We start from the raw sequence: 71,470 nt of genomic DNA on the forward strand, positions 1-71,470 counted from the left end.
CTTGGATAACATCCCCGTGCCTGTGTATGGCAATTCAGAAATTGCCCCAAAATCAGTCCTACAGCTTATTGCGTGTAGGTGCAAGTCAGAGCCTAAATGTTCCAGGAATTCTTGTAGTTGTTTATCAGGGGGGCTTCCCTGCACTACATACTGCAATTGCAAAGGTAGTGAGGAGTGTGCAAATAATAAATCAAAATATGAAAGCACACCCTCAGTGGAAACAGATGAAGATGAACATTCTGATGAGGATACTGATGAACAATGAATTATATGTCACATATTGTATAATTGTTACATGTTAAAATGTTAGGGCCATGTGTACATATTGTTGTCTCTAATCAGAGTTGTCTTCCTTGTTATTTTTAACTTCTGTTCAGATGATTGAGTTCTTTGTTCCTTGTTCCTTGTTCTAATATGTTAGAGACTGTTCTCTATGGAGACCTACAGCAGTGACCCGAGTACACCAAAATGGCCTTTTTTTCATTGGTGACAAAAGAGGACTATAGGGAATCCTTTAGATGTTACCACATCTGATTTCTGCTCATCAAGAGGTTTAATTTGATACCAAACATGACATATTTTAATGATTTATGTATTTTTTGGCTTATTTCCCATAGTGAAGGTGTGGGCGTGGCTTATTATGTAATTAAAAAAAAAATGCTCAAGGGTGCCTGAGCGGCACCCGTCAGATTCTGCATCTGCAGCCCCTAAACTATCAATATATGCAAAAAAATTGCATCCAGACCTTACTTTACACCTTTCTCAAGGTTCTACTAGACTATTAATTTTAAAGTAGTGTTTAAGTACTGGACTGTTCCTTTAAGACAAGTACACAGGTCTGCTGATTACTGAGATAAGTTTCCTGTGTTGGAAGGAAACTGTGTTTATTTATTTTTTTTGCTTTTACTTTTGACACCTCTGATCCCAAAATCATGTTTTCAAATGATTCAGCAAGGTAGATTTGATACCCTAATGAAAGAAAGTCGCTTACACTAACCAGGATGACCCAAATGCCTTATAAACCCTTCATATCTTTGGATGGGATGGATTTGCAACAGAACTCACCCTCTGTACTGACAAGTGCAACAATTGTAGAACACGTTTTGAGAAAGTACTGATACTGATCCATACCATTTTTGTTGTCCATTAAGACTTTTGAAGAATTGTGATAAATACTAGTGTATCGGTAGACTTGCACATTGTAACTTAGCTATATACGTGTATCTATTAAAAATCACATTCATCCAGGTCATGTTGTCAAAACAATTTAGTTGTATACAACTGGACCCCTTGGAGGTTGAAAGCGCTCAACCAGTTGAGGAATAGAAATTTTTAGCAAGGTCCCAGAATTCTAGTTGTTTACAACCAAACTATTTGAATTGCAATGTCTGACAGAGGTATGAATAGAGTGTGCCGGTGTGCCGGGTGCCAACCATCAGCCCTGGTCCATGTAACGGTTTCATACTTTTTTTTCTAGAGCGATTGCGGCCTGCCCTGTTACATTTAGCCAGATTTGCTGATAACTGTATTCACAGTCCATTTTATTTCCCACTTCATGTTTGGCTGGAGACACATAGGGTTTTCACACCTGGTCCCCTTTAAGTGAACCAAACTCAGTCCTCTTTAAGTGGACCAAAAATCAAACTGACAGCAAAAGGACTCAATTCTGTTTTTGTTCTTATTGTGAGTGTATATTCTTCTTTTTTATCACACTCGGACCTCTAGAATTCTTCTTAAGTGATTACATCTAGTCACAAATGTAATTTGTCAGAACTCATAAGTGAACCGAACTGAGACCATGTCAACCAAGGTCTCAGTATGGCTGACTTCCGAGGGGTCTGGGTACACTGCGTTCACATATGTAGCAAAAATGCTGAGTCACTACTCTGAGTTCGCTTAGGCGGCTGAAAGGGACCAGGTGTGAAAACGCTGACAAGCATGAAGAGCTACATGCTGAATTTGTCAAGCAGATTTTTATCAGTTTTAACCCAATGAGTAATTACATTTTCCTGTAAGCTTGTTTGTATTATATGCACAAGGGAGGAATATTTGGGGGAAATATTTGATATCACCCCAGTAATAATTGTCTTAAATTAATGGCTATAATAATGGCTGTGAAGTGGCTATACTGTACCAGTGAGCAGCATTTTGAAAAGGCAAGAATTTTAGTAATGAAGTTAAGTTGTCTCACTTTTAAACATCGGTTGATTGAAATTAGAAAGAGCCAGAGGGTCTATTTAAATGAATAGGGTCGATTCACATTTGCAGGACAGCGAAATCAGAGTTCGCCACATACAAAATATTCATCTCAAACTTCCTGGCAGAAGTGAGGAAGTTCCTTGTTGAGAAACGTTATTAAAGTGTGTTGATGACCTCATCTTAAAATTAATTAATTTGTGGAAGTGTGTTGTAACTGTTGTTTGAATAAAATAATTTGTTGCACCTAATATAATAAGAATTGTCCCAGTTGTTAAGCATCTCATGGAGTCACACATTATTTACCAAAACTCTGCAACTTGTGTGAAATTCCTACTTCCCTGAAATAATCTGAGTTTTGACTAACATGTCTCAATAACCAAACAATGAGGGATGATTTTCAATGGTTTATCTTTCAAATTGTCTGATGTACATTACAAATAGTTGTCTTCATTGTGTAGAAATGAAGGTACAGTAGAAAATAAATATGCACAAAAGCTAATCAGAGGATCTTCATGAAGGGTGCCGAGATTTAGTACCAGGAGTCCATGATGCGTCTCATGCTCATGAATCTCATGTTGGGGTATCCCATGGTTCTAAAAGATCTATACTCTCCGGGAGGGAAGTACCACATCTTTCCTCTGTAGTGGGGCTGCTCGTACATGAGCCAGTGGCCCTCCATCACGTGGCAGGAATTGCAGTGGTTCATACGGTAGCGATCCATGATGCTGTCACAGTCATCCATAACCTCATGCATCTGGCCATCAAAGCTCTCCCTCTCGTAGATCCTCATTCTGTAATTTCCTCTGTGCTGTTGTAGAGAGGAAAGGTCATGAGTAATTGAGGAGTTTGTTTCCAAAACACTGCGTATCAATTTTCAAAAATCTCATGTATTTATGGTGTTTCTCAGATAATGTTTTTGAATTTCTTAAGGACAAATCAGATCAATCAAGTTCCAATTACCCCAGTGTTACAAAATTAAATCAAATGTTAAGAACTTCATGAAATTTGCATCTAAATAGATTTTATAGCTTTTTGGATAGTACAAAATTAACTGTAGGCCTATAAAACCCTATAAAACGCTTTCATAGCATTGTGTGAGGAATCGTATCTAAGGCATCTGGCAGAGCATAACTATTTAGAAAATTGTTAAGAGATTACCATAGGGATGTAGCGGCAGGATCTGATGGAGTTGTTCCAGCCCCACATGCTCATGTAGTCAGGGTACTCGCCCCTCCTCATGAAGTATTGGTTTCCCATGTAGTTGGGCTGGTCGTACATCATCCAGCAACCGCTCTCCACCCTGAAGGAGTGGCAGCGGCTGAGATGGGAGGAGAAGTCGGCATAGTCTCCGTTGCACTCCCAGGAGCGACCCTGGAAGTTCCTCTCCTCGTAAAAGATCACCTGAAACAAAATGATTTAAATATATGACACTGTGTTTGAAGGGGTCTCTGCATATATGTATTGGGTGTATGACTGTTGTCATGTGTTAGGCTATTCAGTTTTTGGAACGACATGACATCCAAACATTCATGTCTACATTATGCCGGTTATATGACACCACTATGCAGACCCCTTCGAAGAAAACGTTTCCCATGTTTCTACAGTGCATATAGGTGTGCAGGTAAATGCACTGTCAGAGGAAGGAAACTGGAAGTTTCTGTCCTGATAACCTGGAACATAATGGTGTGTACGGTAGGACCTATATTTTCTGCTATTCTGTTATTTAAGTTTTTCAGTGTACAAAATAAACAGTCAAGTTGTTAACTTCTTTCACTTGAATTATTTGACAGAAATATATAACATCATTAATTCATCAAAGTAGTAATTAAATACGAATTCATCGTGGGGTGAATTCAGGTAAACTGGGCATATGCGAGAGAGTGGCCCAGTTGACCTGAATTCACCCCTGCATAATAGAGGGGCTACTTTTCAGGAACTTTCTGTTGACTTTTCAGCTTACCTTGCCATTGCCGTGCATGTTTGCGGTTGTGGTTGTGATGAGCCTCTAGCCTGACTACAGCTGCAGGCGTTGGTCTGTGGTTTTATAGGCCAAGCCAACACACAGTAATGGGAGTCCCATTGTGTCATCGCGGCGCATTCGTGCCGATACCTACAATACCTACATTGTTCTTCCTCAATAGCACAATAGAACATTCTTGTCTGTTGGGGTTTCTTTTCCACTACTGTACAAAACCGAAATGATGACATGGACTGCTGACCTTGAAGAGAAAATGCAACTTGGTCAGATTTATGTTCTATCTATCTAATACCTGAACACACATGAATTACAGACAGTAGGTAGACAAGTGATGAAGATTGAATGACCAAAAATGATTATTAACGGCGCACACACAAGAGACAAGAGATACCTGTATATGCACTCAAGGTGAAGCCATCTAAAAATACTATCTTAGTCTATTTGTCCTAAATCAATGTGGGTTATCTTATGTGAGCCAAACTGAAGTCTTGACAACATTGGCATAAAAGTATATGCTACACCACATTAAATATTCACCAGAGAAGACCCTAATGGCAAGATGACAAAATGATTATTTTCTATAATATCAATAGTATGTGAAATATCACTGTCCGAGTCTGAGTAGTACCACCCCTATGTCTGAAAATACCATCACATTCTTTTGAGACCTTCAAACTTTGACATTGTCCATGCCCCCTCACCCTCTGTAGGCACATAGGGCAGAGCTTTCAAGGTGTCGCATTTGGCGTGTCATTCAAAGAAGTTAACCAACATATTACAATTCTTGAATGGAAACATTACATCAAATATATTTGATATTGGTTTTTATGCTTCAGCAAATGAAGCATTTGAAATTTGGTCCACATTTTGAACCACCCTATATAATAGGTAATAAGAACTATAGCATAAACCTGTGGCTTGAATTTCCCAAAGCTGTAAGACTTTTAAAAAAAGAAAAGAAACGCACACACTGGGGTTGATAAAATGTCATAATATTTATATAACTTTGCAGGGAAAGCATTGTATTAATGACAGAGGGAGGAAAAAATACATTCATATGTCTGATATTTAATAAATACCTCAAAGAAACAACATTAAACCAATAAATGAAAATTGATAATTTAGTATATAGTAATATAGTCAACAGATATAAGAATCATAAACCACAGAGTACCAGGTCTACATACAAATATTAAGAGATTAAGACACGTAAATTATCCTTAGAGTATACAGTAAATTAGTAACATTTAGAGCATATCATCAGTAATGCATAGCTCAGTGTGGTGTTCAGGCCAGCATCAGGACCACTGTCAGCAGCAGAGCAACACTGAGGATGGAGGAGGTCTGGAGGCGGACTCCTCCAGCAGTGGGAAGGGACGTGGTAGCTGAAAACGCAACAGAGCAATGATGACATCAGGGCTGATGAAGTGATAAACCTGGCTATGTTAACTAACAGAAAGAGGTAAACTTTCTAGTGGGTACTCTACAAGTGTCATTTACAGTAATCAAGAAAGTTAGGACACCATGCTCTTTTGTTTAGCTGAGTTACAACTACCTCCAGATTTACTAAACCTGGTCAATTACTGAGCCACTTGCTTAGAGTACCCCGCAGGAAACTTAATTTTTATTTTTTTTTGTTATTTTGCTCCATTCAGTTACTGTTGGTCGTTATTGTGTTAATGTTGTATCTGAAATGTATGACAGCCAAGGCACTCTTCACCTTCCATTTTAAAAGGCTTTAATTAATACTGAACTTTTTTTGAAGGCCTTTCTTCAGAGCTTAAAATACTCCTCCCAGGTCCCAGATATATCGTCTCAAAGATACTGCATATCATAGCCAATATAAGGAGTTACTGCATATGCATTGCCAAAGCAATAAAGTGCAATCAATTCTGGATTCCCAAATTGGAGTGATCGGCCATGACATCAACCCTCCCCCCACCCAGTGGTTCCCAACCTATGGGTCGGGACCCCCCTTATGGGTCACCAAAGATCCACAGGGGGTCGCGGAGCCCTCTTGATTTTAAGGGGTTTCGTTTTAAATATATATAGCCCATGTTGAATAAAAGAACAAGCATTTAACTAATAAATGCATATACGCAACAAATTGTAAGTGCTACATTAAACATTTATTCTATATTTGACCAAAGACGAATTGAGGAATAAAATAACTAAAATAAGTTATCGCAGGAAACGGAGGGCATCTTGTGACTCCGTCTCGTGCGGGCGCTCGCGTGGTTGGGTCACCAAAGCTTAAAATAGTAAAAACATGGGTCCCCTAAGAAAAAGGTTGGGAACCACTGCCCCAACCCATACTGCACAGTTATCTTAACCCCTCCTCCAACTATCAGTAACAACTATTACACTGAGAGACATGTTATATTTGAATGTTTAATGTGAAATAATCTGTTTTGTATGTATGCTACTAGACACCTACATTTCCTTTGGGATTAATAAATGCTACTCTACTCTACTCTACTCTACTCTACTCTACTCTACTCTGCTCTACTCTACTCTACTCTACTCTACTCTACTCTACTCTACTCTACTCACAATCACATTCATTCTGAACCTCCACGTGACACCTAAAGGGCCATGGCCACATAGGCCCTTAAACAAAGCCTTAAATCATAGGGATTCCAGAGGAAACTCCCTATGAACCATCTCTACCTTATTAACGATTTCTTTCCCCCTCCGCCCATGGTATTACAAATGTGCATGGATGGTGCAGAGATGGACCCAAAAGGTGGACCTACCTTGGCCTGGTACAACAGGAATGGCGGTTGCGGTGGAGTTGGTGTCTGTGCTATTGGCATTGCTGGTGGCATTGGTCAACGGGGCAGTTGTCACGGTGGCCACTGAAGCTCTCCCTCCTTCCAGGCCCAGACCAAGCGAGTCGAGCTCCGACTGCAGCTGCTCCCCAATCCAAGACCTGATGAGGGAGTTGTTCTCAAACGTCTTCAGGTCATTTATGTTCACCTCCCCAAGAAGTCCTTGGACCTCACTCACAGTAAGGTTCTGAAATGAGAGCCAAATAAGACATTAAGCAAAACGTCCTTAGATGTAAAATTGTGAGCCATGAATCCAATTCACCAGAATCTAGCATTCATGGGCAAAATGTTAAAAATGTATGTATTTTATAGAGTTGAACAATGAACATAATACTAAACTATAATTTCTAACTATTCACGTACTTCAGTCATGCATTAGTAGATCAGTCAAATAAAAGCATGATGCCAATTTAACCAGTCTCAATCAGTCATGGTACTACCGTAAAAGTGGTTAATATTTACCTTAACGACATCTGGATCGAGGCTGAGGAAGGTTGTGATATCCATGCTGACATTCTGTGTTGCTAAACTACGGATATCTGTGAGAGAAGCGCCACCTGTAGGGCAAAGGTAGAGACATTTCAATTATTAAATAATTAAAAAATAAATTTAAAATACAGGTACTGAAATGCATACACCACAACCACTGGAGAAAACAACAGAGAAAGAAACAATACAGACTGAATAGTAAATGAGGAAAACTCAGATGCATATAAATATGGATATGAATAATATTATTTGCTCAAAAGAAGGCAAGGTGCATGTACACATATGAAAATAGACAGTACTTAGAGTTGCACTCACTGTGTAAGATTTTTAGTTGTCTATTTCCAGAATTTATGCTGCCCATTCACTAATGTTACTTTTTTCATGAATACTTACCACTACCATCAAATTCTAAGTATTCATTATGACTGAGAAAATTGCACTTTTCATACATGAAAAGGGGGATCTTCTCCATGGTCTGCCATTTTGAATGTCAAGAAATAGCCATTTTTAGCTGCGAAAATTGCTGTACTTTGGTCATACTAGTAAATATTGGTTTGTTACTTTAGTAAATTCATTAAAAGATCATATTTGGCAATAAGTAGCACAGTTTCAATGAGCAGGGTAGTTGCAATACCTTCTCTGGCCACATCCTACACAGTGCACCTTTAAGTGGAGTACTTTCCCAAACTCTACAATCAGTGGCGTGGAACAGGGGGGGAAAACCGTTGACTCATTCTTAGAGCCCAGCCCACCTGGGGGGGCCCATCGGGGGCCCTCCTATGGAACATGGTCCATGGAAAATGTTCTTGAGGGGCCCATGAAAGAGATTGTTCCTGGGGCCCCAAATTTGGTGCTACGCCCTTGTCTACAATAACATCACCAATACAGCCAATGCAAAACCCCTGTTGCGTGAGGAAAATTGCAAGGTCGAGAAGATCTTTGCTAATGTCTAGTGTAGCCTAGGCGTTTGAATGGAGAGATAACCTTGACCTTTGAGAGATTACTTTTTGCCATCCTTGATCTTCATAAACATAACATTTTCAAAGTCTTTTCTAGAGCTTGCCCAGGCCCTGCCGTCCTACCCAGGTATGAGGAGATGAGATGGTAGTAGGAGGTGGTAGCCGCGGTGCTCCTCTGAGTTCTCACGAAGCTGAAGGCAGCCTTGGCGATGCTGTAGAGAGCTGCCTTCTGTTGGGTGGAGCAGGACGCCAGGTCTGTAGCCTCTGTGTTCCTGTGGAGAGAGGAGAGGAGACGAGACGAGACGAGAGGCAGAACAAGGATTGGAGAGGAGAGGAGAGGAGAGGAGAGGATAGGAGAGGAGAGGAGAGGAGAGGAGAGGAGAGGATAGGAGAGGAGAGGAGAGGAGAGGAGAGGAGAGGCAGAACAAAGAGATGAGAGGGCCTCATAATCAGTGTACTGGTGGAGCATTCTCAGACAACCAGCCATGGCTCATCTGATGATTCCACAAACATGTCATATGTCACCACGAGTGACATCATGGAACTCTGTAGCACCTTTCATGTAAATGGGATCACCAGCGATCCCATTCACTATTTGCTGAAAAAGTCGAACAACATTGCTACTACAATAACACATTAAGACATGGTCATACAGTTTTTAAATGCGTCCTAGCATCTCTATAAGATTGTATGTCCGTCCGTCGGTCTGTTGGTCCGTCCGTCCGTCTGTTGGTCCGTCCGTCCGTCTGAAACGCTTTCTTTCAATTGTTATTCCCTCCTGTGTCCACAAGGCGGCAGTGCATAGACGGACGCATCTTTGTCCGCCTGTCGGACTTGTTTGACAATAAGGTTAAAACATAGGTTCTTGTATGGAAGAGGTCAGTGCACAGAGGTGTTGGGGTATACACTGCACTCACTTCAAGCTGTCTGTTGTGATGTTGCTCAGTATGCTGGTGTCCAGAGAGCAGACGCTGGAGCCGACCGCATTGATCTCCTCACTGCCCAGAGTGTTGTTGGCTACACTCAGGTACTTCATGATGACCGCTTTACTCTGTAACGAATAGTAATAAAACAGGAGAGCAGTGAGCGAGTGTGTGTGTGTGTGTGTGTGTGTACGTGTGTGAGAGAGAGACAGATAGCTGTGTGTCTTACACAGTTCATATTCACTTGCAAGCTTTACATTGTTGGTGAACGTTAAAACACAACATATCACAGGGCATACTGTGTGTGTGTGTGTGTGTGTGTGTGTGTGTGTGTGTGTGTGTGTGTGTGTGTGTGTGTGTGTGTGTGTGTGTGTGTGTGTGTGTGTGTGTGTATCCTTTCCACTCTCTTACCTCGGTAGTGTTCCATTCACCGTCGTCTGTGTTGAAGAGGGCCGCCAGAGTGTCAATGGTAGTGATGTTCCACTTACTGATGTCATCCGGGGTGGCCACGCGAGCCGTAGAGCCAAGAACCTGGAGCTCAGAGTCCTTTATACCACCTGGGTATGCCTGGTAAAACACAGTACGACACAAGATAGATTTAGCAAACACATACTGTAACAGGCAGCATGAAACGACAAAAGATTGTAATGTTGCTGTAACAAAAAGAAAAACCTGTAGGCAGTGTTGGGAAAGTTACTCAAAAACTGTAATGCATTACTGATTACATGTTAGTATCTTTTCAGAATAATCCCTTACACTACAATATTTGAAAATGTAAGGCATTACACTACTATTGCATTACTTTGGTAGCCAAAAGAACTGTGGGCCTAAATATGGATCTGGCAATATACCGTATTAAGTGTAAATCAAGCTCATGAGTCATGACTTTTTCACCTCCAACTTAGGAGGTGTTTTTGGCAGCATGCAGACTAAAAACTACCAGGCTCAGGAATAGCTTCTTTCTGACCCACCACACTGAATAACACTAAAAATACAGGTCATTGTAATGCATTTGTAACTCAAGTTATTTTGCATTGCAAATAGGTAAATATTACATATTTTTGGCCTGTAATGCCCTACATTACTAGCCTGGTCCTGACCATCCCATAATACTACCATTTCATTTCGTATTTATGGTCTGGCATTTGTTTGCTCTGAAGCGATTGTAGGAAGCAGGAAGTTTGCACTCAGTTATGGTTTGAAATTATTGGACACCTCTCACCCAATCGCTGGCAGTTACTCAACAACAACATAGCACAGACCAATGGCTCTGGCGCAGATGTGTACGTCATTGTCACGAGCGTCCTCCCCCTTTCGTCTCCATTGGGGGGGGGGGGGGGGGGCGTATTCGGTTATTGGCTGTTTTCTGAGGGGGGCGTTGCGATCAAAATTCTACTGCTCCAGGCACTCCACAGAGAAGCACGGCCAGACTACAGTAGTGGAGCCAATCCTTTGGCGGAAGTACGTAGGATGGCTTGCGAGGCTACTACATTACTGCATTACAGCAAAAACTAATGCATTATAGTAATTAATTACTTTTGTAATGCATTACCTCCCAACACTGCCTGTAGGGAGCACAGGACAAGTTGGTGAAGACTCATGTATTCATGTAGCCTGGGTGAAAAGCCGACTGTTGACTCCGTCAATCAGTCTGGCAAAAGCCATGAGGAATATCTCCGTGGACGGTGGGAGATGGTCTGATCTTACTCTACCATTACCATTACTCTACTCTTACCATTTAAATTGATTGGAGTTCCAAACTCAAATTAAAACCCATATTGTGCTTTATTAGCATATACCTGTTACATTATAGCGTCGCAAAAGCATACAAATAACAAAACGAAAGTGTGAATATAGTTACCTTAACCAATCAGTAACGGAGCTCGCGGGTGAGTTCTACGTCACCACTCTCAACTGTTTGCTGATTGGCTAAACACTGAGAGAACCGAGCTCGAGGCTTTTGCCAGACAATGTGCGGAGCCAAGATCTTTGGGTGGAGTACATGGATGGCGTCGCCAGGCTAGTATTCATGCACTCTGCATTTCAAAACCTACACTTCTCATCTCTGATAATGAGTAGCTATGATTGTGTCCTCGTTTTAAGTCGCTTTGGTTATAAAGTGTCTGCCAAATGCAAGGTAATGTAATAATGTAATGTCATGTAATGTAATGTAAAATGTAATGAGTCATATCTGGGGATTTACCTGATTCAACTTGGCCAAGATGATGGTCTGGAAGGATTGATCATCCACCTTCTCTGTTATTGTGGCCAGGTTATGCTTCAGGATGTCCAAGTTAAGGCAGAGGTCGAACTGCACCGCGTCATAGCCGAAGGGGAAGGATGGATCATTGACAGTCGATTCAGTGATGTTCCCAAGTGTGCACCCTGAAATGAAATAAATAAAGTCAACCGCTGAATTAACCCTAACTTCAAGTATTTCCTTGTGAAATGCGTTGATGTCTTTCTTCAGCTGTAGTATTTGTTTCAAAGCATGTGTCGCATCACGTTTTACCCTATGCCATATTTTTTAAAGAATGGCCAACACACAGGAAAGGATGGATAGCCTGGTCACGAGAAATGAATATGTGACCGTACAAGTTAATGCGTGGGAGTAAAGTGATAAAAGAAATGTGTGATTCCTTTACCAGCGCTTCGTCTGACTCGGCGAGAGTTACACCGCCTGAAGAGTCTTCTCAGCTTTCTCTTCGCGACCCTCTGTTTCCTCATGGTGGGCATGAAGGACCGCAGGAACGCCCGCTTCTCAGACTGCAAAACGGGAAAGGACGTACACAATTTTATTATCTATGGTGGAACCCTCTACTTCCAAAGAGCCATTTTAGCCTAGTAATCTAAAGTGCTATCAAAGTGTTTTTGATTTTTTTCTGGTTGAATCTGTTTACCAAGTCGTGGAGGCTTAGCAGTGGCTGTGGTGGGCTATGATGTGAAGTTTAACAAGTTGAACCTGTTTGAACTCCAAGCGTTTGTTTCATGACTTTGTTAAAGTTACGGTGCCAGACTGTACTTTTTGTGTTATATTCTGGCTTGACAGGGTACCTCTACTTACTAATCAGCAATAGAAATGTGGGACAAAGGTAGCAGTAGGTACTGCAAGGTACTGCCAGAGTTCAACATTCTACTTTGTGGAAAGCCTACCACACTGCTTGTTATGGATGATGAAATGTAGGGGTCTACTATTTCTTTCATGTTGCATTTTCTGAGTTGGCATCAGATATTTCGATAAAAGAAAGAATGCAGGGAAGATGGCATTGCCAGAGTTCAAGTTATTCTACTGACTTCAAACCTACTAGATGAAATATTTTTGAAGGACATTTTACATGTTGAGTCACATCATTTTACATCTTAAAATGCTCTCAAATATTTCAATAACATAGCAGATTGATTGCTGAAAAGACAAGCCGACAAGACCAATCAAAGTGAAGAGGTATGAGGCTATAAGGTGGAGAAGGCTCTGTATAATGACGTGGAGAAGCCTCACCCAGATGAAGTTGTCCCAGAAGTTGCGTGTGAGGTAAAGTGGGAGGATGGCCAGGTCTTGCAGGGTTTGCTGGTCCCATGTGGTCTTGTTTCTGTTTAGGGAAAATTAGGGATATGAGAAATATAATGCATTCTAGATGTTGCTCCACAGTCAACAGTACGTCTAACATCATGCGACAGGGATCCTCCTGGTGTTAACATTGTGTTGTACTTGCAACAGTACCTTAACATCTGTAAGTCATAGTACATTTCCAAAAACCCATGTTCCATCCATTACATTGGTATGAATGGTCTGAAGCACTTAAAGCTTTTTGCATTGTGTTGGCTCAAACCAGACATATTTTGATAGTGAAGACCAAAAACTACTACACAGTGCACCTTGAAGAATCTCTTAAGCATGCTTGGTGAGAGGGAGAGAAAAAACATTTCAAGGTAGGTATTTCTACAAGTTACAAAGTACAGTGGCAGCGCATTGCCCATACACACCCATATTTAGTGTTTCCTGAGAGCAGGAGGGCTTCAATGGCTGTGACCTGAGCATCAGTAAAGTCTGGACAGTTCTTGAGCTTCTCCAGGATGGCTGAATCAGAGTTCTGGATGTATGTGCCATCCAGGTTGCACACCATGTTGCCAAGGATGTCCAAGTCTGCCACACCAATTTTGAAACCGGTGATGCCCTATTGTGCAAGACACACAGTCAAGCATAGGAAACGTCATCATATATGAAATGAGTGGCAATGAAAATAGACAGACCTATTGAATCAATCAATGTATTTTTGTACAAATGTCCATGAACTTCAATGTATCATGTACAAATGGTGCATGTCAGGGTGGGCAGGGCTACTTTCCAAAGACTTTGAATATATACATACTGCCCATATACTGTAATAGTCCACTTGGCTTTTAGCTTTTTAGAGGTTCCACTCTCAGTGGCAAAGTGAAGAACCTCCAAATGTTCTTTGGGATATTCATAATTGTACAGTGTTTTCTTAGGAACATTCGTATTGAATACTAGATCAATGTTAACTACACACTGTCCCTTTTAAAAAATAAATGTAAACTTGAACTTGAGGTTCTTCCCAGCCAGAACTGATGTTTCACCTCAGAGACTTTTTAGGTTTCTCCAGAGTGTTAGTATATACCATATGCCCTATGGCTCTGACTTAAATAATTGCTTTGAAAAGGTGGACCAATATGTGTTATTGAACTATAACGTCTGAATCCATGCTACTACCCCTCAACACTTACCAAACAGCTCTGAGCATTGTTCCACAGATTGGTCTTAATACTGAGGCCACTGGAAATGATGGAGAAGTCAGCCGTACTGAGAGCTTGGAAGTAGGACTTGCAATTGGCCTTGTCTACTGTTGAATAGCTGAAACACAAGGAAAGTTGCAGACATGAGAAAAACAACGCATTGACAAAATAAAGAATGGATATTAATTCAGGGGGCATTATGATCGTTTCCCCAAAACCAATCAGTGTTTATTGTCAGCACTCACTCATAGTAGAGCAGCATATCTGTTGGGTAGTCTGTGAAGTTCTGTGAGGCTTCACTCTTCACAAGGTTGTACATGCAAGTCAGCTATGCAGGTGAAAATATAAGATTGCAATTAGTACAATTTCACACAGACATACACTTGTTGCATGCATATGCACACACACAGTGTCAAAGAAAGGAATTCGAGTAGCAGGCCTAGAGAGCTGTGTTATTTAGAGTCACAGTTAAGTTAGGCTATAACTTAGGTGCTGGTACCGTACGTATGTGGTACGTACAGTATGTGAATATTTTTTAAAATGCGGATATTTTTTATCCGTTTACTTATCAACATGTTTTAGCTGCCTAAATGTGATATTTTTTTAAAACTGTTGTTTTGGTATGTGCATTCTAAAACTATGTTAACCCATTGACGCCTAATGCAACTTCAAAAAAGGGTGCTGAATGCCTGAGCCCTTTTTGAGAAAAGTTGCCCTCAGCCTATAAAACCATAAATATCTCAGCTCCTGAAGCACATAAAAATATGCACTAACTTGCATTTAAGTGCTAAGACCTTCATCTTTCATTAGAATGTGTTTATTCATCTCAAACAAACAGAGATTTTTAATAAAGTTGTCTCAAATCTCATGAGCCTGAATGTTTGCGTAATGCAGCTCCAGGCGCCAGGGCCAATGCTGCGCAACGCAACATCAGGCATCAATGGGTTAATGTGTAAACAAGGGGCCAAAACCAATGTGTTTTCGAAACTATCCATACACGTGTAAGCAGCTTCTAAGGTTGAAAGTGTCCGATAAATGTAATGTAAACTACTGTATGACATCATCCAGCATTACATGAGTAGATGGAAGAGAGTATGGGGGTATCACAGGGACCTATACACCTGACGAAGACCGCCTGAGGTCGAAACGTTGTGTTCAATAAATCGGTGAGCAGTAACAGTGTGCGGATTTCCTTTCTTATCTTGGTATCACAGGGACCCTCAGTGTGAAAGTAGGAAGGTGTATGCTACGTTATAGTCTATAAACCATTCTGCCATACAAGAAACAAAAAGGACATTCACACAACAAATAAATTAGGCTGAACTCTTCACCTGCGACTCTCTCAGCACCACCTTTCGACGTCGCCGTCTTGGTCTGCAAGCTCGCACCAGGCGCCGCACTTTCACCTTTGTTACAGTCTGAACGGAGGTGCAGGTGAAGCCTTGCAACACCGATGCAGAAAGCCTGCATGCACAACAAAGGCACAGTGTAAGTGTAATGCAATAAGTGACGGGCAACCTGGATTCATTAGTTTTACAATCCAGTGCCGTAGGCTCCACATGACCTGGTTTTACCTGTCCAATTTCAGCAGGTGATCGTTCAACCAGGCAATCACCAGTCCAATTCAACCAGGTAATCACCTGGTACAGATGATACCAGGTCATTTGGAATGTGGCACTGGGTACTAACTAATTATTCCAAGATGCCCATAACTGAATGTAACATTGCAATGTAATGGTGATGAAAAAGGAGGCAGAAAGCTACAAGACAAAAGCTTACTCTTCTGTTCCATCGTCACCCACAGCAGATGCAACTCCATTGAAGAGCATTGCAGCCTGTCGAAAAGAACACCCATGTTATTCATGCAAAATGAATGACTGTTTATTACCTATATATTTATTATATGGGTGTTTTGCTACTGATGGGTTGATTAATGTGCCTAGGCCTGCAGCGTTACATCCATCATTTACCATAAGTCTGGCAGTCAGAATAAGTCCTGGATAAGAGCTACAATAAGGACCATGCCCTCATCATGTGTAGATACATGTACATTTAGCTTAGCCATCACGGCTTAAACTCTCTGTGAGTGGGGGAACTCTCTCAGTGGGGACGTTTGTGCAGCATAACAGGAAGTATGGGCAGGCCCAGCTCAGACCAGGGGCCTCCAGTACCAAGTGGGGTTACGGGTTGATTTTGAGGGTAACTTGATGATGTGCTGTGTAACTTCCTATTCCATGAAAGGTGGATATGTTAGAAGGGTATGCTGCCATTGTAATTTACTCTACATCTAAAACCTGGTCTTGGTGGTTTATGTTCTTGGTAACGTTCAAGTTTATCTACTTTCTATCCGAAAGGTTGAAACCGACCATGAAGTATCATTCCACCATGTGAAGGTGCAGAACACATTTCAAAACACTTCCACCCCTTCTCAGTGAAATTGAAATCTGTGCTGCAGAAATGATTGGTCACAACCTTTCTCTGATAGGCCGCATTTGCCCTGCTACTGGAACGCACAGGAACTCCAGTTTAGGCAACTCGGAGTAGACAAATCAATATCGAAATTAGCATCATAATACTGGTTACCACCATGTTTTTGTTAACCCTATGTTACGTCTGTGTAGGTTGAACTCTGTTCGTAGTACAGGCCCCAGGTTGTTAAATATTGTTATGGGGCACTATCCCCTCACTATCTACACACTATGAATAATACTAAATTACCTGCTGGGCCTTCCATGTTTTCTTGTTGATTTCTGTGACGCTGACGGAGCTGGAGGATGTCAACAGGACTGAAGGAATGGAACCAGCCAGGGCATCAGGGACATTTGTCATCAGCTGAGTTATACTCTGATCTATGGAGATAATCTGTCGCAAAAAAGAAAAAAATACAGACACACACACACACACACACACACACACAAACACACACACACACACACACACACACACACACACACACACACACACACACACACACACACACAAACACACACACACACACACACACAATATAAATATATAGCCCAAAAATTGTGTATATACAATACATATACTATTTCAGGTAAATGGTCCCTTTCAGACACTGCCAACTCACCTTGGTAACATAGACCTGCTGTACAATGGAGGGTGCGGTGAGCATGTTTTGAATGAAGACGGTGTTGGTGGTGGTGGTGAGCAGCTGAGAGGACACCATGCTGGAAATGATGGTCGTTGGAACGCCTTGGATGAGGGTTCCCAAGGAGACCAAGGAGGCAGCTGTATTGATCTAAAAAAAAGGTTGGATGGACACATATAGAAGCTGATGTCAGGGAACATAAATGTAGAAAAAAGAGGTATCGCACACCAATAAAGTCTTTCTTGAGGTGCTGGCTTCCTGAGCATATAAATGTTAAAGAAAAAGAAAAGAATGCCGCACACTCTGCTCTGCTTTTTCACCATTAAAACATGGAGCAGAGTGTGCGGCATTCTTTTCTTTTTCTTTATCAGGGAACATAAATGAACACAATATCAATATGTTGTTTTGAATTAGTCGACACCATTTACATCTAATCCATTTGGCTTGCACGTCATTGAAAACCAAGTAAATTGTAACGTGTAAATTACTTGACGTGACATATCAGCTCATCACCATCAGAAACAATCATCCCTCTCCAGGGAGGTGTGAAAGTAACAACTACTGACACCTATGTGATGCTTTTATAAAGTGGAGAAGGGAGGGGTCTGGATAACTACTTGTGTTCCTTCTTCATTAACCAGAAACTGAGTTAGTTCCTTGGATGAGGAACCAAGTCTTTCATGCTCCTAGAGACTGCATTAAATGGGGACAAAAGTGGATAAGAGACACCCATCGAATACCTGCATGGTCTGTGTGATGGACTGGACGAGAGCATTGGCTTGACCCTGGTTCCAGCCACTGACCAGACTGAGCGTGTCGAGTGAGGACACAATCACACTGGACGGAGCCGAACTGATCTGGCCCACTGTGAGGCTGGTGCTTTCGTTGCCAAGCGACTGGATGGTGTCCGAGGACAGTGTAGGCAGGTTTGCAACAAGAGCGGCAGAAATCTGAACAAAGCAGAAAGATTTCAAGAGATTTAGAAGATGCTCTGCCGTGTCAGAGGACTGTTCCAGTGATTAATCACAACTACATTTGGACAGGCAATTAAAATAAAATCAGAACAAACGAGCACTGAATTTTACCTCAGGTTCAGTTCCATTGCAATACAGTTTTAGGCGGTCCAGCATGGTTATACTGTCCGTCTCACCCAAATCCTCAAAGGCAGAGAGAGGTACAAGGCACACAAAACTGCCTGGGAGACTGGAAAACACAAATGGGGGATTGGGAGAAAGGAAGGTTAGGAGAAATCAATCATAAACATTGAACAGCAACCTTTTCTAGCTAACGCATGAGCAAAGTGAACCAGCAGCATCTCTAGACCTGCCCCCTGTCCATTAGGCTACGGCTAAAAGCTACTTTTATATTGCCAACTATATACTTCAAGTTCTTATTAGTAAAATATACAATCACCGGCCACTATATTAGGAACACCTGTTACAACTGTTCATTGAGGCACATTTCTGATCAGGCAATCACATGGTGGCAAGTTCAAACCGAGCATCACAATGGGAAAGAAAGGATATTTAAATGACTTTGAACATGGCATGGCTGTTGGTGCCGAAAGGTCTTGATTTGAGTATTTCAGAAAAGACTGATCAACTGGGATATTCACACATAACCATCTCTCGGGTTTCCAAAAAATGGTACGAAAAAGAGTACAGTGAGCAGCGATTCTGTGGCCAAAATGCCTTGTCGATTGCAGAGGTCAGAGGAGAATGGCCGGACTGGTTGGAGCTGATACAAAGCCAACGTTAAGTCAAATAACCACTCATTACAACCGAGGTATGCATAAGAGAATCCCTGATTACACACCACATCAAATCTTGAGGCAAATAGGCTACAGCAGCAGAAAACCATATGTGGTCCCACTCCTGTCAGCTTAGAGCAGGAAAATGAGGCAACAATTTGGACAGGCTCACCATAAAAAACACTAGAAGATTTGAAAAATGTTGCTTGGTCTGATGAGTCTTGGTATCAACTGCAACACTCAGGTGGAATGGTCAGAATTTGGCGTCAGCAACATGTAAACAAGGGTAAACCCTGCCTTACATCAACATTTCAGGCTGGGGATATAATGGCATAAGGATATTTTCTTGGCACAATTTGGGCCATTTAGTACCAATTTATGTTTGTTGGAATGCCACAGCCTACTTGAGTATTGTTGTAGGCAGTTCAGACAGTTCTGAAGGCAAAAGGGGGTCCAACACAGCCCTAGAGAGGTGTTCCTAATGAAGTGGCCGGTGAGTGTAGGCCTACTTGAAGTACAGTATGCCTGTGTACCTGAAGTATACCCGAAGTATACTTTACTCATAGGGACTTGAAGTATAAAAGTGTAAGTTTACTTACTATACTTACAATATACTATGAACTACATTATATACTTTATACTGTATACTTAAAAATGTCCAATTTGGTCTGGAGAAGTATTCAATTAGTATACTTTCTATCTAGTACACTGGAAGTACATGGCCTGAAGTATATTATACTTAAAATAATGGAAGTCAAGTATACAAAGTGCTGACCAACAGCTGACCAACATTGTGCACAATGCGGTGCTAAGAAATAGGAAGGACAAAGAATTATTTGTAAAGCACAATTTAAAGAATGTGAGGGTAACTGATGGCTAGCCACTCACCTGATGGGGCTGAATGTGGGGTTTTGGGTGTAGAGCAGAGTTGTGTAGTAGGTGACAACTGCAGAGGTGATATCTGCGCTGTTGAAGAGCTCAATGTTTGCAGTGTTCTCCAGGAGCACACCAAGCTTTGTGGGAAGAAAACAAAAACAAATCAGCACGACACAAACTACAATCTGTGTGTGTGTGTGTCTGTGTGTGTGTGTGTGTGTGTGTGTGTGTGTGTGTGTGTGTGTGTGTGTGTGTGTGTGTGTGTGTGTGTGTGTCTGTGTCTGTGTCTGTGTCTGTGTCTGTGTGTGTGTGTGTGTGTGTGTGTGTGTGTGTGTGTGTCTGTGTGTGTGTGTGTGTGTGTGTGTGTGTGTGTGTGTGTGTGTGTGTGTGTGGATATGACTAGATCACCTGGCTGGAAGACGAGAAGGACTGAAGGTCGCTCACAGAGACGTAAACGATGAATGTGCCGATATAATTCACAAACCAGGCCGTGGAGTTCAACTCTGGGTTACCAGGATTGTAGCATCGTGGTGAGGTATCTTCACAAAAAGAAATTAAGGTCAGTCTATCTGTCTTTTAAAAGTGTAGTCTGCATTTTATGATAAGAATGGTCGTCGCACACTCACAAAAGTACAGTCCGCCCCATTTGTGTCTTTATAAATAATTTTAATTGAAGTAATAATTAAATATCCATTTATATAAATAATAATAACATTATGCCATTTTCTATACAGGTTAAAACTATTAATATGTCATATATTGGTTGTTACAGTTAATTAAGACCAAACTAATATGAAATTGACAGCTAAATCTTACTGTTGCCAAGGTAAGCCTGGATGGAGGAGTAAACGTCTGCTTGGCTGAAGTCGGCACTGCTGTAGTTGAAACTGCTGCCGAGAATGGAGACCCTGGAGATGAATAACACCAGCAAGTTAGTCTGAAACTAATTAGGCATCCTCACATTTTGCCCCTTTCAGACTTTAAAGCCAACTCAAATTTTGGCTTTGGCTTCTTTCTGCACATATGGAAATGCTCCAAAGAATGAGCCCATTTTTTGAGAGACAACATTCTGAGGTTGAACAGTGTGCTGTCAGCGTCGCACAGTCAGTGTCGCGCAGCCAGCGATTGTTTATTAACGGTAAACCCATGTATGCGGGGAAAGAGGAAGTACAAAGTATATTGTACGAACAAAATAGCACCAATCCCAATGCAGGGCAGACACAGCCAGCGTTCAGAAAGTAAAAACCCTGCCACATAATTTCCACAGCCAAGAGTCAACCGAAAGAACCAGCTGATCCTAATCACCATAAAACCTTTAGCCAGGTTGATGAGCTGCTTCGTGAAATGACCTGTATTAGGAATACAGGCAGAAGGAATATCTGGCAGGAATTAAAAAAAAAAAAACATTTTGTCTACCCCTGATCCCAATAATCAACTCACAGTTTTTGGTATGAGAAGCAAGAGGCATTCTGTATCAGAGACGCGCTGATGAGGTCTTTGGTGAGGAAGGGGAGGTAGTTCTTCAAGCTTGTGTCAAACCAGCGCTCTGCTTCAGCAGGTGTGGAGGCATCCAGAGCCAGAGACCAGACGCAGGACAGTGTCTCCCTCTGGACCAACTCGGGATCAGTGGACTGCATGTCAGAAAACAGATGGTCGGGGAACGTAAGGGGTACACAATACAAAGATTTTCAATATGGTACCAACTACCTAGCCTCGCGAGCCATCCTACGTACTTCCGCCAAAAGATTGGCTCCACTACTGTAGTCTGGCCGTGCTTCTCTGTGGAGTGCTTGGAGCAGTAGAATTTTGATTGCAACGCCCCCCCCCCCAGAAAACAGCCAATAATCGAATACGCCCCCCACGTGGGGGCGAAAGGGGGAGGACGCTCGTGACAATGACGTACACATCTGCGCCAGAGCCATTGGTCTGCGCTATGTTGTTGTTGAGTAACTGCCAGCGATTGGGTGAGAGGTGTCCAATGATTTCAAACCATAACTGAGTGCAAACTTCCTGCTTCCTACAATCGCTTCAGAGCAAACAAATGCCAGACCATGAATACGAAATGAAACGGTAGTATTATGGGATGGTCAGGACCAGGCTACCAACTACCAGGGGTTAACATGAACTTTTTCACTTGCTATCCACTGTGGCTAGTGGTTTTCCTGAGTCACTAGCCATCCAGCTATTCTACCAGCCACAAATTTGATTCGTTTTATCATGACGCTGTCAGATTATGAAGATTATGTATTGTTTGAAGATTACTTTTAGCCTGTACTTAACTAGTTGATTGGTTAAATGCCAATTTGCAGTGAATTACATTTATGGTTTCTGACATTTGAATCCATGCATTATGTGTATATAATAATAATATTTTATATACCGTATGTGTTGTGTACCGTACTATGTGTTGCTTTGATAACAATCATGCTAAGAGTCCACATAGAATCACATGGAACATCAGAGGAACATGGGAAAGCATCAGACATCAGTGAAAACACACAGGGAAATGAATAACAAAATCACACGAGATCACTACTGAAAGAGAAATGTCATGAACACAATTCCACTTTCAACAGTAGCTACTAGTAGCTCACCAGCTCCAGGTAATCAGTGGTCCGATTGTAGTTCCTCAGGACAATGCAAAGGTCTGAAGAGTTGGTGATGACAGCTGGCTTACTGAAGTATGTATTCAGTTCAGATGGCTCAATGGAGCTTAGAACCTGGAAAGGAAATCATATGAGTCATCGTTATGATATGTCCTCATTACAGTTGGAAATGTGCTGTACTGTACAGTAGGCAGAGGCAGAGCAGAGACACATGCTGCATTTCTATCTACAACTGAAGTAGAATGAACAATAAAAAATATTGTATCATTGGAAATGTCAATCTGTAGGTCTATGTCCTATTATTTTATTTCTCCTTTATTTTACTAGGGTAGTCACATTGAGGCAATTGCCTCTTTTCCAAGTGAGCCCTACTATGTCAAGGTAAAAACAAGGCATCCAAGATGCGACGGTATTTCCTTAACTGTCCATTCTGCTTAAGTTTTAGGTAAGAAAAGGTTTGTTAAAACTAACAGCTACTGTTAAAAAGCCTTTGTTTGTGCTCTATGAAGCCTAGAACTCCCACCGTTGTGTCTTGCGCCTTCCACAGAGATTTGCTCTCACGCGCAATAATAGCTGCCTATCCTGTTCAATATCAAACGTAGTATTTCATATACCGTGCATTCTCAGTGCAAATCCATACCGAACCATGACTGTAAATGTACCATGTCACTCCAATGATGTTGGTATTAAAGTTACCTCAGGTAAGCGATTGGAGGGTATCAGAGAGAGGAACGCTGACAAATCGGGCAAACTGAATTGAAGGAAAGTGCTCTGCAGGAACCCATAGAAGTTCCCACCACTGTAGCAGCGGAGTGGGGTTGGACCTGTAGGGGGAAATAGTTGTTTCAATAATGTGATTAATGAATGGGGTAATCCAAAATCAGATCAATGTCAGAATATCAGGAATGATACCTTTCAGTAGAAGTTGGATGTTGTTTTGAATCTCACTCTGAGCTTCACTATTCAGGAGCGAATGAATGGAGTCCAGTGCCTTTACGCTACATTAGGGAACAGGAATAAAGAACAGCATACTCAATGAGCCCTCTCTATGTAGCCTAATTACGTTTAACACACCATCCTTTTTAAGTTTTAAGTTTAGAGGTTGTTGGGTATGACAGCAGCAAAACCTCAGAGCATGAACATTTGTCGAAACATACAATAATTCTCCTGACTATACAAAGCAAGGGAAAGTTATACAGTAATTTTCCAAGAGGTTCTTCTCACCCCTCTTGACTTGTGTTGCAAGTTCGGTCTTTGAAGATGGTGAAGTATTGGGCCACTTGCGGTATGGTAAGACTCTGCAAGAGGGGGCGAAGGCGAATGTTCACCCAGTTGACAATCTCCACATCTGGGACTGATGATGAAACCAGGTCTCCTCGGTCAAAGATCACCTGAAGGAAAGCTTGTTTCACCTCCAGGGTGTAGTTCTTCTCAAGTCGCTGTGAGGGAACAATTGTGCAAGGATTGAAGGTTGATACGGCATAATTGCTTAACATTACAGGTTTTAAGGACAAAACACAAAATAAACCCTCACAGAGAATTTGACTTATGGCCTGACACAGCCTTTGACTAAATATCATAAAAGTACTCCAAGGAAGGTTAATAGATTAACAAGGTCCACAGAGTTATATCGCCTGCAAACCCTCAAAGACCAAACCCATTTTGCCCATGAAAGATTGCTTGAACAGTTTATCTAATCTAATAGAAAAATCCTACCTCAATGACAGGTGATACCACATTGAAAAACCCAGCAAGTTTGTCAGGTGTGAATGCCCCTGTGACCGTCTGCACATCCACAGAGCTGGTCAGCTGTCCTGGGATAGTGGCCAGCTCAGTCAGCTGCGTCTCTGTGAGGACCGCTGCAGCATCCACCTGCGGGAGGTTCAGAGGAAGACTTTGGCATTAAAGCAAACCAGGCAAATTACAGTTGATATAGGCTGATATACTGTAGGTTAATAGATGTGTATAAATCTGAAGGCAAGGGCTCTAATCCAAAAAAAATCCTGTGCTGGAAGCTTTAGTCCTTAATAACATTCATTAATTACATTACACTTTGCTGACAATTCTATCCAAAGCGTCTTACAGATATTACAGAGTGTTCAGTACAGTCCCTGGAGCAATGTGGGTCTAGGTGCCTTGCTCACGGGCATTTCAGCCATGGACGGAGGAAGGGACTGGTAAGGGTGAGGATTGAAACTGCACCCCTGTGATCTACAATCCAAACATGCTATCCAGGACCCCGTTTCTCAAAAGCATTGTTAGAAGGTTGCAAATGGGAAATTGCACTGCAACCAAGTAGCCTAAGTTGCTAACTTTTAGTTAGCATCAATGCTGTCGACGAAAGCACCCCAAAATACATACTTATTGTGATTTCTTATTGTCAAATGCAGTATATCCTTTCTATTGTACTGCACACAGCCAGTAGGGAATAAGAGTAATGTATGTTTTGTGCCATTAACCAATTCTGAGTAAATGACCACGAGAAGGGATGAAAAGGTTCAGAAACATTACAGAGGAAAGCGAGAAGTACTGTGATTTACCCCTTTAAAGTCATTTTTCAGCATCAAGAGGTCTGAGAAGGAAGCAAAAATGCTGAACTGGCCAAAGTTCTTGATCAGCCAGTTTTGGTCACTCTCAACGGATTGTGCACAAGAAGAACCTGTGAACATAGAAAAACAGAGCTTGACCTACAGTACAGTATATGTACACTGAAGTAGACGGACGGACGGACGGACGGACAGACGGACGGACGGACACTCTCTCTCTCTCTCTCTCTCTCTCTCTCTCTCTCTCTCTCTCTCTCTCTCTCTCTCTCTCTCTCTCTCTCTCTCTCTCTCTCTCTCTCTCTCTCTCTCTCTCTCTCTCTCTCTCTCTCACACCACACACACACACACACACACACACACACACACACACACACACACACACACACACACACACACACACACACACACACACACACACCTGTCATTGACTGGCCAACCATGTATTTCCTGTTAAAGCTGAAAATGTTTCCAGATTGAACATCTGACAGCTGCGCAAATGCTCCATCGAATCCTTTGACTCTGCAAAGAAATGAAAAGTTATAAGAGTGTGCAATAAGAAAGTTACAAAAACACACAATCTCTAGTCTTTCAGCCATAGAGAATTTATAATTGAACACAAATAAACATTCATCAACATTTTATTTTTTATAAAAACCCTCTCACTTTGCAGTCTCTCAAACTGTTACACAGTAAAACAAATACCAGTGTTAACGCTTTACTCTTTGGTAAGTGTATTATTTTCAGAGTTAATTAATTATACTGATTATTGTGCAAATATTAAGAGCTGTAGAGCTGAAATTTCAATAGCCAACTGTAAATTTTTTCTCTGACTTTTGACTCCACTGTTCACAGTAATTTACAGTAACTCTTACAGTGGTGTAAATCCGCTGTCTAGATTTATATAAATTTACTCTGAAATATTGACAATTGGGGTTGGTATTGGCAAGGGTTCACGATCCAATGTGCATCACGATACACATGCCACGATTTGCACAATGCATTGCATTTCATGTACTATTGCGATGCATTGCGATGTTTACTTCAGTAAATGTGTAAAAATATAGCTTATTTGCCAGTTGCTGTGTAGCATTCATAAATTCGTTCACTTTACTTAAGCATTTTAGCATCTGGGAGAGAGCTAGCCACATTTAGTCTGGTTTATCAGGCTAGGAGAGAGCTTCCATCACAACAGAATTATTACTTACTCTCTACTGAACAAAATGAACCAATGGCAATTTGAATTTTTTTATTATTAAATAATTGATTGTCATGAATCAATGCAGCATATTGTGAAATGGCATTGATTGTCACGACGACTTTGCACAACCCTAACTGACACCCCATTTTATACTGTGTACACTCTGAACCAAATTGGCAGTAGCTGGTCTACCTTTCTTCAGTACTTCTTACGACCAGCTGATTAAGAGCTGGTTCGATCAAATTTGTGACAACATTTTTACAACAAACCTCTGCGGTTTGGATGGAACATGCATGTAATCAATTTCAATTCAATTTAAAAACGTGACCTTAGGACATCTGGTTGATATGCTGACAAAATGGCGGCATGAAGAGCTTTGAAGTTGTGATAGCCAGGCTAAGGTAAGCTTACATTTGCTGGAATGAGTCACAGCTGATGTTAGTTGGAATCACGGAGAGACCTGATGGACTGATGCTTGGCAGGAACAAAACCAGATAGTTCTGGAACCAGAGTGCAAAGTCCTCAGGTCGGAAGAGGGAGAACTTGGGAGCAAGGCTGGTCAGGGTCAGGTTCAAAACAATGTCCCTCACACCTGCAGGGATGGCTGTCAGGTTTTTCTGGAATTTAGAAAAAAAATAGATTAAAATCGTTGGCCATAGGATTGATGCATCGATACATTTTAATTACTACTTATACCCCTATCTATCAGTACTACAGATTTTTAAGAATTGCTATTGTTTATGGATATTGTGGTAGTGTGGCCATACAGTAACTACTCTCTGTGTCTGTGTTCGCTCTGGCCACTGCACTACATAAACACACACACATAAATCATGTCACTACACTTAGGTGCCAGTATGTGTGGCTGGCAATGCATTATATTAAGATTTTGTAAGTGTACTGTGAAGTACAAGCTATGGGGTTTACTTTCAAAGCATTGCACAGATCATAAAGTCAACGCTATAACACATAGCCTACATGCTAAAACACATTAAATTGATTGGTATGGTTGGTCTGTATTGGTAATGGTCCTGGTATTTACTTTGGCTGCAGTGTCCGTAATTGATATGAAAAACTGGGCTTCACTGTTCGACTGAAGCAAGCTGGAGAAGGTGTCTCTGATTAGATTTTCGTTCAGGGCAGCACCATCACTCATGTCAAGTATGAGTTCAGCTTTCTGAGTTGTAGAGAGAGAAGCCAGGACCGCCTCCTGAAAGCACAACAAAAATGTGTCAGAATCCGATAATTTGAATAATTACTATTCACTGCAACTTTTCAACTGTTAGCAGTTACTACCCTCAGAATATTTGCAATCAGCACAGTTAACCAAGCATACTTAAATAAAAGGTTGCAAAGCAGACAGTTCGGGACAGCAACCAAGTTAATTGTTCTTCATGAAAGTTTGTATTGTTTGTTGTAATCCACAGATATAGTTTTCCAATTGTCTGGCAGTGGGTGAGTCTGCAGGTGTGTGCATTTGTCCTCCCATTCTTGGGGTTGTTTGGTTGTTTGTTTGCACCATAATGTAAATGAACTGCTAACACTTTATATTTAAGTGCATAAAATTATCAATAACAAAACAATCAATAACAGGTACATGAACTAAAAAATAATTTATGGCCAACCTATTCAAGATAGCCAACTTAAATGACGAATGAGCATTGCCGCTTTTACGTCGATTTACACTGCTTTCAATTAAATCGTACAATTTGTTTGCAAGGAAACAATATGCCAGACCCTGACATCAATTCAAAATCAGTAAAGTTACACTTTCTAAATGTCAAAGTAGGAACAGTTGTATAGTGAAAACAGAAGGCCGATCTCACCCCAGTAATATTCAGCTCATTAAGGGAGGTGTAATCTACTTCTTCAGAGAAGGGACCCAGGTTGACATCCAGCCATTCGACATCATTGCCGATGTTCAAAGTGCAGGCTGCAAAATCAAACACAAAGTAAGTCAGAGACTGCAGATAGAGTATATACACATCTATTTCGGAAATTAAAAACATCAAATTCAAATCAAGAGTAGGTGTTATTACCTTCCCCTCTGAATGTGGCCAATGACTGTTTCAAATGATTCACCAGAACGCTCGCCATCTCCCTCCTTCTCTTCGGTGTCAGTTTGGGAAAGACCTTACCCATTCCTTTCACACTATCAGAGAGGAAAGACAATGCTTTTTTAAGTGAAAGTGTTTCACAGTGTCTATGATGAACCAATTTACTCAAGATGGGTGCTGAGGACCCATCAGAGCCATTATATAAGTAAAAAGAGAAGTCAACCCGGTGCTCTGGTGTTGTAAAAAAAAGTCCAAGGTGATGCTCTAGGGGTAAGGAAAATCATGATCAAAACGGCTACATGACCCAAGCACTATGCAGTACAGCCATAAGAAGGATGGAATATTTCAAAAAGCTTTTATTACTCATAACTAAAATGACCTTGCCATGAAACCCTAAACATGATAGAACTATAACTGCCCCTAGGCACATAAAGGCTTTTAAAAATATATTCCTCAGATGTACTGCTGAGTGCCTGGGAAATGTTGCCCCATTACATGAGTACTCACACAACTTGGTAGTTGGTGCAGTTGGCCGTCGCAGTTGTTTGAATGAGCATGTCTGTGGTGAAACTGGGCAGGACGGGAATGAGTTTCACGTGGAACCAAGCAAACCAGGCCGAGGCATCAAACAGCGGGAAGTTCACGCTGATGACTTTGAAGGTGCGGTTCATGGCCAGGTCTCTGACGGGCAGGGCAATTTCTGGAGTCTGTGGAAACAGGACAGACGTAAGCGTCTATAGGGCACAAGTCTGGCGTGGTGGCATTTTTGTCTGCGCTTTTAGAGGCATTATTTACCTCAGGACCAACGGTCAGGGCTGTGAGGAATAGATCCACGTTTAGCAGAGCATCTCCCTCCTCTAGGCGATCAAAGACAGCCTCAATTTTCGTGGAGTCATTCAGCGCTCCTGATGTCAGGGTCAGCTGTGCAGTCTGGGTTGGCGTCAGCAGGTCCAGAGATTCAAACTACGGCAGGCAAAACGAGAGCGTTAACAGGGTTGCTCTGAAAGTCAGCTTAAAACTGAATTCATTACAGATCGGAAAACGATGCAAGACACTTACTCCAGAAAAGTTGCCGTTCAGCTCTTGTAGCTCTTTCAGAGGCGCATAATCCGCAAAGACTCCAAAGTTGATCTGAAGCCAGTCTTTGCTGCCAGAGGTGCCAGCAATGCAGCCCGGATCTGAAACAGAATACAGAAGGCACGATGATCACTTATCTGTTCTCATTCGAAAGAGTTATACGAGTGTCCAGGCCTCGGGAAATGTCCGCAATGCCTGGACGTCTTTTCTCCTGCACAAACCTGCTGAGTCTCCACCAGAGAGGAACAGGAAAAGGAAGTGGGTGAAGATGGATCTCTTTTGCTCCTCATCCATGGATGCTGACCGGTTGCTGAAAGCAGTGACCCTGGAAGCAAGAAAACAAAAATACAGAGGAAAAGATGAGATGGACTTAGTGGCGAGAAAGAATGACCTTGCGTCAAAGCCAAGCTTGGCGGTAAAGTTTAGGCACGTACACGGCTCGGAAGGTCTCGCAAGTGAAACTCTTGGTGGCAAGGCACGATAGGAATTCTCTGCTCGCAGATGGCAAGAATGGCTGCAGTCTGATGTCAAACCACTGCTTGATGAAGGCTTTGTCTCTCAACTGTGCCTCGGAGAAGTTGTTGAGTTTGACCTCTCCTATGACTTCCAGGACCGTGGCCAGAGACTGGTTGAGGTTCTGGGCCTGTGACAAAGGAAAAAACATAGGGTGTTGAAGGCCAGACTGGCACGGAAAGCAGTAGCGTTGCATGAGATTAGAGCACCACGTCTACCTTGCTGGAGTAGCGGACGAGGGCCTCGTCCAGATTGTCAGAGACTTTGTCAAAGAAGGCCTTCCAGATTTCTTTGGAGTAGCTGCCGCTGTCTGGAACTTTGCACTCCAGTAGGCTCACCAAACTGTCCACTGACAGAGACTCCACCTGGAAGAGAAAAAGGAAAACGACATCAGTGACAGTTGCTCACAGGCATCTCATTTGTCACTTGCTGTCAAAACACCAGGAGATCCTCGCCAGTGAGCACCGCTTAGGCCATTTGCCAGGAAGCGCTGGGCAATCTTACCGAGGAGCAGGCAAGGTCTCTCATGCTGAGGTGGCACAGCGACCCAGAGGAGTTTGCCGACTCCAGGAGCTGCTGCATGGACATGCTGCGAGACACAAACAAAGACATGCATGTTACTTTTGTCCTTTCTCAAACAAAACACCTTACTTTCACACTGATGGTGCATTTGCTCATTTACTCACCTGTTGGCCTCAGCACAAAGACTCTCCTCTGTGGAAGAAGAAAAATATCACATTATCAAGGATTTTTGCATTGCAAACCAATTAAAAGACAAGTTTCCTCAAGTCAGCTAACGCAAGGCACGCTGGTCAACGGACTTACCATCCACAACTGTCTCTGTGCACTGAAAGAAAAAAAGAAGACAAGCATGTGCATGAATACGACTGAATGAAAACATGTACTATTGCATTACCAAAGTATCAACGCGTGTCGTGCTGTGTGACTCGTTCAGAGTGCTTACCACGCCAACTGGAGCCGGTGGTCTACAGCCTGTGTGAGAAGACAAAAGGGGCAAAAATTAGACAAGTGACTGTCACAGCCATGCACAGAAGGAATCAAATACTTTCAAGCTGAGAAACAGGTCACCAGTCGTTCGCATCTTACCTTCTGGGAACCTCTGTGTCAAATGCTGTCGGCTAGACAGGAGAGTTCCTGAAACTGTGGGCGGAAGCGTCTTCAAAGCCTTGTCAAAAGCCACGATTCTAAAAGGAAGGAACAGTGACAAGCGTCAGCTCGAGCCGCTACCGCGTCTTTGCATTACACTGCCAGCAAAAGCGGCTGGAGGGATTGAACGACAAGGAGGAGTATCTCACATGGCTTGGAGGGAGTCACAGCTGACATTCATGGGGATGACGCTCAGGCTCTCGGGACGGACGCTGGCCAGCAGAACAACTAGATTGACCTCAAACCACAGGGTGAATTGGCTCGCTTGGAAGGTGGGGAATCTGGGAATCAGGGCTGTCAGTGTCAGGTTCAGCATGACATCTCTCACGGCGGCGTTGGTAATGTAGGTGATGTTTTGCTGAAAACAAAGAGACACCAATTCAGTTAGGCTCAGTATAAGCGCCAAGGTATGCCCGCGTACGCTGCCACTGCCCAGGGCCGATCCAAATGGTATGTGGGAAGCGATCAAGTTTGGCTCTCCATAGGGCACGCTCACCTGCGCTGTGAGAACGGTGAATGTCTGGAAGAAGTCGTCGAGCTGCCCATCTCCTGGAGATCCAGCTATGGTGACAAACACTTCCTTCAAAACAGTCGCATTCTCAAGAGCGCCGCTGCTCGGGTCCAGAATCAGCTCAGCTTTCTGGTCCGATGAGAGCGTCTCCAAAGTCGCCAACTGTGGATACAAAATGGGTTATTAGCAGATAATAGCAAGCACGCGTATGGCACCAAAACCTTACAAATCTCAAAAGAGCACTCATTCACTGACTTGGTTGAGAAGGGAAAACTGGAAAGTAGAAAACGGGCTCTCTCTTACCCCTGTAATGTTCAGTTCTTTGAATTCACTGTAGTCTACTTCTTTAGAGAAAGGACCCAGGTTGACCTCCAGCCATTCGGCATCATTGCGGATGTTCAGGCTGCAGGCTGCAAAAACAGGCACAAGTGTGTCAAAGCCTGAAGAAAGAGCCAACACCTCTGAAATTCATAACCATTTCCCAGATGTAGGCGCTGCCACGAGGCTCGGGAGGTGAGGGAAAGCTCGCTCACCTGCTTCTCTGAAGAAGGCCAATGACCGCTTCAGATGATTCACCAGGACTGCGGCCAGTTCTCTCCTTTTCCCTGGTCCGAGTTTGGTAAATACCTTGCCCATTCCTTTCACACTACGAGAGAGAAAAGAGTATGCTGATTTTACGGGAAAGTGTTACACAGCTTCTACGATGAAACCAATCTACTCAAGGCGGGTGCAAAGGAGCCACAAAAGCCATTCAATGAGTACTCACACGACTTGGTAGTTGGTGCAGTTGGCCGTCGCAGTTGTTTGAATGAGCATGTCTGTGGTGAAACTGGGCAGGACGGGAATGAGTTTCACGTGGAACCAAGCAAACCAGGCCGAGGCATCAAACAGCGGGAAGTTCACGCTGATGACTTTGAAGGTGCGGTTCATGGCCAGGTCTCTGACGGGCAGGGCAATTTCTGGAGTCTGTGGAAACAGGACAGACGTAAGCGTCTATAGGGCACAAGTCTGGCGTGGTGGCATTTTTGTCTGCGCTTTTAGAGGCATTATTTACCTCAGGACCAACGGTCAGGGCTGTGAGGAATAGATCCACGTTTAGCAGAGCATCTCCCTCCTCTAGGCGATCAAAGACAGCCTCAATTTTCGTGGAGTCATTCAGCGCTCCTGATGTCAGGGTCAGCTGTGCAGTCTGGGTTGGCGTCAGCAGGTCCAGAGATTCAAACTACGGCAGGCAAAACGAGAGCGTTAACAGGGTTGCTCTGAAAGTCAGCTTAAAACTGAATTCATTACAGATCGGAAAACGATGCAAGACACTTACTCCAGAAAAGTTGCCGTTCAGCTCTTGTAGCTCTTTCAGAGGCGCATAATCCGCAAAGACTCCAAAGTTGATCTGAAGCCAGTCTTTGCTGCCAGAGGTGCCAGCAATGCAGCCCGGATCTGAAACAGAATACAGAAGGCACGATGATCACTTATCTGTTCTCATTCGAAAGAGTTATACGAGTGTCCAGGCCTCGGGAAATGTCCGCAATGCCTGGACGTCTTTTCTCCTGCACAAACCTGCTGAGTCTCCACCAGAGAGGAACAGGAAAAGGAAGTGGGTGAAGATGGATCTCTTTTGCTCCTCATCCATGGATGCTGACCGGTTGCTGAAAGCAGTGACCCTGGAAGCAAGAAAACAAAAATACAGAGGAAAAGATGAGATGGACTTAGTGGCGAGAAAGAATGACCTTGCGTCAAAGCCAAGCTTGGCGGTAAAGTTTAGGCACGTACACGGCTCGGAAGGTCTCGCAAGTGAAACTCTTGGTGGCAAGGCACGATAGGAATTCTCTGCTCGCAGATGGCAAGAATGGCTGCAGTCTGATGTCAAACCACTGCTTGATGAAGGCTTTGTCTCTCAACTGTGCCTCGGAGAAGTTGTTGAGTTTGACCTCTCCTATGACTTCCAGGACCGTGGCCAGAGACTGGTTGAGGTTCTGGGCCTGTGACAAAGGAAAAAACATAGGGTGTTGAAGGCCAGACTGGCACGGAAAGCAGTAGCGTTGCATGAGATTAGAGCACCACGTCTACCTTGCTGGAGTAGCGGACGAGGGCCTCGTCCAGATTGTCAGAGACTTTGTCAAAGAAGGCCTTCCAGATTTCTTTGGAGTAGCTGCCGCTGTCTGGAACTTTGCACTCCAGTAGGCTCACCAAACTGTCCACTGACAGAGACTCCACCTGGAAGAGAAAAAGGAAAACGACATCAGTGACAGTTGCTCACAGGCATCTCATTTGTCACTTGCTGTCAAAACACCAGGAGATCCTCGCCAGTGAGCACCGCTTAGGCCATTTGCCAGGAAGCGCTGGGCAATCTTACCGAGGAGCAGGCAAGGTCTCTCATGCTGAGGTGGCACAGCGACCCAGAGGAGTTTGCCGACTCCAGGAGCTGCTGCATGGACATGCTGCGAGACACAAACAAAGACATGCATGTTACTTTTGTCCTTTCTCAAACAAAACACCTTACTTTCACACTGATGGTGCATTTGCTCATTTACTCACCTGTTGGCCTCAGCACAAAGACTCTCCTCTGTGGAAGAAGAAAAATATCACATTATCAAGGATTTTTGCATTGCAAACCAATTAAAAGACAAGTTTCCTCAAGTCAGCTAACGCAAGGCACGCTGGTCAACGGACTTACCATCCACAACTGTCTCTGTGCACTGAAAGAAAAAAAGAAGACAAGCATGTGCATGAATACGACTGAATGAAAACATGTACTATTGCATTACCAAAGTATCAACGCGTGTCGTGCTGTGTGACTCGTTCAGAGTGCTTACCACGCCAACTGGAGCCGGTGGTCTACAGCCTGTGTGAGAAGACAAAAGGGGCAAAAATTAGACAAGTGACTGTCACAGCCATGCACAGAAGGAATCAAATACTTTCAAGCTGAGAAACAGGTCACCAGTCGTTCGCATCTTACCTTCTGGGAACCTCTGTGTCAAATGCTGTCGGCTAGACAGGAGAGTTCCTGAAACTGTGGGCGGAAGCGTCTTCAAAGCCTTGTCAAAAGCCACGATTCTAAAAGGAAGGAACAGTGACAAGCGTCAGCTCGAGCTGCTACCGCGTCTTTGCATTACACTGCCAGTACAAGCGGCTGGAGGGATTGAACGACAAGGAGGAGTATCTCACATGGCTTGGAGGGAGTCACAGCTGACATTCATGGGGATGACGCTCAGGCTCTCGGGACGGACGCTGGCCAGCAGAACAACTAGATTGACCTCAAACCACAGGGTGAATTGGCTCGCTTGGAAGGTGGGGAATCTGGGAATCAGGGCTGTCAGTGTCAGGTTCAGCATGACATCTCTCACGGCGGCGTTGGTAATGTAGGTGATGTTTTGCTGAAAACAAAGAGACACCAATTCAGTTAGGCTCAGTATAAGCGCCAAGGTATGCCCGCGTACGCTGCCACTGCCCAGGGCCGATCCAAATGGTATGTGGGAAGCGATCAAGTTTGGCTCTCCATAGGGCACGCTCACCTGCGCTGTGAGAACGGTGAATGTCTGGAAGAAGTCGTCGAGCTGCCCATCTCCTGGAGATCCAGCTATGGTGACAAACACTTCCTTCAAAACAGTCGCATTCTCAAGAGCGCCGCTGCTCGGGTCCAGAATCAGCTCAGCTTTCTGGTCCGATGAGAGCGTCTCCAAAGTCGCCAACTGTGGATACAAAATGGGTTATTAGCAGATAATAGCAAGCACGCGTATGGCACCAAAACCTTACAAATCTCAAAAGAGCACTCATTCACTGACTTGGTTGAGAAGGGAAAACTGGAAAGTAGAAAACGGGCTCTCTCTTACCCCTGTAATGTTCAGTTCTTTGAATTCACTGTAGTCTACTTCTTTAGAGAAAGGACCCAGGTTGACCTCCAGCCATTCGGCATCATTGCGGATGTTCAGGCTGCAGGCTGCAAAAACAGGCACAAGTGTGTCAAAGCCTGAAGAAAGAGCCAACACCTCTGAAATTCATAACCATTTCCCAGATGTAGGCGCTGCCACGAGGCTCGGGAGGTGAGGGAAAGCTCGCTCACCTGCTTCTCTGAAGAAGGCCAATGACCGCTTCAGATGATTCACCAGGACTGCGGCCAGTTCTCTCCTTTTCCCTGGTCCGAGTTTGGTAAATACCTTGCCCATTCCTTTCACACTACGAGAGAGAAAAGAGTATGCTGTTTTTAAGGGAAAGTGTTACACAGCTTCTACGATGAAACCAATCTACTCAAGGCGGGTGCATAGGAGCCACAAAAGCCATTCAATGAGTACTCACACGACTTGGTAGTTGGTGCAGTTGGCCGTCGCAGTTGTTTGAATGAGCATGTCTGTGGTGAAACTGGGCAGGACGGGAATGAGTTTCACGTGGAACCAAGCAAACCAGGCCGAGGCATCAAACAGCGGGAAGTTCACGCTGATGACTTTGAAGGTGCGGTTCATGGCCAGGTCTCTGACGGGCAGGGCAATTTCTGGAGTCTGTGGAAACAGGACAGACGTAAGCGTCTATAGGGCACAAGTCTGGCGTGGTGGCATTTTTGTCTGCGCTTTTAGAGGCATTATTTACCTCAGGACCAACGGTCAGGGCTGTGAGGAATAGATCCACGTTTAGCAGAGCATCTCCCTCCTCTAGGCGATCAAAGACAGCCTCAATTTTCGTGGAGTCATTCAGCGCTCCTGATGTCAGGGTCAGCTGTGCAGTCTGGGTTGGCGTCAGCAGGTCCAGAGATTCAAACTACGGCAGGCAAAACGAGAGCGTTAACAGGGTTGCTCTGAAAGTCAGCTTAAAACTGAATTCATTACAGATCGGAAAACGATGCAAGACACTTACTCCAGAAAAGTTGCCGTTCAGCTCTTGTAGCTCTTTCAGAGGCGCATAATCCGCAAAGACTCCAAAGTTGATCTGAAGCCAGTCTTTGCTGCCAGAGGTGCCAGCAATGCAGCCCGGATCTGAAACAGAATACAGAAGGCACGATGATCACTTATCTGTTCTCATTCGAAAGAGTTATACGAGTGTCCAGGCCTCGGGAAATGTCCGCAATGCCTGGACGTCTTTTCTCCTGCACAAACCTGCTGAGTCTCCACCAGAGAGGAACAGGAAAAGGAAGTGGGTGAAGATGGATCTCTTTTGCTCCTCATCCATGGATGCTGACCGGTTGCTGAAAGCAGTGACCCTGGAAGCAAGAAAACAAAAATACAGAGGAAAAGATGAGATGGACTTAGTGGCGAGAAAGAATGACCTTGCGTCAAAGCCAAGCTTGGCGGTAAAGTTTAGGCACGTACACGGCTCGGAAGGTCTCGCAAGTGAAACTCTTGGTGGCAAGGCACGATAGGAATTCTCTGCTCGCAGATGGCAAGAATGGCTGCAGTCTGATGTCAAACCACTGCTTGATGAAGGCTTTGTCTCTCAACTGTGCCTCGGAGAAGTTGTTGAGTTTGACCTCTCCTATGACTTCCAGGACCGTGGCCAGAGACTGGTTGAGGTTCTGGGCCTGTGACAAAGGAAAAAACATAGGGTGTTGAAGGCCAGACTGGCACGGAAAGCAGTAGCGTTGCATGAGATTAGAGCACCACGTCTACCTTGCTGGAGTAGCGGACGAGGGCCTCGTCCAGATTGTCAGAGACTTTGTCAAAGAAGGCCTTCCAGATTTCTTTGGAGTAGCTGCCGCTGTCTGGAACTTTGCACTCCAGTAGGCTCACCAAACTGTCCACTGACAGAGACTCCACCTGGAAGAGAAAAAGGAAAACGACATCAGTGACAGTTGCTCACAGGCATCTCATTTGTCACTTGCTGTCAAAACACCAGGAGATCCTCGCCAGTGAGCACCGCTTAGGCCATTTGCCAGGAAGCGCTGGGCAATCTTACCGAGGAGCAGGCAAGGTCTCTCATGCTGAGGTGGCACAGCGACCCAGAGGAGTTTGCCGACTCCAGGAGCTGCTGCATGGACATGCTGCGAGACACAAACAAAGACATGCATGTTACTTTTGTCCTTTCTCAAACAAAACACCTTACTTTCACACTGATGGTGCATTTGCTCATTTACTCACCTGTTGGCCTCAGCACAAAGACTCTCCTCTGTGGAAGAAGAAAAATATCACATTATCAAGGATTTTTGCATTGCAAACCAATTAAAAGACAAGTTTCCTCAAGTCAGCTAACGCAAGGCACGCTGGTCAACGGACTTACCATCCACAACTGTCTCTGTGCACTGAAAGAAAAAAAGAAGACAAGCATGTGCATGAATACGACTGAATGAAAACATGTACTATTGCTTTACCAAAGTATCAACGTGTGTCGTGCTGTGTGACTTGTTCAGAGTGCTTACCACGCCAACTGGAGCCGGTGGTCTACAGCCTGTGTGAGAAGACAAAAGGGGCAGAAATTAGACAAGTGACTGTCACAGCCATGCACAGAAGGAATCAAATACTTTCAAGCTGAGAAACAGGTCACCAGTCGTTCGCATCTTACCTTCTGGGAACCTCTGTGTCAAATGCTGTCGGCTAGACAGGAGAGTTCCTGAAACTGTGGGCGGAAGCGTCTTCAAAGCCTTGTCAAAAGCCACGATTCTAAAAGGAAGGAACAGTGACAAGCGTCAGCTCGAGCTGCTACCGCGTCTTTGCGTTACACTGCCAGTAAAAGCGGCTGGAGGGATTGAACGACAAGGAGGAGTATCTCACATGGCTTGGAGGGAGTCACAGCTGACATTCATGGGGATGACGCTCAGGCTCTCGGGACGGACGCTGGCCAGCAGAACAACTAGATTGACCTCAAACCACAGGGTGAATTGGCTCGCTTGGAAGGTGGGGAATCTGGGAATCAGGGCTGTCAGTGTCAGGTTCAGCATGACATCTCTCACGGCGGCGTTGGTAATGTAGGTGATGTTTTGCTGAAAACAAAGAGACACCCATTCAGTTAGGCTCAGTATAAGCGCCAAGGTATGCCCGCGTACGCTGCCACTGCCCAGGGCCGATCCAAATGGTATGTGGGAAGCGATCAAGTTTGGCTCTCCATAGGGCACGCTCACCTGCGCTGTGAGAACGGTGAATGTCTGGAAGAAGTCGTCGAGCTGCCCATCTCCTGGAGATCCAGCTATGGTGACAAACACTTCCTTCAAAACAGTCGCATTCTCAAGAGCGCCGCTGCTCGGGTCCAGAATCAGCTCAGCTTTCTGGTCCGATGAGAGCGTCTCCAAAGTCGCCAACTGTGGATACAAAATGGGTTATTAGCAGATAATAGCAAGCACGCGTATGGCACCAAAACCTTACAAATCTCAAAAGAGCACTCATTCACTGACTTGGTTGAGAAGGGAAAACTGGAAAGTAGAAAACGGGCTCTCTCTTACCCCTGTAATGTTCAGTTCTTTGAATTCACTGTAGTCTACTTCTTTAGAGAAAGGACCCAGGTTGACCTCCAGCCATTCGGCATCATTGCGGATGTTCAGGCTGCAGGCTGCAAAAACAGGCACAAGTGTGTCAAAGCCTGAAGAAAGAGCCAACACCTCTGAAATTCATAACCATTTCCCAGATGTAGGCGCTGCCACGAGGCTCGGGAGGTGAGGGAAAGCTCGCTCACCTGCTTCTCTGAAGAAGGCCAATGACCGCTTCAGATGATTCACCAGGACTGCGGCCAGTTCTCTCCTTTTCCCTGGTCCGAGTTTGGTAAATACCTTGCCCATTCCTTTCACACTACGAGAGAGAAAAGAGTATGCTGATTTTACGGGAAAGTGTTACACAGCTTCTACGATGAAACCAATCTACTCAAGGCGGGTGCAAAGGAGCCACAAAAGCCATTCAATGAGTACTCACACGACTTGGTAGTTGGTGCAGTTGGCCGTCGCAGTTGTTTGAATGAGCATGTCTGTGGTGAAACTGGGCAGGACGGGAATGAGTTTCACGTGGAACCAAGCAAACCAGGCCGAGGCATCAAACAGCGGGAAGTTCACGCTGATGACTTTGAAGGTGCGGTTCATGGCCAGGTCTCTGACGGGCAGGGCAATTTCTGGAGTCTGTGGAAACAGGACAGACGTAAGCGTCTATAGGGCACAAGTCTGGCGTGGTGGCATTTTTGTCTGCGCTTTTAGAGGCATTATTTACCTCAGGACCAACGGTCAGGGCTGTGAGGAATAGATCCACGTTTAGCAGAGCATCTCCCTCCTCTAGGCGATCAAAGACAGCCTCAATTTTCGTGGAGTCATTCAGCGCTCCTGATGTCAGGGTCAGCTGTGCAGTCTGGGTTGGCGTCAGCAGGTCCAGAGATTCAAACTACGGCAGGCAAAACGAGAGCGTTAACAGGGTTGCTCTGAAAGTCAGCTTAAAACTGAATTCATTACAGATCGGAAAACGATGCAAGACACTTACTCCAGAAAAGTTGCCGTTCAGCTCTTGTAGCTCTTTCAGAGGCGCATAATCCGCAAAGACTCCAAAGTTGATCTGAAGCCAGTCTTTGCTGCCAGAGGTGCCAGCAATGCAGCCCGGATCTGAAACAGAATACAGAAGGCACGATGATCACTTATCTGTTCTCATTCGAAAGAGTTATACGAGTGTCCAGGCCTCGGGAAATGTCCGCAATGCCTGGACGTCTTTTCTCCTGCACAAACCTGCTGAGTCTCCACCAGAGAGGAACAGGAAAAGGAAGTGGGTGAAGATGGATCTCTTTTGCTCCTCATCCATGGATGCTGACCGGTTGCTGAAAGCAGTGACCCTGGAAGCAAGAAAACAAAAATACAGAGGAAAAGATGAGATGGACTTAGTGGCGAGAAAGAATGACCTTGCGTCAAAGCCAAGCTTGGCGGTAAAGTTTAGGCACGTACACGGCTCGGAAGGTCTCGCAAGTGAAACTCTTGGTGGCAAGGCACGATAGGAATTCTCTGCTCGCAGATGGCAAGAATGGCTGCAGTCTGATGTCAAACCACTGCTTGATGAAGGCTTTGTCTCTCAACTGTGCCTCGGAGAAGTTGTTGAGTTTGACCTCTCCTATGACTTCCAGGACCGTGGCCAGAGACTGGTTGAGGTTCTGGGCCTGTGACAAAGGGAAAAACATAGGGTGTTGAAGGCCAGACTGGCACGGAAAGCAGTAGCGTTGCATGAGATTAGAGCACCGCGTCTACCTTAATGGAGTAGCGGACGAGGGCCTCGTCCAGATTGTCAGAGACTTTGTCAAAGAAGGCCTTCCAGATTTCTTTGGAGTAGCTGCCGCTGTCTGGAACTTTGCACTCCAGTAGGCTCACCAAACTGTCCACTGACAGAGACTCCACCTGGAAGAGAAAAAGGAAAACACCATCAGTGACAGTTGCTCACAGGCATCTCATTTGTCACTTGCTGTCAAAACAGCAGGAGATCCTCGCCAGTGAGCACCGCTTAGGCCATTTGCCAGGAAGCGCTGGGCAATCTTACCGAGGAGCAGGCAAGGTCTCTCACGCTGAGGTGGCACAGCGACCCAGAGGAGTTTGCCGACTCCAGGAGCTGCTGCATGGACATGCTGCGAGACACAAACAAAGACATGCATGTTACTTTTGTCCTTTCTCAAACAAAACACCTTACTTTCAGACTGATGGTGCATTTGCTCATTTACTCACCTGTTGGCCTCAGCACAAAGACTCTCCTCTGTGGAAGAAGAAAAATATCACATTATCAAGGATTTTTGCATTGCAAACCAATTAAAAGACAAGTTTCCTCAAGTCAGCTAACGCAAGGCACGCTGGTCAACGGACTTACCATCCACAACTGTCTCTGTGCACTGAAAGAAAAAAAGAAGACAAGCATGTGCATGAATACGACTGAATGAAAACATGTACTATTGCATTACCAAAGTATCAACGCGTGTCGTGCTGTGTGACTCGTTCAGAGTGCTTACCACGCCAACTGGAGCCGGTGGTCTACAGCCTGTGTGAGAAGACAAAAGGGGCAAAAATTAGACAAGTGACTGTCACAGCCATGCACAGAAGGAATCAAATACTTTCAAGCTGAGAAACAGGTCACCAGTCGTTCGCATCTTACCTTCTGGGAACCTCTGTGTCAAATGCTGTCGGCTAGACAGGAGAGTTCCTGAAACTGTGGGCGGAAGCGTCTTCAAAGCCTTGTCAAAAGCCACGATTCTAAAAGGAAGGAACAGTGACAAGCGTCAGCTCGAGCTGCTACCGCGTCTTTGCATTACACTGCCAGTAAAAGCGGCTGGAGGGATTGAACGACAAGGAGGAGTATCTCACATGGCTTGGAGGGAGTCACAGCTGACATTCATGGGGATGACGCTCAGGCTCTCGGGACGGACGCTGGCCAGCAGAACAACTAGATTGACCTCAAACCACAGGGTGAATTGGCTCGCTTGGAAGGTGGGGAATCTGGGAATCAGGGCTGTCAGTGTCAGGTTCAGCATGACATCTCTCACGGCGGCGTTGGTAATGTAGGTGATGTTTTGCTGAAAACAAAGAGACACCAATTCAGTTAGGCTCAGTATAAGCGCCAAGGTATGCCCGCGTACGCTGCCACTGCCCAGGGCCGATCCAAATGGTATGTGGGAAGCGATCAAGTTTGGCTCTCCATAGGGCACGCTCACCTGCGCTGTGAGAACGGTGAATGTCTGGAAGAAGTCGTCGAGCTGCCCATCTCCTGGAGATCCAGCTATGGTGACAAACACTTCCTTCAAAACAGTCGCATTCTCAAGAGCGCCGCTGCTCGGGTCCAGAATCAGCTCAGCTTTCTGGTCCGATGAGAGCGTCTCCAAAGTCGCCAACTGTGGATACAAAATGGGTTATTAGCAGATAATAGCAAGCACGCGTATGGCACCAAAACCTTACAAATCTCAAAAGAGCACTCATTCACTGACTTGGTTGAGAAGGGAAAACTGGAAAGTAGAAAACGGGCTCTCTCTTACCCCTGTAATGTTCAGTTCTTTGAATTCACTGTAGTCTACTTCTTTAGAGAAAGGACCCAGGTTGACCTCCAGCCATTCGGCATCATTGCGGATGTTCAGGCTGCAGGCTGCAAAAACAGGCACAAGTGTGTCAAAGCCTGAAGAAAGAGCCAACACCTCTGAAATTCATAACCATTTCCCAGATGTAGGCGCTGCCACGAGGCTCGGGAGGTGAGGGAAAGCTCGCTCACCTGCTTCTCTGAAGAAGGCCAATGACCGCTTCAGATGATTCACCAGGACTGCGGCCAGTTCTCTCCTTTTCCCTGGTCCGAGTTTGGTAAATACCTTGCCCATTCCTTTCACACTACGAGAGAGAAAAGAGTATGCTGATTTTACGGGAAAGTGTTACACAGCTTCTACGATGAAACCAATCTACTCAAGGCGGGTGCAAAGGAGCCACAAAAGCCATTCAATGAGTACTCACACGACTTGGTAGTTGGTGCAGTTGGCCGTCGCAGTTGTTTGAATGAGCATGTCTGTGGTGAAACTGGGCAGGACGGGAATGAGTTTCACGTGGAACCACGCAAACCAGGCCGAGGCATCAAACAGCGGGAAGTTCACGCTGATGACTTTGAAGGTGCGGTTCATGGCCAGGTCTCTGACGGGCAGGGCAATTTCTGGAATCTGTGGAAACAGGACAGACGTAAGCGTCTATAGGGCACCAGTCTGGCGTGGTGGCATTTTTTTCTGCGCTTTTAGAGGCATTATTTACCTCAGGACCAACGGTCAGAGCTGTGAGGAATAGATCCACGTTTAGCAGAGCATCTCCCTCCTCTAGGCGATCAAAGACAGCCTCAATTTTCGTGGAGTCATTCAGCGCTCCTGATGTCAGGGTCAGCTGTGCAGTCTGGGTTGGCGTCAGCAGGTCCAGAGATTCAAACTACGGCAGGCAAAACGAGAGCGTTAACAGGGTTGCTCTGAAAGTCAGCTTAAAACTGAATTCATTACAGATCGGAAAACGATGCAAGACACTTACTCCAGAAAAGTTGCCGTTCAGCTCTTGTAGCTCTTTCAGAGGCGCATAATCCGCAAAGACTCCAAAGTTGATCTGAAGCCAGTCTTTGCTGCCAGAGGTGCCAGCAATGCAGCCCGGATCTGAAACAGAATACAGAAGGCACGATGATCACTTATCTGTTCTCATTCGAAAGAGTTATACGAGTGTCCAGGCCTCGGGAAATGTCCGCAATGCCTGGACGTCTTTTCTCCTGCACAAACCTGCTGAGTCTCCACCAGAGAGGAACAGGAAAAGGAAGTGGGTGAAGATGGATCTCTTTTGCTCCTCATCCATGGATGCTGACCGGTTGCTGAAAGCAGTGACCCTGGAAGCAAGAAAACAAAAATACAGAGGAAAAGATGAGATGGACTTAGTGGCGAGAAAGAATGACCTTGCGTCAAAGCCAAGCTTGGCGGTAAAGTTTAGGCACGTACACGGCTCGGAAGGTCTCGCAAGTGAAACTCTTGGTGGCAAGGCACGATAGGAATTCTCTGCTCGCAGATGGCAAGAATGGCTGCAGTCTGATGTCAAACCACTGCTTGATGAAGGCTTTGTCTCTCAACTGTGCCTCGGAGAAGTTGTTGAGTTTGACCTCTCCTATGACTTCCAGGACCGTGGCCAGAGACTGGTTGAGGTTCTGGGCCTGTGACAAAGGAAAAAACATAGGGTGTTGAAGGCCAGACTGGCACGGAAAGCAGTAGCGTTGCATGAGATTAGAGCACCACGTCTACCTTGCTGGAGTAGCGGACGAGGGCCTCGTCCAGATTGTCAGAGACTTTGTCAAAGAAGGCCTTCCAGATTTCTTTGGAGTAGCTGCCGCTGTCTGGAACTTTGCACTCCAGTAGGCTCACCAAACTGTCCACTGACAGAGACTCCACCTGGAAGAGAAAAAGGAAAACGACATCAGTGACAGTTGCTCACAGGCATCTCATTTGTCACTTGCTGTCAAAACACCAGGAGATCCTCGCCAGTGAGCACCGCTTAGGCCATTTGCCAGGAAGCGCTGGGCAATCTTACCGAGGAGCAGGCAAGGTCTCTCATGCTGAGGTGGCACAGCGACCCAGAGGAGTTTGCCGACTCCAGGAGCTGCTGCATGGACATGCTGCGAGACACAAACAAAGACATGCATGTTACTTTTGTCCTTTCTCAAACAAAACACCTTACTTTCACACTGATGGTGCATTTGCTCATTTACTCACCTGTTGGCCTCAGCACAAAGACTCTCCTCTGTGGAAGAAGAAAAATATCACATTATCAAGGATTTTTGCATTGCAAACCAATTAAAAGACAAGTTTCCTCAAGTCAGCTAACGCAAGGCACGCTGGTCAACGGACTTACCATCCACAACTGTCTCTGTGCACTGAAAGAAAAAAAGAAGACAAGCATGTGCATGAATACGACTGAATGAAAACATGTACTATTGCATTACCAAAGTATCAACGCGTGTCGTGCTGTGTGACTCGTTCAGAGTGCTTACCACGCCAACTGGAGCCGGTGGTCTACAGCCTGTGTGAGAAGACAAAAGGGGCAAAAATTAGACAAGTGACTGTCACAGCCATGCACAGAAGGAATCAAATACTTTCAAGCTGAGAAACAGGTCACCAGTCGTTCGCATCTTACCTTCTGGGAACCTCTGTGTCAAATGCTGTCGGCTAGACAGGAGAGTTCCTGAAACTGTAGGCGGAAGGGTCTTCAAAGCCTTGTCAAAAGCCACGATTCTAAAAGGAAGGAACAGTGACAAGCGTCAGCTCGAGCTGCTACCGCGTCTTTGCATTACACTGCCAGTAAAAGCGGCTGGAGGGATTGAACGACAAGGAGGAGTATCTCACATGGCTTGGAGGGAGTCACAGCTGACATTCATGGGGATGACGCTCAGGCTCTCGGGACGGACGCTGGCCAGCAGAACAACTAGATTGACCTCAAACCACAGGGTGAATTGGCTCGCTTGGAAGGTGGGGAATCTGGGAATCAGGGCTGTCAGTGTCAGGTTCAGCATGACATCTCTCACGGCGGCGTTGGTAATGTAGGTGATGTTTTGCTGAAAACAAAGAGACACCAATTCAGTTAGGCTCAGTATAAGCGCCAAGGTATGCCCGCGTACGCTGCCACTGCCCAGGGCCGATCCAAATGGTATGTGGGAAGCGATCAAGTTTGGCTCTCCATAGGGCACGCTCACCTGCGCTGTGAGAACGGTGAATGTCTGGAAGAAGTCGTCGAGCTGCCCATCTCCTGGAGATCCAGCTATGGTGACAAACACTTCCTTCAAAACAGTCGCATTCTCAAGAGCGCCGCTGCTCGGGTCCAGAATCAGCTCAGCTTTCTGGTCCGATGAGAGCGTCTCCAAAGTCGCCAACTGTGGATACAAAATGGGTTATTAGCAGATAATAGCAATGACATCTCAGCTGTCAATATCTTCACGTAGAATGAACATTAAGGGTTTTAGTGAGTAGTCTGAAATATAGCACTTACTCCAGAAAAGTTGCCGTTCAGCTCTTGTAGTTCTTTCAGAGGCGCATAATCCGCAAAGTCTCCAAAGTTTGTCTGAAGCCAGTCTTTGCTGCCAGACGTGCCAGCAATGCAGCCCGGATCTGAAACAGAAAACAGAAGGCATTACAATCATTCATGTACCCTCATTCAGAACAGTTTCATGAGTATGCCGGGAAATGGTTGTGTTGTACTAGATCCACAGGTTGTACTAGATCCACAGGTGTTGTACTAGATCCTCAATTGAAAAAATGGAATAACTTCCCCAATATCTTTCTTTGTCTTTAGATGCTCTTTGCACCTGGGTCTAGTGTATTTGAATGGTGTCATAGACAAGTCTTTGGTGTATTAGGCACATTGCTACTATTACGCAAATGGCAACTGCTGATTGGCTGTGCACTGTGACATTTAAAGTCTTCCTGGCAAAACTTACAAAGACTTACAAAACAAACGTAGGCGCATTTTGCACCTGCATTTGGTCCCCCATCAGCAACGGGGAAAGACAACGTCAGTGAGGGGGAAAGAGATTACGTTTGGAGTTAATGAGCAGCCTTTATCAGAGGTCTAGAAATTCCTCCGTAGCCACCTTGCCCTTTGTTGTCATTAACAAATATAATTGTACAAAAGAAAGTAATTGTACAATTGCTGACTTTTGGATTCAGCACTTTGTACTTTCTGACCAATAGCTGAAAGCCTGGGCTTTGCACAATCATTCTCATCTGAAAGACAGCATAGCAGAAATTAGGATCAGCTGATTCTACAAGGGAAAAAATACCTGGTGTATCCTGCCTTGACAGGAACCCATAGATGAAATGGCTGTAAAGAAGGATCCGCTGTTCCACCTTGATGAGCCCATATTGTTGACTGAAACCCTTAATGCTAAAAGGGAAAAAAAACATTGTTATTGGCTCTGTACGATTCAATACTGGAGGATTGACGAATAGTTAGCCCTTTTTTAAGAACTGGTCTAACATACCTGTGTGTGTGTTTGGCCAATCATATGGGATAATCGTGTAATATGTTGTATATTGTTTTAGTCATTATATCATTATCCATTTTTCAAATCAGCTAATCAAAACAATGACATTTGCCACTAAATGCTTCACATTATCTGCAAACATCTTATCCATTATATGCTGTGCCTCCAGCCCCCAATAGAACCCCCACCCCCACCATACAGACTGTCAAGTTCACAGGGCCCCCACCAACAGTATGGGAGGGGCTCTGGCCCAGGAGCACCCCTGCTTGGATACCGGTACTCACATTGCCTGGTAGCCTGCACAGGTGAAGTTCACCTGACTGAGGCGTATCAGGACATCTTTGGACAGGTGAGGGAGAAGAGGAAGGAGTCTGATGTTGACCCATGCCACAACAAACTCAAGGCTCTGCAGGCTGTCTGGGGTGAGGGTGTCCAAAGCTCCAAATATGCCCACCAGCTCAGAGGCTTGTTGTGCTGGGTTCTGAAACATTGAAAACACACTCATATTAGCAAACGTACACATTTAAGGGGCTTTATTCTGACACGGTACAGTCTCTTTCAAAGTGCACACAATAGTACAGGCTATCAAATATTTGTACAAAGTGACACAAATGAGATCTGACTGTAGCTAAGACATTTCTTCATGTTTGGGTTTACTGGTGCTAGCATTTATTTTGAAAATGCCTGAGATGATGAGTGTAAATTATACTCAATATGGCTTTATTTGATGTTGATGTTCTCCAATAGCATGCATTCAATAGCAGCTACCCACATTTTATACAGTGGACCTTCATGTTTATGCTTCCGCTTTGTTCCAGCTCATGTTCTCACAACAGATATGTAGTTACCTAAGGGAAGTACAATATTCCTATCCACAGCCTTCCTCAGTGCTTATTTGAGTAGTAGCCTACAGATAGCAATGCAAAAACAATGAAGTTTTTTTTTACTATATTGCAAATTTAAAGGAACATTCCACCTCATTTCAAGAAATTGCTCATATTTAGTTACATAAGTCCTAGTAAAATAAGGGAATACATGAGAATTTTCGTGTAGCAGTACAGTCAAATTAAGCGTAGCAATGTAAGTCTATGGGAGCAAAAAAAAACATCAAATGTACTTACAATATAAACTAATTTAAAATTAATGTAAAATTCAAAACAGCATAACAGCTATTTAATCCTGTCCTGTGATCACCCGTGGCTTGATGCTAATGCTCCTATTTACTTCCACTGATTATGCTAAGCTATTTTAATAATTCTGATAGGCCTACCCATTCATCTAAGTACTGAAAACACAGAGAAGAAAATGATATGCACATTCGTGAATAATGCTTGGAAATACTGCAAATACTTTGAAAATCAACAAAAGGTGGACTGTTCCTTTAAACAACCCTTTTGCCATATTCTGCAAGCTTTTTTCCAAGTTCAGGTTGCTACTTGAACCCGGATGCTGAGTGTCAACTTCATGATTTTGCACTATATGTTGCATATGGCACAGACATTATTATTTTAAATATTCATCTTACTACTTGAGCCAGGATACTGAGGGTCAACTTGATGATTTGGCCCAGGTCAGCCTGGATCAGCTTGGACTTCTCTATCCCGATGCTGCCATTGGAGCGGCCTTCACAAAGTATGTGCTGGGTCACATTGTCCACTGCCTTCAGTATCTTAAAGGGAAAATAAGCAAATGTCATTTTACAATCCTTTGATTTTGAAAAAATCAAGCACAATAAACTTGTATGTACTACTCTTCTAATTTGATATGATGTAGGCCTACTCTTCTAATTATCATATGATGCTGCCACGCAGTATTTCAAGCAATATGTGATAACAAGGTCGAACACTAGAGGGCATAGTAGTTGATTTCTGAGAGTGTGTTATGAGGTGATGAGCAACAATTAATGCCACTAGGAGGCGCCAAAAAATCATGTTGTGTGTGTGTGTGTGGGGGGGGGGGGGTCGGTGCTCTCCTGTTAATGTTTGTTTGTATGCCGAGTAGGCATGGTACGGTTTGCGTTGCAAACCGAGACCGTACGGTTTGCATGTCACGGAACGGGGTAGTGGGCAACCGCACGGTGCCCACGGTTTCAAAAAAAAAAAAAAATAGAGTGACCACCGGCGGATGACGCTATTAATAAAATCCTACTACTTTTACAAGCATAAAACACAAAGACTACGTAGGATATTGAGTGTGGAAAGACTGATTTCTATCAGCCAACTGAAATGCATAATGTAACAGCATGCGCCAGCTGACTATGGCTACAGTAGCCTACAAGCAAGTGCAGGTCGGTCAGCAGCGTCACCGTCTCCCCCCTCTCTCTCCACGTTAGCGCAAGTGACTGTTCCCAGCCTTTATGCTGACCATTTTAAATTAAATGAACATGAATTTACAAACAATGACAGATTAGCAGAACAAAGTAGACTATGACTTACGTTACAGTAGCCTAGTGTAGGCTATATCCACGTGGCATTGAATGGGGATTCCGGACGGCAAAATGCGAGATAATTGAACATATCCATCAGATTCACTGCGCTGTCCTTAACTGCAATCAACTGGCCTAATTATATGTAGCCAGTTAGACTCTGATGGACGGAAGGGGACTTTGTGCTGTTGCCTAGTTAACATTGATGTTTAACACTATAACAAAAATAAAATTTGACTGTTTTAAAAGGCTCAGCTTCACAGGAGTTTTGTGAAACATTCTTGTGCATACACTTCTAAAAAAAAACGATCTTTTAAAATTATTTGTTACCTTAACTTTCACATTTTAACATAACATAACCCTATCAGTTGTTCACTTAAAATTGAATTTGACTTCTGATTTTACTTCTATGCCTCTCACGGCCGGCAGTTTCATTATAGGAAGCAACTGATTCATAAGCGCAAAACTCGCAGAAAGCGGTATCAAAATAAAAGTCCAATTCGTTCTCAGTGTGTCATTAACCAAAATAGTCATACTGCACTGACCTAATGGTCCCATTGCCTACAGGAGTGTAGCTGTTTTATTTTTACATGTCAAATGTGTTATAGCATGTAATATTTGAATATTTGTCAACTTAAAAGTTAGGACTTAGTTCTCCCTTTTTGTGAAATAAATGGAAGCATGTTAAAATCATTGATATCTTTCCTCTTTCAGTTGGGTTAAATTAAGTCAAATTCAACATACCCATGATAAGCTTACATTTTCATTCTAATTTTTATATAATACATTTTATTTAAAAAAAAAAAAACAAAACAAAAAAAACAGAACCGTACAAAACCGAAAACCGTGACCTTGAAACCGTGATATGGACCGAACCTTGACATTTGTGAACCGTACCACCCCTAATGCCGAGCTGTGCATTATGTTGATAAAGTATGTCTTGATGTCTGTATGTCGTTGTGTGCAATATGCCTGTACCTGCATTATCTGTATTATGTGTGCTTCTAGACACATTTATTTCCTTTGGGATCAATAGACACTCTACATCCTAACAACAAAATGTATATACAGTAGAGACTGCAAATTGGTCGTCATCTTACCAGAGAACTGGTGTAAGACGTTGAAGGTGGAGTACACTGCCTCTCAGTGGAACTGTTGAAAGTGCTGTGGAAACGAGGCACGTCAACAGACCAATGAAAAAATGTATGACTTTTTAAAAAAAGAAAAACTTCAAGGTACGTTTATAGGATTGTGGCCAAATATATGGTGACAAAACCATTCTTTAATTTCTTGTATTTCTTACATTCAGCATATAACACATATAACATCATAGGCCTACCATTAGAATAACATACATTTGAACTCGATATGAATACTTATTGATATCAACAGTATTGATAGATCATTATGAGCAGTAGGACTTAACTGACACTTGATTTTTTTTACACATTTTAAAAATTGACCAGGACGTTGCCAGAGGAAACAAACCTACCTGTTGTCAGAAATGCATTGTTCCAAGCCTAAAAGAGATGTTAAAAAAAAACATGATGCATGAGGTGTACACAATTGTTTGGGTCTGGGCACATCTTATATTGCTATAGCCTAGCATTGTTTTGTTTAGAAAGAGAGAGGTGTATGGACCAAGTGGAAAACGTAATTATCTTTTTTGTTAAAAAAAAAAAAAAAAATCTTCACTAACAGGTTAGGGTTAGGGGTCGTTTTACTGCCACAGGATTTGTGTCACAAGAGGCCATATTCATTTCACTGAATTTTATGACACCAGGGTGACCGTTTGCAAGTTAGCTATACTTTAGCCATACACAGCACATAGGGCACACTGTTGTATTGACAATAAGACGAATCATTTTGGAGTTTTTTTCTGTAATGACATGAGGATTTGATACCTATTCCGCTGGCACTGCTTTGTTCATTGACAGAGACACTTAACTTCACAGATATGAACTCAGGATTTTGAAGAAGAGAATTTTGTTTTGCAAATTGTGAGAATGATTCTAGAAATGAATCAAAGCGATTTTGGGAAAATGTAATTAACACATCACCTATCGTAGTTCTACAAACATTCATTGAATTCCAAAAACATACTAAACTGAATGCACTGAGGACTTAAATAGAACTAGTATTGGAAAGCCCAGTCTTACCATTTATCTGTGTAGAGTTGCACTGTTGGGGTACACAAGATGTTTTTGAGAACACAATTTTAACATTTTCCATTGAAACATGATGGGCCACAAATATGAGACACATTAAAGACAGGGTGAGTAATTTTAGTCATATATTTTGAAAATGTATGCTGGCCTTTGTATTTTTTTATGATCAATGCATGGTGAATTATAAATTACATGGAGAAGATTCTATTGCGTAATCTAAGAAAAAAGTCATAATGATTATTTGGTGGTGGTAAATATAGGCACAGTATATATCATATTTGAGTATATCCCTCACATTTTTGCAGATTTGTAAGTATATCTTTTCATAGGACAACATTAAAGAAATTTCACTTTGACACAATGATTAGTGACTTGTTAACAACATATATAACCGCTTTGTTGATCATTCACAAAAAAATCTGTTTGGGGTAAAATCATCCTTTCAATACATGTATTTGCTGCTTAAGATAAAAGAAATGGAAAAAAAATGTTTAAAAAAACAAAACAAAAAAACAATCCTATTCCTGTTTTGACACACCCTGTAGTCTTGATATGCATACACTGAATATAGTGTTGAGTGTGTGTAGCAGCAGCTTACCTCTGCAGCCACAAATGATGACAAATAGCCTACAGAGAAAAATATATATTAAACCAATAATAATGTAATGCACCGTAATGTAATGTAATGTAATGTAATGTTATGTTATGTTATGTTATCACTGACCTAAATGTGGAGCATTTAGAATGGGATAGATAGATAGATAGATAGATAGATAGATAGATAGATAGATAGATAGATAGATAGATAGATAGATAGATAGATAGATAGATAGATAGATAGATAGATAGATAGATAGATACCATAGTACATCACTATTACAATGCACACTGCATTTAGGAATACATTACGACTTGGTCATTGCCATTCTGGTAACAGCTAATTTATAACAGTTGTAGTGTCAAGGATACCCTAGTGTTCAATCAATATGTGCACTGAGGATTGCTCCGGGGCTAACCAACAGCAAAAAAAAAAAACATAATGGATTATCTGTCTGCCAATCAATGTAGCTCAACATCTCTCAGTATGTCAGTATGCAGTAACTGAAACTGGATTGTGGGCCACACCTATTAAAAAACAACTCCACCTTGGTGTGGCCTGAAACCAAGAATTATAATAAATCACGCTATGCTACCGTTCACAAATACAATATCTAAACAATAGAGGATTGCAGTGGTGTAAGATGCCAATTCAGATGGGCGGCTCTGATCAGACCTGCAGCCCATACCGCCAACATTATCTTAGCTTATCTCTCACCGCCCTTGGCCAACGCCCAAGCTCGTCACCACCCCTTCAAATACTAAAGAAGTTTGGGGCAGATCCGTCTATAAGTTAAAGGATAACTTCTGCCAATTTCGACATGAGATTTTTTTTTTGTCTTCAGCCTTTTCCGAGATCCTGGTCAATGTAATGGGGGCAGAGTATATTTACATTTCAAATGAAACATCATGATTTATTCCCAATAACATCCAAAAGGTTATGCAACATCAGAAGACAACTAGCAAACAGTGATACCTTTTGGGATAATATTTGGAGTAGGCCTATGTTAAGAGGCTAAGAGGGATTTTTTATGTAAATAAAGTCTGCCCCCATAAGAATAGCTCAGATCTTGGAAAGGGATGAGTCAAAAAATGCAGCATCACCGGGTACTGACAAGTCAAGGGTAGCGTGACCAATACAACAGCATATTGAAATTGGCAGAAGTTCTCCTTTAAATGCATCGTCTTTTGTCGCAAATGAGACATGCATTAGAGAGTCTTATTTGTTCTTTGAAATGCCACCTTCACATTGAAAAAATATGTAATACAGCAGTGGTTCTCATCCTTTTTTGAAGAAAAGCCCACTGCCCCTGACCTTAGCATGTCAACAAAGTTTGCACTGAAATAACACCCCATTTTTTACCATTTACTACGTACATAGTGTGTGTGTGTGTGTGTATGGGGGGGGGGTGCTTTTCAAGCCAATATTAGTTTTAACAAGACATGACAGGATAGTGGGGGAGAGACAGGAAGCAAGTTGGGAGAGAGAGATGGGGAAGGGCTGGCAAAGGACCCGGGCCCCCATCGAACCTGGGTCAGCCGCATAGTGGACGTTAACGCCACAGTAGGGCCTACAATGTTGTGATTTCACTCACCAATGCCAAAGACGGCAATGACCACAAGTCTAGCAGCCATGTGTATACCCTCTGTCATATCCTTGGGGACGGCATTTTCTGTCACCGAAGGAAAGATGTCTCAGAAAATCTACAATACAGCAAATATTACAACTGTCAAAATGGATTATTTTCAACATAGGACACCTTTTCCCTTTGCACACACTTAAATGAAAATATTCAGACAAGGAATGCAGTGAAATTGACAAAAAATACAATCACTGACTATTTCTGAAATTGTTCTTTGTTTGTTGTTGTAAAGAATGTTTAGTTTGCACAACAGTAATTGTGCTAGTGTAGCCTATGGCTGCGTATATGTGTAGGGTTACAGCCAATCTCCCTTGTACCATATTATTTTGCTGTTCATACTGTATTTGTCATAAGGCCAGCAGTAAATAACTGGTAAACAAATAAACAACATCAGTGACATTCCTTCATATTTGTCAGAGTCTTATCTCTGCGAAGGGCGGGGCCGCCGCTAGACATAAGCAGAGTACGCAGAGAGCTTAGGGCACCAACCACTTTGGGGGCTCTTAAATTGAGATTGACTAAAAAATGCCATGAAAAAACAATTGAATTTCATTATATATATATATTAGTTAGGAGAGTATTATTATTATTATTATTATTATTATTATTATTATTATTATTATTATTATTATTATTATTATTATTATTATTATTTAATCATGAGGGGGGCCTTCTGACCAGATATGCTTAGGGCCTCCAAAATCGTAGCAGCGGCCCTGGCCAAGAGAGTTCCGTTTCTCATAAAAAGAAACATAAGGCACACCCCATTTCTCACCCTTAACCGATTGACGCCTAAGGCACCTGCAAAAAAGGGTGCTGAATGCCTGAGCCCTTTTAAGGAAAAGGTGCCCTCAACCTATAAAAACCTAAATATCTGAAGCACATAAAAATATGCACCAAGTTGCATTTAAAAGCTAAGACCCTCATCTTTCATTAGAATGTGCTCATTCATCTCAAACAAACAGAGATTTTGAATAAAGTTGTCTCAAATCTCATGAGCCTGAATGTTGCGTAATGCAGCTCCAGGCGCCAGGGCCAATGTTGCGCAACGCAACATCAGGCATCAATGGGTTAATTTCCAGAAGCAGTCTATCAATACATTATGAGTAACCAGGGAATACATACACCAACAAAGTCATCAGCAAAGGTATAAACTTCATCAACTAAAATAAAACAAAAAATATGGACATAAATAAAGTAAATGAACATGTAAAAGCAACCCTCAAAAACAGAATGGACAAAAAACGCCATTCAGAAAACTGATCCAACCAACGCAGGAGAGCAACCTTAATAAAACTCAACTCATCATATGCCTGCCTTATGTTTCCCCCCTTTTCATTCCAGACATGAAGGATGCTTTTTGTTTGTTTGTTTGTTTGTTTGTTTGTTTGTTTTGCCTTCGCATTCCAGGCTTGAAAAGTAGCATGACGGCAAGTGATTATAATGAGTGACAATACAAAGCGTATTATCCCATTTCTGAGGAACACAAACAGTCATGCCAGATTGACTGAGTGATAAAGTTGGGGTCATAGTGGATCTGAGGAAATTGGCTGTGTACCAAAGCAGGGCAATGGTGTAAAAAAAGAAAAAGAAAGGCAACTTTTGTTTACATTTTTTAAAAAAATGAGCATAGGCCTACTCCAAATATTTTCCCAAAAGGTATCGCTGTTTGCTAGCTATCTGCTGATGTTGCGTAACCTTTTGGATGTTTTTGGGAATAAATAAAAATGTTTTTTGAAATGTAAACAAAAGTTGCCCCCATTAGAATAGCTCATATCTCGGAAAGGGCTGAGCCAAAAACTGCGGCGTCACCGGGTCCTGACAAGTTAAGGGTAGCATGAGCAATACAACAGCACATCGAAATTGGCAGGAGTTGCCCTTTAAGGCAACTTCCACAACAGTGTACTTACGTGTACTATATTTTTGTATATATACCAAGGGTGCCTTGGGCCTTCGCATTCCAGGCTTGAAAAGTAGCATGGCGGCAAGTGATTATAATGACAATACAAAGCGTATTGTCCCATTTCTGAGGAACACTTCTGAGGAACACTAGTCATGCCAGATTGACTGAGTGATAAAGTTGGGGTCATATTGGTTCTGAGGAAATTGGCTGAAAGCAACTAAAATGGACATATAAATGCAGTTTAACACATTTGTCAACCCTAATAAAGGGTATGTCCAAAAAAGACCATGCAGAACTCCTCAGCCTAACAGGGAACTTGCAAAGCTTTTGGTCGGTGGGTGCATTAGGCTGGGCCTTATGTGGCAGGCCAAGCAACTAATTCGATAAGCACAGATTATGAACCAGTGGCCTTTCTTTATAGGGCTTGCTTCAAATTTTTTTGCTTTTCATTAGAGTTATGAAAAGCCTTTTTTAACCTTTTTACACCAGGTATGTCAAGTCTTTTTTGATAATACAAAATGCTCTAACACTTTATTTTACCGGGTATTTTATTACAGTGTACTTACGTGTACTGTATTTTTGTATATATACCAAGGGTGCCTTGGGTCTCAGTTCAGCCCTTTGCCTCCCTGAGAGAATTCATCACTTTGGCAACGTATTATAAAGCCACTTCATACAGGTAGTACATTATGGTCATTATTGTCATTATGGTATGTATATATAAGAAATATATAATGCAATAACATGTAGGCTACTTCAGTTTTACTAACATGTTATTACACCAGTTATTCCACTGTACCTGATGAGTGAGTACACTGTAATTAAGGCCCGTTAAAATTAAGTGTTACCCAAAATGCATTATCCCATTTCAGAGGAACACAAAACTCAAAACTAGAGTCACAATCGTTTAGGCAATTTGGTTGAATACTACAGAGGGGGTAAAAGGAAAAAAAGTATCTAAAATGAACATGTGAATGTACAAGTCCCTAAGACCGGTCCAACAAAGCTAGGTTAGGTGTCTAGGAGCCTAGGTAGGAGTCATCTTAACAGGCCTGGCATCTGGTTTTATGTTTTCATTCCAGGCATGACAAAGTGTTTTATGACTCATCTGTGTAATACAAACGGAATGATCACAGCTTAGAGTAACACAACCTGCAGTGCCGGATTCTGTGGCTGTGTTAAAATGTAACCATTGACTTTTAAATGATAGATCTTTTGCATTAATTATCTATACAGTAAATACATATTCTGCTAATGAGTTATGAGGTCATAGTCTTCAGCAAATCGGTTGAGTATCAAATCACGAAAAAAAACGGGGTGATTTGAGAAGTAAAATAAAATTGTTCAACAGCACTGTAATGCTATGCCGAGAATATAAATTAACTGGTGCTCTGAAACATGTACATGGTCCTTTTTAGTAATTCAGTTCCATCACAAGACAAGTTCATGTCACTTTTAATGCCAGTTAGTGGCACTATTGAGCTGAAGTTTTCAAACACTTCCAGTCACCTTATTTAACGTATATGAAGGGGTTATTTGCAAAACGGTGTATCTCCATTTTTTGACTTTTGCATTTTATTATTACAAATATTTTGAGAACATACTTTTTACTGTTAACCTATATAAAATGCATTTTACAATGCAATTCTCAATACATGGAATGCTCGATACAAAAGGTCAATTTCCCAACATTCTACAAAATGGAGATACACCGTTTTGCAAATGAACCCTTCATCTACTGTGGGTAATACATATCTAGGCCATGTTCACAAATCAATATAATATAAATATAATGAAATCACATTACATTGCCAGTCATTGACATCCTCACAGTGCACCTACCTGTCTCACGCGGTGATGAGAGAGTGACTAAGGATGGAATGTGAAGGCACCTGTAGAGAGCTTCGCTGCTTTAACTACCAAGGGTGGAGCTCAATCATGGCATGGGCCTGGAATGTTCTCTCTCAAATGCATCAGTGTTAGAGGTGTTTGCCAACAAAAACAATTATATCAAAGCTATGTTGAATTGGGAGCCTAGACATCATCCCTCAACTTGCAGGTGCATCACCAGCGAAGCAAACCTCAATTGAAGACAGGGGCTGGAGCACACTGCAGCTTAAAGTTTTTACCATTTATTAGGTGCAAACGCCTGATTAATATTTGGATGTTTACAACATCTTCTTCAGCTTTTGTCTTCAAATGAACACTGCAGTATTCAGATTTGAGATGATACAGATGCCATGAATCTGAATGGCACCAACGTTTACGTGTACTAATTGCTCACATTCAATTGTTCGATTTTGCAACCACCAACATTATAGGCTCCTAAACAACATGCCAGTATGATGTAAACATTCAGGAAACAAAAGAAACAAGAAATGCACTCAGAGAGTCAAGGAAGCTTTTTGATAGAACAAGGAAGCTGTTTAATAGAACGTTTGACTATGTTACGCCCTATTTTTTTCAAGGGTTTCTGTCTTGTTTTTGTGGAGTTAAAAACTGGAATGTCAATATTCGCCCTATCCCGCAATGTTGAAAATCTTTTTTTTTTTTTTTTAATCCTGGATCTCGTTATCCAGATCACCAACAAAATGTAATCACTTGGTCCTTTTGTCCTTTCTCAACTCTATGTCATCAAAATCCGTGCTTAACTTTCTGAGTTATCCTGTTGACAGACAGACAGACAAACCAACGTGACCGAAAACAAGGTCAGGTGAAACTATACAACCCCAGCTTACATTAACTCAAAAGGAAGGAACGACTACTCTGAATGTCTTGTTGAGAGTGATACTTGTCAGAGCTGCTGACAGCTTTGGCTGGGCCCGGGACAAACACCTCTGAAAGGGCCCCAAACCCAATCAATACAATGTAATGAGGATCCAATTCTGGGCCCCCTCTAATTTTGCAACAACTAATATTTCAAGGTCCTGTTTGGATTTTATGGTATTAACATTCTAACAGATGCAAAGAAAAAAATATATATAGAAAGAAAATAATGGAATGGTCCTATAAGAATATAAAGTTTACATTAATTGTTCAGCAGATTAAGACTCAACTCAGTACAATGACCTTATGTCTCATCAGTGAAGTGTGACACTGATATTCATATAACTACTTATATTGCATCTCAATTGCATCTCACACAATAATTATAACACTATAGATGACAGTACATCAGTGCATCACACCAGACACGTGGGGCTTACTGAATTATAGAAGAACTCATTCTTTCGCTTGCTGTTGTTGGTACAGAAGACTGGCGTAGTGCAATGTGGCAAGTACAGTAGGCCTGAAAGGGAAACCCTTTGTCTGTATATTATATTATATTATATTATATTATATTATATTATATTGTATTGTATTGTATTGTATTGTATTGTATTGTATTGTATTATATTATATTATATTATATTATATTATATTATATTATATTATATTTCTGTGGAAAACATGTCTGAGTTTATTAGTTTATTATGCTGCATGTCACAATCTGTCATTGACATACTCTGACACTCTGGCTGCCTACCTTAATCCCTGTCACTGACAAGCTAATCACTGCCTTTTATGTCAAAGGAACTAGTTTTCCAGCTGACACATACATACTGCAATGGTCTGGCGCCAAACACACAGCACCAAACACATAGAATCAGGTGCACCAAGCATTGTCAAGGGGGCATGTTGCCATTTATGATTGCTGTTGTTACCTCCACCAAGGAAGTAATGTTTTCGTTTTTGTTTGTTTGTTTGTTTGTTTGTTTGTTTGTCTGTTTGTCTGTCAGCAGGATAACTCAAAAACTGATCAACGGATTTGGATGAAACTTTGTGGAGTTGTTGGTAATGACCCAAACAAGTGATTACATTCTGGTGGTGATCCGGATCACGAACCGGGACCAGGACTTTTTAAAGATTCTTCACCATTGCTGGCCTATAAATCTAGACATCCCTAGTGACCACAAATTGAATTGCGGGACAGGGCAAAACATTGCAGTTTCTAACTCCACAAAAAGAAGGCAGAAAGACTTAAAATGAAAATAGGGTGTAACATCAAATGTTTTATCAAGTAGCTTCCTTGGCGGAGGTCTGCACTCTCTGAGTGCTTCTAGTTTCATGCTGTATTCATTGGCTTTCTATTCTATTAATTTGCTTTTCATTTTTTCGATACCAATGTTTTGTAACAGAAGTGAACACTAATCGTGTGCTCCTGTTGAAATGTAAACGATGATTTTCTCTAAATAATTCTAACTGGCTCACTATTCAGTTTGATTTATCAACTATAAATAGTGAGCCAGCTAGTGACTCTACTTTCAGTCTCTCTTATGCATTGATTGTACATTACATTAGATGTCATCTGAAATAGATGCACCTGCAAAAACAAGGCAACAGTGGTGCTCTCTGTTGACTTTACTGGGTGTCCCCTTGTGAGCCCAAACAAAGGCAGTGTGACGTGACATTGTTTTTGTTGAGCATATCCAAAAACAACAGCTGGAGAGAAATGCTGGGCAAGCAGCTATGTGGCGAATGAATAGATGCATTATGATTGACAGGTTGTACCATTTGTGAATGACAGATTTAGAAAAGAAAACATACCAGTGGATTAAATTCACACTTTGCTCAGTTCTTCCAGGTATAGGCCCTATACCACAGCATTCACTGTCACAAATAATAAAAGCTGTCCTTCGTCTGGACACATTTCCAACTCATTTTGGATGCAAGTGATCCATGACCTGCACAGCAAAGAGAGCCATTACACCTGTCTAGCCCCTTAATACACGCCATACCTCCAGTGGCACGCTCTAATAGCCATTGAAGTGTAACTAGTAACTACCATAGCACTACAATACAGTGACACAACACAGGCCCTTTCGTAATGCACCACAACTTGGTCATTACCATACTGGTAACAACAAATGTATAAAGCCGTGTCTTAATAAGGGGCTAGAGAGACAAGTCACCGTCGACTTGACCGGTGTAAGTATAGGCCTATAGAGTCAAGCCAGGTTCATCCATTTTGGTACGACGCAAAATATTGATGATGTACTTAGGCCTACTTTGTGTCCATTTTGCCTCCTGGAAAATAGGGCACCTCCTCTGTCCATCTCACCCTGTAGTGTTGATTCTCTCTGCTGCTGTTTCTATAATGTTGTTTTTATGAGACAGAGCGCTTTACAATGACTTTATGCCTCACATTCACCCTCACATTCACCCTCTCATTCACACAACGTTGGCAGTGGCTGCCACACAGGACACCACCCTGCCACCAGGAGCAACTTGAGGTTACTGTAAGTATCTTGGTCAATGACACATCGATGGGGTCAGGCAGGGTGGGATTCGAATCCGTAACCTTCTGGTTGTTGAATGGCTCCTCTACCACCACCAGGTTACCCCTGAGCTCAACCTGGAGGAGAAATGGATTGCTCTTTGGCTTCAACCTTCAACCTATCCAGGAGGAGATATCTCCAGTTGCGGTCACTGAAACACACAAGCTCCCATGGATCACTTTTACGCAGCCTGACGCTCATGTTTACAAGATGTAGGCTTAAGAAGTTTTTGCCAGATACATGTCTTGTTTTACAAAGTCAAATGTTTTTCAAATTAGGAATTTGTTAACTTAATTAATCCATTTTAGCCTAAGGCATCTGCAAAAAAATGTGTGTTAAATGCCTAAGCGGCTGTCGGGAAAAGGTGCCCTTAGCCTATAAAACCATAAAAGCATTTAAAAGCAAAGACTCTCATCTTGCATTAGAATGTGTTCATTCAGCTCCATCATACCCAATTTTTTTATTTTTAAAAGATCTCAAATCTCATGAGCCTGAATGCTGCGTCCGTGCAGCTTCAGAGTCCTGGATCAATGTTGCGTAAGCACAACATTCAGCATCAATGGGTATGAAAAGCAGACTAAAGTGTGATGCAGTTGTCAAGGATTTCTGGATTATAACAATATGTTCCACCTTGGCATGGATGGATTGAGATGATACAGTGTATCAGCCTCAAAATGTCTAATGGTTAAAGGACCAGTTCAGTCAATTTCAACATGCAGTTGTAATGCTCACACTACCCTGGACTCGTCAGTACCTGAGGTTTTTTTTTTCTTCAGCCATTTCTGAGATTCTGGTCATTGTAATGGGGGCAGCGCTTTGTTTACATTTCAAAAAAACATTTTTATTTATTCCCAAAAACACCCAGAAGGTTATACAACATCAGCAGACAACTAGCAAACAACGGTACCTTTTGGGAAAATATTTGGAGTAGGCCTATGTTAATTTGTTTAAAAAATGTAAACAAACGCTGCCCCCATTAGAATAGCTCATATCTCGGAAAGTGCTGAGCCGAAAAATGTGGCATCACCGGGTACTAACAAGTCAAGGGTAGCATGAGCAATAGAACAGCATATTGAAATTGACTGAACTGGTCCTTTAAATAAGGGTAGATCACAAATTATCATCACAGAACAGTCTGCCCGCAGCTTTCTTTGTACCATAGCCTTTGGGCGCGGATTGCCAGTGATCTGACTCACTGTTTTGCTGGTGGTAAAACTCAACTATGTAGTACGTCATTGCATTACTGAGTCTGAAGTAACAGATGAAGACTTGGCCATTACCATTTTGGTAACACCAAACTCATAGCCTAATCGTGGCTCTGAAGGAAAGATTTTATGATAACACCACACAGTAAAAAATGGGGTGTCAATATTTAAGTGTAAACGTACAGAAATCCAGATACAGTATTTGCAACACTGTGAAGACAGTCAAATTACACTTTTAATATTTACACACTATATTGAGTAGTAGTAACTCCTATTACATGTTACTCTGACCAAAGGGTCAAATTGACACAATTTTTGAGTGGGACCAAATGTTATCTGAAAGTGAGTTTAAAATCTTTCAGAGATATATTAACACTTTTTTACTGTGTACCAACAAAACACATGCTGGCCTTCTTCCCGTCGGTCGATACCAATTTAGTTACCGAAAGAAGGAAATGAATTAAAGAATGTTAACTGTAGCTTGACCAAACCATCCCTAACCCAATAAGTGAGTGTGAGAGTTGATGGGTCACACCTTTCCAGAGACAAAAGACTTCTCTGATGTCGAGTTAAACTTAAAACCGGACTGACGGCAGAATGTCCTGTAGCAATCAATCAAAAATTAATCTGAATGTATTTATGTTGCACAGTATCAAAGTAAAGTGCTTTTAAATACACATACACATTCCCATACCCACACAACCACTTGGCAGCTCTGGAGGCTGGCAAGAATGGGCCAATTGTCTGGGGTTCAAGAGAAAGTGCTCACAGAGAGAGACCAAGAGAGAGAGAGAGAGAGAGAGAGAGAGAGAGAGAGAGAGAGAGAGAGAGAGAGAGAGAGAGAGAGAGAATACTCATTCGTGTTGATCCTGATCTCTATGTGCTGAATGAACACTGAGACATTGACTGTGTATCTGATTGGCAGTGTGTATTAGACTATTGATTATTTTAATGCAACATTTTGGTTGATGGTGTGTGTGATGTATGTGACTTTATTTGCAGGTCATCCTATTTTTGATGTAAAAATCAAGCTAATTAGTATGCCAATATTTGAATATCATGTTGAAGCTAACTTCCTGGTGAAGGTTTCTAGCCAAAAGACATCAAAATGTTTTTTTTTAATCATGCTTTGCCCATAAAATGCAGGCATTTCAAGTTCACACAGTAGTATATGAGTGGCATTTAACTTTACTTAGGGCCCAAATCTCCCTAGGCCAAATAGGGTGGCCCCTACCAGTTACTGTTAGAAAGCAATCTAGCTCCCTTCTTACGCAGTCAGTGATAATGGCAATATCAAATGTCAAAAACAATATCTGTGTGACTGACTGCACCTATGAAATGTGAGCCCATTTTGCGTCAAAGCAAGTCATTCATAGCTGGGCTGAACTTGGGCGTTAAAATAGCTTAAATATCTGTCATGATCAGTATTGTAATACACTGTACATGGCATGTGTGATACTTTGACCCTGTTCACGTTTGCCAAAGTCAAACATACCAAGACAATGTGAAGAAGTAATCCAACTAGGATTTATAGGGATTTCTGATTTTATTTTGATATTATATATTGTTAAATAGGCATTGTCTAAATGAAGGTATTGCATGCATTTAATGTACTAAACAGTTAAGAGTACAAATCCAACCCCAAAAGCTGACAAATGCATAATAGTCTCAAATTTCAATTACAACAAATATCCCATATATCTGTGAAAACATTATGCTACACCAATGGATAGTTATTTAACCTCTTGCTGATTTAGTTGGGTTGCCTATTAGTAAAGACACGATGAGTCTATAATTTTAATGGTAGGTGAATTACAGGTATAACACGGACACACAACTTATCAAAAAGAAAATAACGAAGAATATTAAAGAATATTAATAATTCATATTTCACAGGAAATGAGTAATCAGGAAATAAGTATTTCCAGCACTTCCATTCAATTTGTTATCTAAATTAAAGGCACCTGTAAATAGTGGCATGCATTAAAAAACACATTGAATCCGTAATCAATCCATAGTATCAGTACCCCCTTAATGCGCGCCGTACCTCCGGTGGTATGCTGTAATAGTCATGGAAATGTAACTACCATAGCACTACAATAGACACAGCACAGGCCCTTTAGTAATGCACCATGACTCGGTCATTACCATAATGGTAGCAATACATTTATAAAGCCGCTTCTTAAGGGGTTAATTCATCAGACTCCACTCTCAAACATGGGGAAGATCAAAGAGCTGTCAAAGGGTGTCAGAAGGAATAAATGGTCTACAAATCACTAATAACTTATTTCTATCAGTGTATAGTGTCCTATCCTCAAACAGATACACCATATCACTAAGATTATTGGAGAATTATAGCTTTTTTTTTCTTCTCATTTCTGTGTGTTTGTTTGTCTGCCATAAATGACAGCCAGAAGTGGCACTAGTACGTGCACAAGGGTTCACCTGTCTATCCAGAATGTTTTTACTGGCACGTGTGAACAGTTTTGTGTTCACGTGCATGATTGACTGTTGCTGTAGCAACAGACCTGGGTGGAGTGGGTGGACCAGGAGGATGCAGGCGATGTACATAACTCTTATCGTTTGTCTTTTGTGTAAGTTGAAGAGCAATGTTCATTATTTTTATCGTTTGTCTTTTGTTTAAGTTAAAAAGCAAGCTCACTAATTACCGGCTTGCTCGAGTGCGTTTGGGGTGGGAGATGATGACAGGGAGCTTGGCTGACGGCGAACGAGGTCTTCTTTCTTTAGACATAAAGGAGTGTGAATGTGAGGAAGAGAACGTCAAGGTGCTTGAGGTTCATCTTACCATGCAGTCCGGCAGGAAGCCACATCACTTCAACCATTTAAAATAAATAACGCACAATGACTATGACTATTAACAATGGAATGCGCGCATCTCGCGGAACCAGTTGAACCATGGGTGTGTAAGGGGAATGAACATGATGCAGTCAGATGTCAGTCACACCTGGATTGGGTGCGTCATGCGAGGGATAACCCACACGTACACACCGAGCTAAAGCCCTATAACTCTCTCTCTCTCTCTCTCTCTCTCTCTCTCTCTCTCTGCATTACAGTATGATTATAATCATCCCAAAGAATTTGTCATGTGATACGGTGAGACTTTTACAACATTTGGCAGCAAGCATAATGTTATGTCATAGAAAAAAAAATCAATATAGCCTATATGAAAGCATTACTCTTAAAATACAACTGATGAGTTTTTGTTCTTATTTCATTTTATCCTTTACCCTTCAAACCTTGGCCTACACATGCACATGCACACTTGCTCCCATAGGTGTTGTGAAATGAAGAATATATGGCCATAACAGGTACCAGAACATGATATATCACAAGTTGTCCAACAATAAATCTGCAATGCAAACATACATCATGATATAGAAAATGACCAAGGCCTTGAACTCAAACCTGGTCCACGCGGGCATACAAGCCCATTCATGATAAGGTCCCTCAGAGCTGCAGCACAGCACCTTCATGACCTGGAATTTTACATAGAATTTGGTTTACTGGTTAAGACCCTTCCCCACATACATATCTGCTTCTTTTCAGCACTTTTCAACCCAAAAGCAATCTTTGCCTTTTGGTTCAAGTTCACACCCCCGTGTGACATTGATGTTAAAGTTGTCAGACAGATGTAAAACACATGAAGGGAAAACAAGCTCAGCCTGTCTGCCTTACCATGGGAAAGGAGTCTGCAAACCATTAAATCATATGAGGCAGCCATACAGTATGCAGGGTAGATACACTATGGCAGTGGTTCTTAACCTGGGGTGCCGGCACCCCCTGGGGGTGCGTCAGAGATTTCAGGGGGTGCACGGAATTGTGTTTGTGTTGAGGTTGTGACCAAAATTTAGCTTGAGAACATTATAATTGGGCAAAATCACACAAAAAAACATGTTTTGGTCCCTATGCAAAGGAATTGAGGTATTGCTAAATGTCTCAAACAGGAAGCCTCATCTCTTAAATCATTTTTAGTGCTTGTTCACACACAGAAGTTTGTGTTGGGGGTGCGCGGCTTGTCTTGGGCACATGTAAGGGGGTGCTCGAAGGAAAAAAGGTTAAGAACCACTGGTCTATGGTATATACACTATACTATCCCTAGATGGCATGCTGTACACACCTTGCCTATACAGAGAGGAGTCAGGCTCGGCTTGACAAAACTTTGTAATCATTTCTTGCAGAGCTGCAGTAATAACACAAAGTTGACAAAGATAACTAAAGGTCACTTAAATCCTATTGATTATGCCCTTTAAGATCTGGGCTCAAATCGATTACTGTATCTTTTTTCTTTACAGACAGATTTCAAAAGCACTCACACACACATACACAGAGACAGACAAAAGCACACAGGGACAGACAGACACAAGGACAGACAGACACATGCACACACACACGCACGCACGCACGCATGCACACACACACACTTTACAGCATATTTTATACATTGCTGACACAGAATTTTCTATTTCTTTTTTTCTTTACAGACAAAATTCAGATGTTCACACACATATTCTTTGTTCACACAGACAAAAACACACACATACAGAGACAAACACAGTCAGACACTCACACGTGTGCGCACACACACGCACACACTTTACACACGCACACACACACACACACACGCACACACTTTACACACACACACGCACGCGCGCACACACTCTCACACACACACACACACACACACACACACACACACACACACACACACACACACACACACACACACACACACACACACACACACACACACACACACACACACACACAAACACACACACACACACACACAGCATGCCAACAGGACAACAGCAATTCCCAAGTGTGAAATGGAAGCTTGTCTTGCCCTGAAGCTTAAAGTCACCAATAGCTCGTACAGCTAAAGGCATAGTTTTAAGTTAAAATACGTTTAATTTCATTTCATTTATTGCTTATTTGACAGGGACAGTGCACAACATCAAATTGAGCCAGATAATAGCCATAATGCTAATTTTAATCTGTAGTCCCTGGACAGGAATTGGTGTTAAAGGAACAGACCACCATTTTTTGATTTTCACATATTTAGACTTAGACATAGACTTATGTTTATTGAACCCACAAGGGGAAACTTAGGGTAACGGCTGCCGCATCTGCGGCGCCCCAAAAAGCTGTGCAGTATTTCCCAGCATTATTCATGAATATGCATATCATTTTCTTCTCAGTGTTTTCAGTACCGGTACTTAGATTTATTGGATCAAAATGTTTAGCATAGTTTAGCATAATCACTTGAAGTAACTGGTATCTTTAGCATCTTTAGTTTTTTTTCATGTGGATTTTCCATGACAATGCCAAAGACTCATTCGGCTCAAAATTTGAAAGCATGATTCAGGGAGCATGAAACACCCTTTTTACACATGGATTAGAGACCTCAACCTCAGTAAGAGTCTTTGGAATATGCTGGAGAAGGCTTTGCACAGCACAGCACACAGACTTGACCCTCATACAAGATCTTGCTGAACTTAATGCAACACTGGAAAAAAGAAATCCAGACACTGCTGAAGTTTGTTGAAACAATCTTTAAGCCACACCCGTGGCGTTGTAAAGCTGAAGGTGATCCATCAACACATTAGTGTTTGAGACATTTTTTTGGTGGAGACTTTTTTGCGTGCATGTGACAATATTTTTGTGCTAGTGGAAAATTCCATTACCGTACTGTATAAGGTGACTTTAAGTATGTACAGTTTATTAGCACATTTCATGCAGCAAGATCATTCAATGTGCTTTACAAACAAAGAAAAATATAAACAAAATAAACAAGCAAAACAGAGTATAGCATAATTAAAATATGCTATATATTATTATTATTAATGTTTTACTTGTAATGCAAGACACTGAGAACTGTCTCACCACATCTTGTTTTGACCAAAAGATTATGTTTTTGCAAAGAAAGAAACAGGGCCATTAAAGGCAGTACACACAATGTGTCATTTATTGAATGTAATCGAGCAAAAATCAACAGCACATCAAAGTGTGAAAAGATAACCCTACTAATCTATCATGTGCTGACATATCCACTGTGAGTCAGTATATGGCAGGTATGGCAGGCATACTCCAGCGTTTTCTGTGAGGAAATGTATGGTAATCTAGTTCTGAAACACGGTAACACCCTGCAATGTTATCCCATTATTTTGGTGAGGATACGCAAGTAGGATTATCTTGTCAGACTCCTTTGGAATGTGCAGCTGTTGTTGTTGTTGTTGTTTTGCCTCCATTACATTTCAAAAGTACATGTCAGTGAAGCAAATAATAGGTCAGATCTTACGAAACATAGAGGAAATTGTCAGATTATTGAGAGGTTGGAACAAAAGAAGCTGGGCGCAACATTGACGTTAGGCGTAACACACCAAGGGCGTAACATTGAACTAACACTGCAATTAGTAGAGCACATGCTACAAAGGTTCATCCAATGGACAAATCAGTCATTGCGGGGGTAGTTGAGTGTAGTATGGCTGTACATTTATTGAAGATTATTCACAAGTTGTTCCTTTCATCTTTGGAACTGGAAATACAACGGTGTCACATCTAAAAAAGAATTCATGAAGGAAAAGTAAGTACTTCTGTAAAATTGTGTAACATTACCACTACAGATGGGGAAAAAACTTGTTTCATTGGGTGGGGGAGACGACAGCAAAGATTTTCAACATGATTACCAAGATGAATCATACCACGTGTCACCAATGCAACAAAGCAGTATCAAGTCCAGTCTGCTAAATTGAGGTGGCTGTTCATTGAACACCATTTATTCTCCTAATCTGTCTCAGACGGTGCACTTGTGCACTTCGGCCACTATGTTTCAGTGTGTAATTAATATGCCATACACTTAAGTGCACTTAAGTGCACAAGTGCACCATTTGAGATCCAGCACTAGTCACCAAAAGGAGCTAGCCTGGGAAAGTCCATGCCGCTTTTCACGATCGGTCCAATCTGAAAGACAGCATGGAGTCCACCCTCATCAGGGGTACCAGATCATGATCCCTCTGTTTCTCCAATCAGAGAGCAGGGAGGAGTGAAAAGGCAATGACTGCAGTTTGTTGGAATAAATAAAACTGACACGATTGGCTATGGTGACTTATGCCAAATGGTACACATTCGAAACACTCAGTAAACATCCGTCGTCAATCGTAAACCACACACCCCCTACGGGATTTCCAGTAGACAGGTCCCCAGACCTTATCTCACTTGTGATCAGGTCTGGTGAAAAAAAAGGCAATAAAGGAACATGGTTGCCATAGGATCGCAGCTTTGAACCGTTACATCATGTGAATTACGGAAAAACTCCTTATGAAGTGTCTCTACCTTTTCATTAGTCTCTGACACGAGTACCTTGGGTCTTTCAATGTCTTCAATGGTCTCTGGTAGGCACTTGCCCCGGGTCTCTGGCAGGAAATTGGCAATCAGACTGGTCAGAATGGCAATAGAGCACAAGACCACCTATAGGATAGAATGCCTTTTACTGTCCAGTTGTCATATACACCATATTCAATCCTTCTTTGTTTCAGGCCCAGGGGAATCACACACACACACACACATATATATATATATATATATAATGATAACACAGTAAAAAAAGATAAAAAATCAATCAATAAATAAATAATTAAAAACAGACGAACAATAAGAGAAAAGAAAAAAGCACACAGATAGTTCACTGTCCCAAATACAGGCATGTACACCATACACATTTACAGTGCAGTTACAGTTACAGTGCATTTCAGTGCAGACAGTAAAGGGATACTATACAACACATTGGACTACTTACAGAAATATTAATAAAAAATATAAAAAGGAGGGGAATATTTACATTACAGTACAGAAGAATAGAATACAAATTAAAGTGTAAAAGAGAGCACGCACACACGCACAAACACACAAACACACACAGACCTGAGGAAGACTGCCCCAGATATCATCCAGGAGCAGGATCAAGGGAGCTACTGCCACTCCCAGTCGAGCCATGGAGGAGTTGTAGCCCATCCCGTTTTGCCTGTTAAATGATGGAGTGGATAAATATCAAATCTTTGTTATGATTTTAAGCACACTTATCCAGGTAAGACACGCTGTTATAAATGTGTTGTTACCAGACTGGCAATGAGGTAGTAGTGCATTACTAAAGACCCTGTGTTATGTCATTGTATTGTAGTACTATGGTAGTTAACTTTCAATTACTATTACAGCGTGCTACTGGAGGTACGGCGTGCATTAAGAGGATAAAAAGGCAATGTGAACATCAACACTGGAAAGGAAAGCACATCACATCTCTTGTGATATGGCACCAATATCAGCACACTTTAAGTGAAAAAATGAAGAAAAAAACTCAATTGTACAGACGGTGTCACACTCAGGCTTGGAGGCCAAATCTGGCACATGGTGTCATTTTTTCATTGATTCCAAATGTGTATAACAACTTGCAAACACTGTCCATTAATATACTGTACAGTATAGTATGACTTTGGCATTACATTTTGAGAGTCACTCACAGGAATTGCTAGTGGGCCCAGGCCAGCGTAACAGCACATACAGTTATCATCTCTGTTAGAGACTATGAGCAGGCAGATTTAAACTTCTATATGCAAAACTTCCGTCCTTCTTTTTTGAATTTTATTACATCACCTTAGGCCTGCATTTAGCTGAGGTAACGCACTTACAGGGTATTAAGTACAGTCCCTGGAGCAATGTGACGCTTTGCTAAATGGTATTTCAGCCATGGCTTGAGGTGTAGGGAGGGGTAAAGCTCTCGGTACGTTTGCTGCGAGACGCAAAGTAACCGACTGCACATGCTTGCTTTAAAAGCAGTAGACCAACACGCAAAATTGTAATTTCGGACAAGCTCAAGACGGTGTTGAAAAGTTGCCATCATCGTCGTTTTCTCCAGAAGCACTCGCATGGAACTGCGCAGTCTTTCTTACGATCACCCACAGCGAGTTTGAAGATATCACACCTAACGCACTTGTTTGGTTGCAGTACCTAACGCGCATACAATTTACATGAACTGCGCAAGTTAACGCGCTCATGCACAAATCATGCCCGCGCACGTGTATCCTACAGCAAGCATACCCAGTGGTGTAGTCTACTTATCCATGGTGGGTATACTGTATATTTGAGCATTTTTTGAAGTGGGTATACTGTATATATTTGTGCTATTCAAAACAATGGATCAATCAATTTTAAGTGAGTATACTGAAATCCCTGAAATTTAGAAGTGGGTATACTCTGTATACCCGCGTTCT

The 71,470-nt window shown here is 42.5% G+C and overlaps 3 protein-coding genes across 3 annotated transcripts in view; all 3 read right to left on the bottom strand.

The window, feature by feature from the left end:
• Positions 1–2,727: 2,727 nt before the first annotated feature.
• Positions 2,728–4,177, bottom strand: LOC134441052 (gamma-crystallin M2-like). Its single transcript, XM_063191247.1, has 3 exons — positions 4,160–4,177; positions 3,358–3,609; positions 2,728–3,007 (listed from the first exon to the last, which is right to left on the bottom strand). The coding sequence occupies exons 1-3, from the start codon at positions 4,175–4,177 to the stop codon at positions 2,729–2,731; spliced, it is 549 nt and encodes a 182-aa protein (XP_063047317.1). The 3' UTR covers position 2,728.
• Positions 4,178–5,210: 1,033 nt separating this feature from the next.
• Positions 5,211–57,525, bottom strand: LOC134441047 (uncharacterized). Its single transcript, XM_063191243.1, has 116 exons — positions 57,503–57,525; positions 53,710–53,787; positions 52,116–52,144; positions 51,509–51,530; positions 50,842–50,869; positions 50,450–50,513; positions 48,450–48,593; positions 47,209–47,405; positions 46,721–46,824; positions 45,931–46,049; positions 45,638–45,814; positions 45,291–45,499; positions 45,082–45,179; positions 44,939–44,967; positions 44,800–44,821; positions 44,661–44,688; positions 44,479–44,563; positions 44,193–44,339; positions 43,896–44,104; positions 43,683–43,786; positions 43,444–43,562; positions 43,180–43,347; positions 42,892–43,091; positions 42,659–42,771; positions 42,429–42,535; positions 42,111–42,287; positions 41,764–41,972; positions 41,555–41,652; positions 41,412–41,440; positions 41,273–41,294; positions 41,134–41,161; positions 40,952–41,036; positions 40,666–40,812; positions 40,369–40,577; positions 40,156–40,259; positions 39,917–40,035; positions 39,653–39,820; positions 39,365–39,564; positions 39,132–39,244; positions 38,902–39,008; positions 38,584–38,760; positions 38,237–38,445; positions 38,028–38,125; positions 37,885–37,913; positions 37,746–37,767; positions 37,607–37,634; positions 37,425–37,509; positions 37,139–37,285; positions 36,842–37,050; positions 36,629–36,732; positions 36,390–36,508; positions 36,126–36,293; positions 35,838–36,037; positions 35,605–35,717; positions 35,375–35,481; positions 35,057–35,233; positions 34,710–34,918; positions 34,501–34,598; positions 34,358–34,386; positions 34,219–34,240; positions 34,080–34,107; positions 33,898–33,982; positions 33,612–33,758; positions 33,315–33,523; positions 33,102–33,205; positions 32,863–32,981; positions 32,599–32,766; positions 32,311–32,510; positions 32,078–32,190; positions 31,848–31,954; positions 31,530–31,706; positions 31,183–31,391; positions 30,974–31,071; positions 30,831–30,859; positions 30,692–30,713; positions 30,553–30,580; positions 30,371–30,455; positions 30,085–30,231; positions 29,788–29,996; positions 29,575–29,678; positions 29,336–29,454; positions 29,072–29,239; positions 28,784–28,983; positions 28,259–28,371; positions 28,046–28,152; positions 27,262–27,429; positions 26,631–26,836; positions 25,440–25,540; positions 25,016–25,134; positions 24,192–24,347; positions 23,700–23,914; positions 23,388–23,473; positions 23,172–23,299; positions 22,464–22,589; positions 21,310–21,500; positions 20,686–20,777; positions 20,278–20,408; positions 19,882–20,006; positions 18,329–18,446; positions 17,984–18,193; positions 17,223–17,393; positions 16,850–16,993; positions 15,911–15,966; positions 15,463–15,595; positions 14,377–14,459; positions 14,123–14,249; positions 13,361–13,551; positions 12,876–12,966; positions 12,025–12,145; positions 11,583–11,764; positions 9,791–9,946; positions 9,374–9,507; positions 8,580–8,728; positions 7,471–7,565; positions 6,934–7,195; positions 5,211–5,562 (listed from the first exon to the last, which is right to left on the bottom strand). The coding sequence occupies exons 2-116, from the start codon at positions 53,765–53,767 to the stop codon at positions 5,465–5,467; spliced, it is 14,205 nt and encodes a 4,734-aa protein (XP_063047313.1). The 5' UTR covers positions 53,768–53,787; positions 57,503–57,525; the 3' UTR covers positions 5,211–5,464.
• Positions 57,526–67,777: 10,252 nt separating this feature from the next.
• Positions 67,778–71,470, bottom strand: part of LOC134440959 (solute carrier family 22 member 7-like) — an 18,452-nt gene continuing 14,759 nt past the window's right edge. Inside the window, exons 9-11 of the mRNA XM_063191123.1 lie at positions 70,128–70,227; positions 69,540–69,674; positions 67,778–68,765 (exon numbers count right to left, since the gene is read on the bottom strand). Of these exons, the coding sequence (XP_063047193.1) occupies positions 68,760–68,765; positions 69,540–69,674; positions 70,128–70,227 (241 nt within the window). The 3' untranslated portion in view covers positions 67,778–68,759. The remainder of the gene's footprint in view (positions 68,766–69,539; positions 69,675–70,127; positions 70,228–71,470) is intronic.

The sequence above is a fragment of the Engraulis encrasicolus genome, chromosome 24 (genome assembly GCF_034702125.1).
Source record: "Engraulis encrasicolus isolate BLACKSEA-1 chromosome 24, IST_EnEncr_1.0, whole genome shotgun sequence".
In the NCBI taxonomy this organism is placed as follows: Eukaryota; Metazoa; Chordata; class Actinopteri; order Clupeiformes; family Engraulidae; genus Engraulis; species Engraulis encrasicolus.

Bases quoted from the DNA above. Each gene is read 5' to 3' on its own strand.
- LOC134441052 (XM_063191247.1), bottom strand. The intron at 3,008-3,357 runs GTAATCTCTTAA...TCTCTACAACAG, and splicing joins CCTGCCGCTACATCCCTATG to CACAGAGGAAATTACAGAAT.
- LOC134441047 (XM_063191243.1), bottom strand. From the start codon at position 53,767: ATGACAGAGGGTATACACATGGCTGCTAGACTTGTGGTCATTGCCGTC. The intron at 31,707-31,847 runs GTAAGAGAGAGC...TTGTATCCACAG, and splicing joins AAGAACTGAACATTACAGGG to TTGGCGACTTTGGAGACGCT. The intron at 28,984-29,071 runs GTAAATAATGCC...CTGTTTCCACAG, and splicing joins CCCTGACCGTTGGTCCTGAG to ACTCCAGAAATTGCCCTGCC.